This window comes from Strix uralensis, chromosome 3, assembly GCF_047716275.1.
Source record: "Strix uralensis isolate ZFMK-TIS-50842 chromosome 3, bStrUra1, whole genome shotgun sequence".
In the NCBI taxonomy this organism is placed as follows: Eukaryota; Metazoa; Chordata; class Aves; order Strigiformes; family Strigidae; genus Strix; species Strix uralensis.
This window is the reverse complement of record NC_133974.1, coordinates 102,166,876-102,238,964: the sequence shown is the minus strand read 5'-3', so window position 1 is coordinate 102,238,964 and position 72,089 is coordinate 102,166,876. Positions and strand designations below refer to the sequence as shown.

The following is a 72,089-nucleotide window of genomic DNA, read 5'->3' as shown; positions in this document are numbered from 1 at the left end:
GGAACAGACAAAAATTTTCTAGCGTTCACTACTAGACAACACCGTTTTTGTTGAGATTTCTACTGTTGTGAGATACCCAACTGCTTGAAGAATGGTGCCCTTTCACTGCAACATCCTACCTATACATTAGTGGTGGGTGACTGTGGTAGGACTCATTACTGTGTCTGAGACATCCTGCCTTCAGATGTGTTGGGCACCATCACTGAATAGTGGAGTTTTAAATCCTGTGTATGGGAATGGACCCTATTTCTCTTTCTCCAAAACACTGGACTATTCTGTATTGGCATGAAACAAACTTGTGAGGCTTACCATTCCTCTTCAACAGTTATTACAAGTTTTAACAAATTCTAACAGTGAGCACCTCAAATTGTGCTTATGTTTCTTATTGAGTTTTATGTCAAAATCTGTGGAAAACTTATTTCAGTTGACTTCAGAGGACACTGGGTCCAGCCCAGGCAGCTCCAGGCACGTTTTCCCCATTTCATCACTTTGTCAGCACAAAGGGCTAATACGCCGTGGTTAAAATATGTACAGGATATTATTCTGAGGCTGGATGTCTCAGTGCAGGCAATCTATGGGAAATATGATTACATTAACTGTGATGCGTGATCATAAGACCAGTAACTATGGTAGTATATCTTAAAGTTAGTTAAAATTGGTCTAAGAGTATTAATGCAGCCATCTCTCTACTCTCTGAATCACTCTCCTATCCTTTTCTTTCCTGTGTAAATTCCACTACTTATGCATCTGGGGTACTTTAAACCAAAACTAAATGTTACATTTATGACACGTTTCTAAGCAAACATTGGGATATCCATTGCACATGAGCATGTTTCCTGAGCTCTGCCGGCCTTGTTGGGCAGCTTATCTTCTGTTCTCCCAAGTCTGACCTTTCATGTTTAGTTACTTTAAAGACACTAGAAAACCAACTATCTACTCAATTTCCTTGTAGCTTGGGAGTAAGGTTAAAATATCATGTAGCCACTGTATGTTTGACATTATACAGCCACAACAGATAAGCAAATATTTTCTTTTTAAATACACAGTACATTTTGCAAGAGTGTATAACAAATATTCTTATTGCTATTCTTTGTCCCAGAGAAGGCCTAGTGCTGTTAAATATAAAAAGTTGCCACTGGTGTTTATCTTACTAAATCTGTTCACATCAATTGGTTCTGCCTACCCCATATTTCAAAGCAAAATGATGGGGAAAGGTCGTATAGATTGACCTTCTCTTCAGTTCTCAGCTTAAGGGTGTCCTGTTTGTAATTAAGGAACAATTTCTTTTGTGATGGTAGTCAAGAAATTTTTCTTTCTTTTCTCTCTTTTCTTCACATAATATTTGTAAAGGTATGTGGAAGCCAGAGAACAGTTAATGCAGTTGGAAAATTTGTTGCTACAGAGGTAATTTATTTTTTTGAGAAAATCTGAAACAGCTCCTGTATTATGTATTCAAATCCATACACTATCAGCAGCGAATTTGGAGGTAAGGGGCTAAATTCAAAGGTTTTGATTGCAAGGCCATCTGGCATTATTATGAAAAATGTTCTTGAATGCTTAGAAGAAACCTAAACCACATTGCTCAGTAGGTGCTGACTCCAATGAAATTCAACCATGTTGGTGCAGGTTTGTTGTCTGACTGTTGGAGAGACTGTGGGAAAATCAGCGATTTCTATACTGATGAAGTGGCTGTGGCTGAGAATCATGATTTTAAGGGAAAAAATGTGAAATGGAATGTCTGGCATGTTGAAGCAAAATACTTTAAAATTGTAACTTTTTTTTTTTAAAACTTGCAAGATTCATGCAAGTTGTACCTTTTTAGAAGACCAGAAAGAGATAATGAATATTTTGTTGCTCCAGCCTGGTTCTAGAGAGACACTGAAGAAAGAAAATCTATTTGCTGCCACAGAATGGTCTGAAAGAGTTTGGGCAAGAAATATGCTCCTAGAGAACATGGAGACTGGCATTAGTTGGGTTGATCTCCTGAAGTCTGAGTTTTTAGATTTCTGTGAAACTCTATTTGTTTGCCTGTTTTTCTTAAAGTCTGTGTGCTGTGTTTGCTTACAACTTTCACTGCTTGGATGGAACTGAAGGGATTAGCAATGGGATGTAAGGGCTTTTCTATCTAGGTCAGATTGGATTTAGCACTGACTGAAAATGACACTAGTTGTTCAGTATTCTGGATCAAATGTACAGTGGCCAGATTCATAGCAGTCTGGGTCATCTGAGGTCATAGTGCAGCTAAAGTTGAGAAAACAGAGCCAAAGCTGAAGCAGCATTTTCAGACTGCTAATCAGGGAAGAACAGCACTGACTATTCCCACAGAAGGTTTCATTCGTATGTATTTCCTCTTCCCTTTCTGAGGCCAAATGTTTTATTCCTAGATGCCACATGTAATGCATTTATGAGCTAGGAAAGCACTCATCAGGCCAGGCATAAATCTGATAAATTGTTTTTAGTTTGAATCCATAGAATCATGGAATGGTTTGAGTTGGAAGGGACCTTAAAGATCATCTAGTTGCAACCCCCCTGCCATGGGCAGGGACACCTTCCACTAGTCCAGGTTGCTCAAAGCCCCCTCCAACCTGGAGGCAACAACAACATCCCTGAGCAACCTGTTCCAGTGTCTCACCACCCTCACAGTGAAGAATTTCTTTGTTATTTCTAATCTAAATCTACCCTCTCTCAGTTTAAATCCGTTACCCCTCATCCTATCACTACACTCCCTAATAAAGAGTCCCTCGCCATCTTTCCTGTAGGCCCCCTTGGTACTGGAATTCTGGAGTCTGAATTGCTTTGTCACTACTTTGAATCAAGAGTCTGTTTCTGAGACTGTCAGCAGGTTCTAAAGGTCCTCTTTTAGGGTTTGAGGGGGGGAAGATCTTTACCTTTTCACTTTGTACAAGATTTATTTCAAACTAAAAAAAAAAAAAGAATTAAATGTCTAAATATCCCATTCAAAAAATGTGGATATAAAGGTAATTTGAAGTGATCAAATCTCTCATTTCACCTTTAACTCAGTGGACTCGTTTCCACAGACAATGCTAGTTTTGTGAAAGAGGTGGCAAGTAGGTTCCTTGGACTTCCCGTCATACGGTGCTGGAGCTCCTGATAGAGACACGGTCTCTGCTCCATCTGATGAGCTGTGATGGGAGCACACAGCCAGTCAGGAAAAGAAAGGGAAGATAGAGTCATTGATATGTTAATCTTCCTTGTGAGTGTTTCTACCTTTCCCCTTTCTTTGTTCAGCAGAGAAGGAAATTGGAAAGAAAAAGGAACTGGTTTCTTCTTTGGCACCAAGGACCTGCCTGCACAGCAGTTCAGTAGCTTGTGAAAGGCAAATGTTGTTTGCCCTGGTTTCCTTATCGCCAAGCGGGGTTACTGGCTGCACCTCGATGACTGTGTTCAGTTTTGGGCCCCTCACTACAAAAAGGACATTGAATTACTTGAGCGTGTCCAGAGAAGGGCAACGAAGCTGGTGAAGGGTCTGGAGCACATGTCGTACGAGGAGCGGCTGAGGGAACTGCGGTTGTTTAGTCTAGAGAAGAGGAGACTGAGGGGAGACCTCATCGCCCTCTACAGCTACCTGAAAGGAGGTTGCAGAGAGCTGGGGATGAGTCTCTTTAACCAAGTAATAAGTGATAGGACAAGAGGGAATGGCCTCAAGTTGCGCCAGGGAAGGTTTAGACTGGATATTAGGAAGTATTTCTTTACAGAACAGGTTGTTAGGCGTTGGAATGGGCTGCCCAGGGAGATGGTGGAGTTCCCATCCCTGGAGGTGTTTAAGAGTCTGTGGTGGTTTAGGCCCTGCCAGGACCCGAGACCATGCTGCCGCTGCCCCTCCCCCACCCTCTGACCGGAACGGGGCAGGGAGTGAAATACAAACCCCGGGGCTGAGATAAGGAGAGTTTTAATACAACAATGGAACAACAACAAGAACGATAACAATAGCAATAACTGTAATAACAATAAACAGAACAAGGGATATACCGATACAGCAGTGAGGAGAGCGATCGCACACCACGTGTTTACCAATCTTCCCGTGCTTGGGCGCCCGGACCTGACGTCAGCATGGTATTGAATAACCTGGCTAGAGCTCCCTCCCCACTGCCGGGGAAACTTAACTCTATCCTAGCTGAACCAGGACATAATCCACCCCTTTATTGTATACCATCTGCGTTGTGCCCAGCTGCCATTTAGCAATTAACAATAACAAAACCCCCCCCCCCAATTAACAAAAGCACAATATAATTCACGGTATGTTTTCACCCAAACTCAAGTCCCCTTGTGGTACGCGTCGGACCTCTCCATCCTTCTGCATCACTCACCAGGTGCACCCAGGTCCTTGAGCAAAAGCAATCCCGTGGATGGGTTTGCCTTTGCCCAGCGCAGGACTAACCCAGACCATTTTTCCCAGCACATCCCTCATGTGCACCACAGGGACTTTATCCCCATCTACAACGCGTGGAAGTTTTGACTGAGCTGGGCCAGCTCAACTGGCAGATCCTCTTGTGTTGACTAACCAAGTGGCCTCTACCAGATGTGTGTCCCAGTGTTTGAAGGTTCCACCTCCCATTGCTTTCAATGTAGTTTTTAACAGTCCATTGTAGCGCTTGATTTTCGCAGAGGCTGGTGCATGGTAGGGGATGTGGTAGACCCACTCGATGCCGTGTTCTTCTGCCCGGGCATCTATGAGGTTATTTCAGAAATGAGTCCCATTGTCTGACTCAATCCTCTCTAGGGTGCCGTGTCACCACAGGACTTGGTCTTCAAGGCCCAGGATGGTATTCCGGGCGGTGGCGTGGGACACTGGATAAGTTTCCAGCCATCCAGTGGTTGCTTCCACCATTGTGAGCACGTGGCGCTTGCCTCGGCGGGTCTGTGGCAGTGTGATGTAGTCGATCTGCCAGGCCTCTCCATATTTATATTTCAGCCATTGATCCTCATTCTGCTGGGGCTTCACCCGTTTGGCTTGTTTGATTGCAGCACACATCTCACATCCGTGGATGATTTCTATGATGGTGTCAATGGTGAGGTCCACTCCTCGATCTCGAGTCCACCTGTATGTTGCATCTCTGCCTTGGTGGCCCGAGGTCTCATGGGCCCACCGGGCTATGAACAGTTCACCTTTACCCTGCCAGTCCAAGTCCACCTGAGCCACTCCAATCTTAGCAGCTTGGTCCGCCTGCTGGTTGTGTTGATGTTCATCAGTGGCCTGACTCTTAAGTATATGGGTGTCCACATGGCGCACCTTCACAACGAGGTTCTCCACCCGGGCTGCAATATCCTGCCATACTTCAGCGGCCCAGACGGGTCTGCCCTTGCGTTGCCAGTTGCTCTGTTTCCATTGCTGCAACCACATCCACAGGGCACTTGCCACCACCCACAAGTCAGTGTAGAGATAGAGTCTCGGCCACTTTTCTCACTCAGCAATATCCAAAGCCAATTGGGTGGCTTTCACCTCTGCGAACTGGCTCGATTCACCTTGTCCCTCAACAGCTTCAGTGGTTTGTCATGTGAGATACCACACTGCAGCCTTCCATCGTCGATGTTTTCCCACAATGCTCAAGACCCATCAGCCAATAGAGCATATCGCTTCTCCTCATCTGGCAGCTTGTTATATGGTGGGGCCTCCTCAGCACGTTTCACCTCTTGTTCTGGTGACATCCCAGAATCTTTGCTCTCTGGCCAGTTTGTGATCACCTCCAATATTCCTTGGCGGTCGGGGTTCCCTATTCAAGCCCATTGTGTTATCAACGCAACCCATTTACTCCACGTGGCATCTGTTGCATGATGTGTGGAGGGAACCTTTCCTTTGAACATCCATCCCAGCACCGGCAGTCGGGGTGCCAGGAGGAGCTGTGTCTCAGTGCTGATCACTTCTGAGGCAGCTCGAACTCCTTCGTACGCTGCCAGTATCTCCTTCTCAGTCAGAGTATAGTTAGCTTCAGAGCCTTTGTATCCCTGGCTCCAAAAGCCTAGAGGTTGGCCTTGGGTTTCCCCAGGTGCTTTCTGCCAGAGGCTCCAGGTAGGGCCATTCTCCTCCGCTGCAGTGTAGACCACATTCTCAACCTCCTGCCCTGCCCAGACTGGCCCAAGGGCTACTGCCTGGGCAATCTCCCACTTGATTTGTTCAAAGGCTTGTTGTTGCTCAGGGCCCCATTCAAAATCATTCTTCTTACGGGTTACGTGGTAGAGAGGGCTCACAATCAGGCTGTAGCTTGGGATGTGCATCCTCCAGAACCCCACAGCACCCAGGAAAGACTGAGTCTCCTTTTTAGTGGTTGGTGGGGCCATGGCTGTTATCTTGTTTATCACCTCCATTGGGATGTGGCGATGCCCATCTTGCCATTTTATTCCTAGGAATTGAATCTCCCTTCCCGGCCCCTTAACTTTCTGTTGCTTGGTGGCAAAACCAGCCTTCAGGAGGATTTCAATTACCTTCTTTCCTTTCTCAAAGACTTCCTCAGCTGTGTCCCCCCATACAATGATATCGTCAATGAACTGCAGGTGTTCTGGAGGCCCACCTTTCTCCAGTGCAGTATGGACCAGTCTATGGCAAAGGGTGGAGCTGTGTTTCCACCCCTGGGGCAATCGATTCCAGGTGTACTGGATACCCCTCCAAGTGAACGCAAACTGTGGCCTGCACTCTGGTGCTATTGGAATGGCAAAGAACGCGTTAGCGATGTCAATCGTGGCGTACCACTTGGCTGCCTTCGACTCCAGCTCATACTGGAGTTCTAGCATGTCCGGCACTGCAGCACTCATCGCTGGCGTAACTTCATTCAGGCCACGGTAGTCCACGGTCAGTCTCCATTCACCATTAGGTTTTTTCACTGGCCATATAGGGCTGTTGAAGGGTGAATGAGTCTTGCTGATCACCTTCTGGCTTTCTAGTCGACGGATCAGCTGATGGATGGGGACCAGGGAATCTCGGTTAGTACGGTACTGCTGCCGGTGCACCGTCTTGGTAGCAATTGGCACTCGCTGCTCTTCAACCTTAAGCAACCCCACCACCGAGGGGTCCTCTGAGAGGCTGGGTAAGGTGGACAATTGCTCAACCTCCTCCAGGGCAGCTATACCAAAGGCCCACCGGTACCTTTTTGGGTCTTTAAAGTACCCTCTCCTAGGGTAATCTATACCTGGGATGCACGGGGCATCTGGGCCAGTCACAATGGGGTGCTTATGCCAGTCCTTCCCAGTTAAGCTTACTTCAGCCTCTAATAGGGTCAGCTGTTGGGACCTCCCTGTCACTCCGGAGATGCAGATGGGTTCAACCCCACTGTGGCTTGATGGCATCAGGGTGCACTGTACGCCAGTATCTACCAAGGCCTTATATTCTTGTGGGTCTGATGTGCCAGGCCATCGGATCCACACCGTCCAGTAAATCCGATTACCCCTTTCCTCCACCTGGCTGGAGGCAGGGCCCTTCTAATCCTGTTCACCATCACTCACTTGATCTAAGAGTGACTCCTGCAAGAATGACTCACTTGTCCCCTCAAGAGGGTCAAGCATACTGTTGGCCATTCTATTCTGTCTGTGGGATTTCCGACTGGACACTGGAGCTGCGTCTCTCTTGGAAGACTCCCCTTTCATGGTGGTCTTCCCTTTCAGCTGCTGTACTCGTGCAGCTAGGGTGGAAGTGGGCTGTCCATGCCACCTCCTCATGTTTTCCTCATGGTCGTGGAGGAAGAACCACAGGGTACCTTCCACTGCCTTTCTCTTGGGTGGGGAAGTGCCTGCTTCTAATGGCTGAGACATCGGCCTGTGCAGGTGGAATGTAGGACATGTCCTGTTCCACTTTCTGGAGCCTCTGAGACAGTTACCTTACAGCTGAAATGCAGGCATGTTGGGAGGAAGGGAGATTTCCCTCATATTGCCGGGGATGGCCAGCCACTTCATCCACTGTCTGAGTCTGGGTGTCTCGCCACCAGGACACTACTGCTAGTGCTTTGGAATGTGCTTCTGGTGCACTTAGCAGGAACTTCCACCACATCACCTGTGTGCAAGGGGCCTGATCTGGATCCATTGGTGACCGCTCATCATTCAGATCACCATAAACCATGTCAAACACAGCCAATTCCCTGAGGTTCTGAATGCTTTTCTCCATGTTGGTCCACTTGCCTAACCGACATTGAACATCATCCTTGTAGGGGTACCTCTCCCTTACGCTGAGCAGGAGTCACCTCCAAAGGCTGAGGGTTTGAGCCTATTTCCCTATTGCCTTGTCAATAACAGCCTGCTTGGCTAAAGATCCCAGTTGCTTGGCCTCTCTCCCCTCCAATTCCAAAACACCAGCTCCATTATCCTAGCATCGGAGCAGCCAGGTGAAAATTTTCTCACCCGGAAGGCGGCTGAAATCCTTCCGCATATCTCGCAACTCACTGAGGGATAGAGATCAGATGATTACCTCTGGCTCTTCCTCCCGCTCTCGTGATGGGCCTGGTTCATCATCACCCTGTACACTGCGAGGGGATTTTTTGGTATATTTGGTCTTCCGTATCGGGGCAACTGATATTGGTACTGCTTGTCCCTCTGGCTCAGCTGCTGTACCAGTAGGTTCACCTTCAGATCCTGCAGCCCTTTGTCCCCCTTGAGGGCAGTGAACAGTGTTAAAGATGATATGGTAAGCATGGGCAAGCCCCCAGCACATTGCAACGAGTTGTGTCTCCCGGGATTTGTCAGATTGGCAACACACCTTTTCCAAATACTCCACCAGTTTATCAGGACTCTGCACTTGTTTGGGAGTGAAATCCCAAAGCATTGGGGGTGACCACTGACTCAGGCACTTGCCCATCTTTTCCCAAACACCTTGCCATTTATAACTATCTGCCCTCAGGGCAGGTTTCTGGGTGGCGCTATTATTGGAGAAATACCGCATGGCCCAAAACAAGATCTGGCAGACATTTAGAAAGCACAGTGCCGCAAGCACACTGGCCTGGGTGCTCCAGGGATAGCTGAAACTCTGAAAAACCGAGAGGATCTCTTCCCCTGGCTCACCCACAGAGGGGGTGAGACCCCAAACAAAAGCCCAGGCAGCAAACAGGTACCGGTTCACCCCCACAAGCAGTGATGCAAGCATATTATAAGCAGTCAGTAGCCAGTATAGCACAACAAGACCCTTGGCACATTTTCTACCGACAACAAACACCAGCACTAGGAGCACACAGGGGATATAAGGATTAATCCAGCCCCACCACACAAGCAAGTTGGCCAGCATTGCAAATGTTCCTTATCAAACAAATACATATAAAAACAGAAACATTGCACCTAACAGATTGCTCTAACACACCTTCTCCTTTTGTCCTTATCTCAACCCTCTCGAGCCCCACGTTGGGCGCCAAAAAGGCTGTGGTGGTTTAGGCCCTGCCGGGGTCTGAGATCACGCTGCCGCTGCCCCTCCCCCACCCTCGGACCGGACGGGGCAGGGAGTGAAATACAAACCCCGGGGCTGAGATAAGGAGAGGTTTAATACAACAGTGTAACAGCAACAAAACGAACAACAACAATAACAATAACAGTAATAACAATGAACAGAGCAAGAAATGTAACAATACAGCAGTGAGAGAGGCGACCGCACACAAAAGGGTGACTATCAATCTTCCCGCGCTTGGGCGCCCAGACCTGACACCAGCATGGTATTGAATAACCCGGCTAGAGCTCCCTCCCCACTGCTGGGGAAACTTAACCCTATCCTAGCTGAACCAGGACAGAGTCACATTGACATATAGCGCTTAGGGATATGGTGTAGTTGGGAACTGTCAGGTTAATGGTTGGACTAGATGATCTTCAAGGTCTTTTCCAACCTAGATGATTCCGTGATTCTGTGATACTTGCATCATGTGTGTGGGAGAAGGTTCAAGCTGTAATGCACTGGGTGACAACAAACAGCCAAGAATCAAAAGAATGGAGATTTAAATTTCATCTGACTTCTACATACCAAGCCAGGTGTATCCAGCATGCTTGTTGCTGTAATATTTGAGAACTACGGTTCATTTCTTGTTTGAAATACCAGAGCCCCAGTTCAAGACCTTTATTGTGTATTGGTGAAGTAGTTCAGCCGTGCAAAAATTAGACTCCTAAGATTTATAAATTTGGCAAAGTATGGGACCTTCTCTGTAAGTGAGATTTTTTTCATGTCGTGGGACAACAAGCTACAGTGGCTTTGCAGTTGCAGACACGTTGAGCTGTGTTGGCAGAATACTTCCTGTTTCAGGCAGATGAGATGTCGTAAATCTTCATTCTCTCTGTGATAAATTGTGTGTTAATAAAGATAAAATTTGCTTTGATATGTAACCAGGTTAAAAGAAGAATTCTTCTGATGAGACAAACCCAGAGATAGTGAAAATGGCAAATTAGGGTACAGGGGAAATGATGGATCCTGAAGAGGAATTTTTGTGTGGACAATGACAAATTCCGCACAGCTGTACTTGAATATTTTTAACATTTGAGTTGAGAACTAAGGGGTGCATTTACAAGCCGCTGGTACAGATAATTACTGAAAAATTTAGCGCTGAATTTTGGACACAACATGGATTTCACTATAAGCACACCACCTCCGTCCCATAAAACAGCCTGTCTCCGTAGGTATAGTCCATCTTGTCTTATTCCACAAAAAGGGCCTGCAAATGAGTAACTGTAAGGTAGAAGGGATGATTCACCCAAAATGCTGTCTGCAGGGGTCACTTTGGTGCTCTCACCAGTGTCAAGTGCAGCGTGTCAAGAAATGAGCCCTCGTGTTAGTTCATTGGTATGTCCTCAGTTTGACTCACCGCTACGTTATTCCAGTTTTATACTGATGTAACACCATGGGAGTGACCTCCAGGTTTTTATCTCTGTGTCTCATTGAGGCATGTCTTAAGTATCCAGTCATCTTATTAACTGGGTGCCTTTCAGTACTGTGCATAAGGCTGGCAACTCTGACAAGGGTTGAGTGTGAGTTGCTATTGTATATCCACTACATCTTCAGGACCAAATCATTCAGAGCATGGTGGTATACAGAAAATCTCTTGATACTGCAGATTGGTCACATATGTCCCAGCATAAAGGACACTGAAATAACTAGGGACTTTACTAGAGACTGAAAGGTCACCTTCAACAACAATTGTTCCCTTTTTACAGCTCACCTTCAGTCACGATCAGGCTGCACATTTTTGTGTTGCTTTCATTTCTCCTACCAATATTGGATGTTTTAAGGAGGTAAACCCTGGCCTCATCTATCATTCTGTCAAATGCTGATCAGACCTGTACTTGAATTATCAGTTGCATGTGGATTATGTTACCTGTCTCTGTTCTGATCTGTTTCTGTTTTCCATATGATACAGCTGGTGTAGGGTTTTTTATCATATAAAAGCTATAACCTGGAAGAACCAACATTAATTTCCTCTGGAGTCTTATGAAAAGTATCAAGGGTGCGCCTGACTTGTGGTGACAGAGCTTTTCAGCATACTCTGAGAAAGAACTGCTTCTGGGCACACATGGCAGCCAGATATAACTTACACGCACAGCGGTGTACATATAGTACTAGTTCATTAACTTTCCCTTCATGAATCTGTTAACCAGATACTTTACTAGCACTTGTAATGTACCATCACATGTCCGGGGTCAAATACTAGTAATAGCCAGCTGCAGATAAGGCTGAGTTTCCATAAGACCTCCAACAATAGTGATTAGGTGAAAGCTTAATACCTTTAGAGTCTTATAAACCCTCTGTCTCATATATTACACCATGCATTCATGAAAGGGAAGACAGAATAAATTAGCCAATGTAAAATGTATCCGGAAGCCTAAAATAATCCTGTAATTCCCAGTATTATCCCTAATAATGTGACCCTAGAACCAGTGATGAAATGGAGCAACAAGGTCATTGCATGCCAGGGTTCAGATAAGATCGTCTGTGGATTCTTTCCTGCAAGATCTAACCAAAAAAAGTTAAAAGTAATTTGAAAAAACTCTTGAAAGTAGTCTTTAGTCTGAAGGGATTAGGAGCCCACAGATGAATATGATGATCCTCAATCTTCCCGAAAAAAAGCTTTGCAGAGACAGCCTCAAATCACTGCAAAGAAATCATTACAATTCAGGAACCTGGGGTCTGTTTTATCAGTTCCTAGACACAATGCAGCAGATACTGGGTATGATTCAGAAATGGTGCAAGGGGACTTGAAATGCACCCTGCATGGGCAGCTGATTGAAGTTGTTTCTGGAAAGGATGGCCATCTGGGTGAGGTTTGTGGGAAAAGCAGCTTTTTGGAGTTTAATTTCCTCCCAGAGCTGCAGTGAAAGCGATGAAGGTGTGAGGTAACTCTGGGAAGGAATCACAGCCATGCAGTGGTCCTTGGCCGGAGCACTTGCACCCTGGACTGGCCACCCTCTTGTGGCTCCTGTGTCCTCTGGCCTGTGTGGTGTCAGCTCTGCAGTGGAGGCCTCTTCGTCACTGGAGTGTATTTTCTTTTTGTGTGGGATAGGTACCATCAGCAGGAGCCGACAGATAAAAAGGGAATGGGGAATTGGTTGATGTGAAGGCTTAGCTGATGTTCCATCGGTCCCGTGCCCACAGCTGCATGTGGAGTAGATGGGTGTCTGTGGCCCTCTGCTTTTTGGGATCTTGGGGTGACTGTAACAGAGGGGCCAGCAGCTGGAACAACAGCAGTCTGATGGGCAGGCCACCAAAAGTACTGTGGTGCATCCCCTGAGTTGAGACGGAAGTCTGAATCCAAGAAAAACTTGGTTTTTGATTTTTCTTTGCAGACAAAAGGCAGATACCGGCAGAATGTAACTGATCCCAGGGTATCTGCTTATGAACTAGTGGTGCTGGTGATGTCTGGGGCTTAGTACCACATAGTCCTCCTTGAAACTAATCCCTATTCATTCTTCCCATAGGTTCCTAGGATAAGCAAGAATTTCTTGTTCCCAGTGGAGTAGACTGTGAACGCAGGAGGACTTTCTATGATTTTCTCTGGAAAGGAACTGTGGTTGGGACATATGGTCTTTTAATTTGGAAAAATCTTATATTTTCCAGGGTGCTTGCCATAAGTCACGGAGAGTTTGGGCTCACAGCAAAGATGGGAGGGTGGAAAAGTTTTGGGTTTTTCTGTTTGTATTTTTTTTTTTTTTATTTCTCCAGTTTGGGCTCTGACATACAATGTTTCACTCTGTTGTTTGAGATTTTGCCACTAAAACCTTGGGAAGAAAGGAACCGTCTTCCCCGTTGCAAGGCTGGTATTGTTTGGGATACCCTGCTGGGCTTCTGAAGAGAAGTGATGACAGACACCCTGCAACAGACATAAAAACCAGCTCTGGATTCTGAACAGCAAATCAAGCATGTGAGTAAAACCTACACTGATTTGTGTGTCTTCATCGTCGCCTGCCAGTTTCAAAGCAAGCTGGGTAAGTATAGCACTTTAAATACTTCTTGGGACAATTGGTTGTTTTGAATAACTAAAGAGAAATTTGAAAGACAACTTACAACTATGAAATGTATAATAGTGCAGTTTCTGGAGAAACAATACAATGTAGGGATATGGAGATATGAGCTGTAAAAGCCTCTAAGTCAGATAAACCACCAGGGATTCACTTTTACCATAGTGAGAAGACTCTCAATCCTCAGTACGGATGTGAGACGTCTACGCCCAATCAGAAAGAGCTGAGCCCCTTAGACAATTAGATCGTTAAAGTTAAATGCTTGGCTGTATCATTAACTTTATATTGTAATAATAAAAGGGTAGTAGGAACCTCCAGTAAAAGAGTCAGATGATGTGCTATTCCCAACCTGTGATTCCTATGGATTATGAGCATAGTGGCAGCCAACACACAGCACAGTTCCCATGTGAACAGATCTGTTTTCAAAATCACCGCTGTGAAATAAACACAAGGGTCCCTGGCAAGTGAGCTCTAGTCCAGTTTGGTTTGACAGCGGAGAGCAATTCCTGCACGTACACATTTCCAGTGCTGCGGGGCCAGAAGGGACATTGTGCTTTGACCTTGCCTCACCTGAGAGCAAAAGGATGAAGACGGACAAGTAGCTACGTTCATGGCAACAGAGGAGTGGGAGCAGAGAAACAGCATAGGCCTAATGTGGTTAACTCAGGCTTGGCTCATCAAGGACTGTCGGGGGTATAGAGAGACAGCCTTGAGACAGGGAGGGTGGCAGTAGCAGCTTTTGCTCCCCGTAGCAAAGGGAATTGTGTCTGCTAGATCTACCCATATTGAAGGAAGAGGAACTTTAGACTACTATACCTCATCAGATCAAACAGCAATATTGGTCACTTAGCACACCTGAAAATGCTTGCCAGAAGCTTGTTTTCCTGTTTCTAGCTTGATAACCAAATGCACTTGCATACTTACATGTTCTACAGGGGTTAATTCGTTGGGACTACCTTGGGGATAGAAATATTTGGAAGCACTGGAATTCCTGTTTCTCCAAGTGTGAGTGGATGTTATCTGTTCATGTCCGACTGTGTCTTTGATATCTTCAGATGGAAGGTGATGGTGATGCCCGAAGCCGTTTCATTCCAGCCATATATCACCGTTCTGGCACCAGTCCTCCTTTGACATCTGACCTGAGTACTATCAGTTGCAGCACATTCAATTGCCTACAAAAGCCAGCTTTCTGTGGTAGGGAATACCATTTCCTGTAGCTTCTGGCAGACCCAAAGGGCCAGAGTACTCACTGGGCAGGTCTGAAGTGCCTGTTTCCACTGTAGAAGAGGCCCCCTTTGCTCATATGTAGCTTGCACCTTTGAGGGCAGCTCAGCCTTGCACAGAGGACAGAATGGATAGCACTCACTCAATAACTCACAGTTCTTCAGTGTCTCACTTTATTATTCCATGGTTTTTGCCAGCTCTTCTGGGTCATATATATTTTCAAATTATCCTTTATATATAAAGCTCTCTCTTTATGCGGACTTTTCTATGGTGCTGATCATGAAGTTATCTGATACTTTCATATCAATGCATTAATTTTCACTCTGCCCCAGTGAGGTGAGGAAATGGCCCAAACCAGAGGGGTTTAAATGAGGATTAAGACTGCAACAGGGATGTTGAGAGTCTCCAATAATTTCAGCTGGCTTTGTGAGAGATTAGCACTCTAGACATATCATCCCAAGGTGAGACTCCCTGAATTGTTGACTATCTGTGGGGAACTAGGAGTATTGGAGCTGCCTAGAGCCACCTGAAAACATTGCCCATTGGCAAGAGTAAACTTGAATTGCTGAGAGCAGAATTCATATGCTGGAGCCATGAAAATGCCTGTCCCTGCATTCACTTTGCACCATCCAGTCTTCCCAGCAAAAAGGCAGAATGAGGAAGAAGCAACAGAGATGTAAAAACCTGTGAGAGGTAAACAGGCAGTTCACCTCTGTGGGTTTTTTAAAATTTCCCCCAGCAGCATCAATGTTCAACAGTGATTTTATTCTGACCCACTGATGATAATATAAGTTGTTTTTCCCCACTATCTTCAGCTGGAACTTTATCAAACCTACCGGCTAAATCCAGGTCATTTTGTGCACCCAAACACTCTTGAGTGCTCAAGTTGAGAGCCTTAATGCTCTGATTCTTTTTTTAATATATACTCTTTTTAGTGTGATTCCTGGAGAGCTTTGCACAAAACCCTTCTCCCTAAACATTCATGATACAGACTCCTATGCAATCAGTCAACAGGTCTGAACTGTTAGAGGCAAGCACAAACCTGACTCATGTGAGGCAATACGCTCTCAGACTAATGATGCCACAGTCTTTCTGCAAACTTGGGAGAGACTCTCTAAGAGCACCAGATTGTGAGAAAAATCATTACAGGAGATCCCATCCTTGCAACAAGAGTGGTAGCTGAAAAGTTCATTTTGCCAGTGGGCTTCTCAGTCAAATGCAAACAGAGGAGGGCTTGTGATTCCTGACTGAGGTTTAAATGGCATATGAGATTGGGGTATTTCTTTTAATATGATCCTGACAATAATATCTACTAAGCCCCATTTGGCAAGGCTTGCAAAATAACCTCTGCCAGTTGATACCACCTGGACCACTGGAATTTTTGCTCTAAATTTTAAAATTGTCTATTCACTGTATTTTTTTTGAACATTGCAAAATATTATTTTTTTGCTCATACTAAGGAATATAAAGACGTAAGGAAAAACTTTGCTTTTTCTCCAGACCCCATTATTTAATGCAAATAGTTATATCCATCCGAGAACAACACTTCCAACGGCCCAGTAACTGAGTTCTGACTTTGCTTTTAAGCCATATTTCCTCTAATGTTAGGAGTGTACTTCTTTGCTCCTCTCTAACTAGAGCTCATAAAGAAGAACAAGCTTCTCTTGCTGACAGAGTACTTTGGAAAGTTAGGTTTTGAGGTTTATATTTTTAATATTACCATCCCATGAAAGTAAATAGATAATTAGGACTTTTTTTTGCCGGGGAAGAAATGGCAAGGAGGGATGAGGGAGAGGTCCAGATCTCAGCCTGATAACAGCAGTCTCTTGAAAGCAGCACTGTGGTGGGCAGTTTCAGTATGGTGATTTGTTTGATCTATTACAAAATCCTCTATACCAGTGTGTAGCTACCACCCACTTATATTTATTATGCAGTTTTATTTTTGCTTGGTAATATTTTTCTTGTGTTTATTTTAAAAGGTCTACATTTTGTGGTGACAGTCTCCCATTTTCCAAATTAACTGCTAGCAGATGTTGCTGTGTGGTGTGGAGCACATACAGCAGCCTAAACCACCAAGGTCTGGATACTGGCTTAGAAAAAAAATCTTTGTGTTATTCAAGCAAGTTTCAGGAGTGTCTACAAAGTGCTTATGTAGAATCTTATTCAGAAAATAAATTACTGTTCTTTTTATAGCTTTTAGGTGGTTTTAGCGTTTGGAATTACTGCTGAAACCTAACAAGTCCATACCATGGTTTAAGAAATGAAATATCATTTGAGCAGTGTTATTTAGGAAAGGATTAGCTGCTGATACAGGCAAATGCAGGTAAATTGTATTTAGAGCTACAACTGCCTAGTATTGTCCCTTATAAAATCCCTGCTACTGCTGCACATGTCTGCTAAACCTTAGCTTTTGGAGGTAAAAGCTTCAGTGTGAGCAGAGCTCTTTGAGTAGTCTATTTTTGAAACTATTGCTGAAAATGAGATTGAGAAATGGGGGTTTGTGCTTTTCCTTTTGGAATGAGGTATTGCAATTTGTCTGGGGCATTGTTCTGTTGCCAGGGATGTGCTTTTTTTTGCTGCATATGTGAAATTTCACCCCATTTTGGAGAAACCATGCATTTGTGAGAAGCTGAGGTTGCATGTGTTGCAGAGTGACTTTGCTAGGCAGGTAGCTAACCTGTCCAGACCATTTATATATCATGCTACAATTGCTCATCCAGGTAACTAGGTAAGTTATAAGGACTCGCTGTTCTCCATGCTTGTTGTGAGTAGGACAAGAGGGGGAAAGAAGGTGTTAAAGTGCAGCAAGTAATTCACTGCCTAACTTGCTGCTAAAGTGCTCAGGAGGAAGCATGGCTGGTACAGCTGTGGCTTCATCACAGAAGGTTTTTAAGATCTGTTTGTGCAAGTGTTTGTTAGGAACGATGCAGGTATAGTTGGTTCTGCATTAGAGCAGGGTCATGGACTAGAAAACCTTTAAAGTTTCCTTTTAAATCTACTGCTCTCACTGAGCCTTGCTGTGTAGCCTCCCTCAAAGAAACTGGAAAGTTACCCCATTAGCTATCTTACTGCAGAAGAGCTGTCCACTAGATGTCACTGGTACTTCACTGAAATAAGATTTAAAAAGCCTTTTCTGATAGGTCGTTAAAGCGATGATGTACAGGTGAGCATCATCAGGGTGCTTGCACTCCTCTGAGGGCCGCTCCTCCGACATCTCATGATGGCCTGCGCTGGGCTTGTGTGGGGTGGCCAATACCTCGCCCAAGTTTAAGACCAGAAAATGAGACTATTCTATTTGTTAAGGTTTTGAAGAGCCTGTGGATGGGTACAGTAACGCTTTTGGAATTAGCACTGTGCAAGCACATTAAGGCAAATGCCTCTCTTGTGGAAGTATTTCAGTGGTGCTTTATTTATTGCTAAGGATTTTATTTTCTTATCTTCCAAATGCAACAGCTAATTCTGCATTTTATTCTAAGACAAAACTCCGTGCTGATAAGGAATATGCATAGTTTTGTATGCTTTTTCCCTTTTCAAGAAGCTGTAAAGAGGACCTGAATGCCCAATAATCTTGTTAAAGAAGGGTTATCACAAAGATGGCAGATAAACAGAAGCTGGTCTTCACCAGTGTTTTTAATGCATAAGTTGGACAAATTATATCTGGTTTATTTCACTTGACCTACTAGAGGTCCCTCCAGTTAAATCACCTGTAGTTGGCCTATAGTTGACCCTTTGTTGACTTATTTAATCATCTGCCTAGTTTTCTGAACAGGTTGTGAACATTTAGACTTAAATCAGTCCTTGAAAAGGTCCTGTCATTAGGCAGTAAGGCTCATACCTGATAATCTGCCCGTCACATAATATGAACACAGATGACAATCACTTACCTCTTTTATGTCATGATATAAGGCTGAAATTGCCTAAAATGAGGAAGAAAGCCATTATTTAATCAATGGAATTGCGTCAATTGAGTAAAATTTGTCTCTAGTGTAAACAAATGGAATGTCTTTGCACTCTGTGAAAACAAGACTAAATTACTTGCAGATCTTGCAGATAGAAAAACATAGGAAGTGGACTTGTAGGCTGACACACTCAGGGTTTCAGAGTAAGCATTTAAAATAATTATCCAGATTACACTGGATTACTTAATATATTTTTTTGCATCATGTGTATGCACTTTTATTTTTGAAACAATAAAAGCGTTATTAGGGTTTTTTTCAGTCATGTTTGATTATTTGAGAAATTCCTTAGAACAATGCAGGATTATTACCAATAAATATAGTTAAATAAGAAATGTCAAAAACCAGTTTTAACTTTTGAAGGTGAGTTGAAGAGCAGTGATCAGTGTGTCCCAGGACAGAGGAGTTTTTGGTACATGTACATATAAGAAGCTTGATGCGAGAGAATGATCTTTCATTAAAAAAATCGAACAAAACATAATCTAAATTTCCTCCTTGTAGCCCCATACATATACAAACAGCAGAACACAATAAAGAATATAGGAATTTCTAGATTTATGCATTTACCCAATTACCCAGTTTTTCGTACTATGAATGCTCAATATTTAGTGGCTATTTCCTGAAGAACAACCTGTATGTGGAAAAAACAGAAGCTGCATGGGCTATTGGGACATCAGCATGCAGATTTTTCACATATCCTTAAGTTTTCCACGGGTCCAATGGAAGAAAATGTGAGCGTGTTAAAGATGTATGTTTCTAATCTATAAACACCATAATTTCTTACTTGCTAAAGTAAATTTTGTTTGCATTTTTGTGACTGGCCTAAAGTGACCATCTGGAGTATGATCAATCATGTGCTTGACCTGATGCCTCTAGAATGGAAGATATGCCTATGTAAGTCTTCCTCACTGATTCAGCAATTGGGATTGCTCCACTGAGAAGTTTATAGGAAGAAGCTAGTCTGGGAACCAGGTTTTTTGTTGTGGTTTTTTTTTTTTTTTAAAGCTCCTATTGTGGCCTTTTGGAGATAATGTTGGATGATTGAAAGAAACACTGTGAAAATGGCAATAAATCGTGGGTTTAGTGTGTAGATCTTGATTCAAGAGACTTTCAGGACAGTCCCTTTACTCAATGAATGCCCAGAGAACCAAGTCAAAAGACATTTAATAATCTCAGCACTTTGTAGGACTGGTCCTTAGCTGTGACATGATAGCTGACAGGCAAAAGGTAGAAGGGTGGGCAAAAATTCAGCACCAAAGATCACAGAAGAGATATAGTAAATATGCAGTGCATTAGTCCTCCTCTTCTTCCTCTTTGAGTTGGCTAGAGCTGTGGCTGTGCAGGGATTTTGAAGGGGTAGGGTCCACAGCAGGGAAGAAGCTATCAATCAAAAGAGGCCACAGATCACTGCTATGCCATCCTCTTCTGTCACGGTCCATGCCAGGCTCTGACTTGAGGAAACTAACTCCCCTGATTTTATGGTAGCTGTGTGCAGAAGTTCCCGTCAGCGTGAGGGTGCAAGGCTGGACTGTGGTCCATGCAAAGCTAGGACTGCCTGCCCACTGTCTTCATCATTTGTCAAGTTACACCACATGGAAAAGAGTATTTGAAAGATGCTGGGCTGCATCTTTTCTCTAATTGTGGTTAGGGAACAGCAGTTGTGATGGTGTTTTCTTCTCAGATTTGTTTTCAGGAAGGTAAAAGGAGAAAGAAAAGGCATCTTGGTGGAGCTGGAGATTTGGAGTCAGAGCTCTTGGTTCTGCCCTAGACCCTTGCAATACTGGAGCTGCAAATTTACAAACCAAAGATACAGAAGAAACAGGGGTTGCTTGCTGCCTCAAAGTGTTGGGTGTGGATTTCTGACAATGCACGGGGAGTGAGCTTGTTACCATGTAATGCCTAGAGATCTCCTCTTCATGTACAATAGGAAGTCTCACGTTCTCTCTCTGTGCCATGGAGGTTAACCCTCCCCAGAGGGATATGAACTTGAAACCTCTTTGGTTTATTTGAACATATGACATCTACAGCTCTCTCCCACATCTATCTTCACTAGCAGCCCTAAAGTAGCAATCTGGCTAAACACAAGTCAGCAGGTTTGTTGCCGCTGGGGTTCCTGTATAACCATTTATCCACAGGAGCCAGAGTTTCTGTATTTCCATGGTGGCAACTTTAACTCGACCAGATCTCAGACACCACAGGTGGCCTCCTGCAATGGGGTGTGTTTCTCATTTTATGGTGGTGGTATAAACTAAGGGGTCCTTTCTGCAGGCAGATTTTATGCGGAGGAGAAATGCTTTGTCCAGCTGAAAACAGAGTTGAAGAGTGTGGGTGGGGAGGCTTTGGGTAGGAGGGTCTGTAAATCCTGGTGGACAGTTCATATTATTCTGGATTTTGAGAAATCAGCAGGAAGGCTACTGCCAGCTCTGGTTTCATTAGGGTGATGCTCTCTGAAACACCCTTGGCAGTTGGCTTCATTTACAGGTCACTGTAATGATAAAGTTCACTTCCTTTCATTGGAGGGGTTGCTTTCGATATCTGAATATGTTTATTCAGAAATGCCTGACATAGCTGATAAAGAGAACACTATGCTAGTTATTCAGGAAATAAATATATCTAATAGCAAATAATCAGAGTGACAACTCTGTATTTGTCTGAGAATATGATTTCTACCACTTCATGCTCTAGGGTCTTGTTTCTCTTCTTTTGTCATTTAAGATAATTTGTTACCTTTTAACCGAATTTTAAAAAATGCTCTTTATTGTTACACTCTGCATAGTAAAGCATACTTAAGCAGCAAGGTAGACAAATCTGCACCTTGAGAGAGTATCATGTTGTACTGAGACTTCTGAGAGATTAGCTTTTGAAGAACCTCTTTGTTTTTATTCTGAATATGATCCAGTCCTGGGGATTTAATTTTCTTCTCCAGATCATTATGTTTGCATGTTTTCTTATCTAAGGAGGAATAAGTTTAGGGCATGAGCCTGTAAATCTGTTCTCACATAATTTATTAAGAGTCACGTGGTCCTGGTGCCACTGAAGGGAAAGATCTTTTAATTTTACACTGACATCTAGTCCTTTCAACATGGTTTTCCTCTTTAGAGCTCAGTGCATTATTCTGGTTTCCCACACTATGATTGTCCAGTGATTGGCAGGTCTGTGAGTAAAACTCATGTGAATTTTGTTCTCTTTCTGCTTAGTCACTCTCCCTTCTGCATCTCCTTACAGTGCCCAACATCCAGCAAAGTCAAATTGCCTTTAGTAATGCAAGATTGGCTCTTTGCTGGATAGCCTTGGTTGGACAGGGGAGCACAGGTTTAGCAGGATCCTGGAAGTCATTTGGGTTTTCTCTCAAGTCAGCCAACTTTCTGTGTTCAGAGACCAGATTATCAGTTCATTCAAAAGACTGTTCTCATCCATTTTCCACAAAGAAATCTGAAGAGTTTATTGTTTCCGTGTTGTGATTCCCGAACAGTCACTGTGGCTTGTGAATGACTTTTTCTATCATTTATGAAAATGCAGTGTAATACTTTGTGGGATTTGCAGAAAAAGGTTTCTGGTTTCCTTCTCCTTCCTTCCATTAACACTCTGAATATCCCAGGGAGTGAGTGCAGCTGTGTTCAGAACCACAACCTGTAAGAAACGATAGCGTGCTGGTCTGTCATGGCAGCCAGGCACAGTGTGACCATGGGGAATCGCCCCCCGTGTGCCACGTATGAAGCAGACTGCTCATGGTTAGGGCCAATGCTGTCTTTGTGGGGATAGACAAACAGCCTGATTCTGCTTGCACAAGCTGAGGACATTTTTTGCTCTGAAGAGGGAAGGGACAGGACCAAGGTGAGTTTTGAAAGTGGATTTGAAAGCTGTGTCTAGTTGATTTAGATGCCTTTCTTATAAGGGATTCGAGCACTAAGGGATTAAAAGTGGAGTGATGCCTTAAGGTCTTCAGCTTCCACATCCAACTCCTGTTAATGGGGAATGGACTCACAAGACAAAACCAGTAAATGTGGCCTCCAAGGATGAGTATATTTGTGATTTCCCAAGCCTTTGGATCCTACCGGGAAACTTTCAGACAAAAAGGCAAAAAGCTTCCTATTACCAAAAGTTCAAATACTGTACTTAAAAGGGGCTTACTCCAGGTTTCTAAAGGCAGCTGATCAAAGTGTGGCTTTGTGCACAGAGCAGAATATGCTTCACATGCATCCAAATTAAGTTGCTCTCCTGTAGCAGCAGCAGCATGGCTGAGTGCTAGCCTGTGCTTCCCAGTGAGCCTGCTCGCCACATCGTTCCTCTTCTCCGAATGAGCAGCTCTCAGCAGGCAGCTGCTCTCTAGTCAGGATGGTTTTAGGTAAACTTAGTATAAAGAGTGGGATTGCATTATAACTATGGGGAAGAATCTGACAAGGTTTTCTGAGTACTTGTAACTCTAAGTTATAAACTTAGTTGTAGCAGGCTCCAAAGACTGAGAAACTGTGACCTGTCAGTCTGGGAGCTGGGACTCCTGTTTGACATTGTCTGCTCAGCTGTGACATAAGCATGCAAATATCTTTCTTGGAGCAGAGAAGCTGTGCTCCAAAGACAGCTTTTGGGCTGGGTCTGAACCCTAATTTTCATAGATCTGAAGGACTCACAGTTCCTGCTAGAGTCACCAGGAGACGCAGGTGCCAATATTGCTGAATAGCAAGACTTGATTCAAGTTGGATACTCTTGGTTTCAAGCTGACAGTTAGAAATGCTGCTTCTAGTGTCTATGCATGTCTCTTGAAAATGTGGGATGCTGTCGGGCTTGGCTGGTCTACTGATATTTGCCAGCATTTTTAAGACCCCTCAGAGGTTTAAACAACTGTACATTACTGTTGCTATTAACAATCAGAAGGTATTTATTTTATTATAACTTGGGCAGTATTTTATTCAGAGCAGCTCAACCCATCTTCTAATATCTGTGAGTTATGGTTTGGTACCTTGCCAGTCATTTCTCCAAAAACTTGGTGCTCTAGACTTTGCTTTGCTCACTGAGACAGCCGGAACTCTTCTGGTCTTGGGAGCAGTGAATGTAAACATGTGACACTACAGCCCACAAATGGCATCAAGTTTACAGTGCAAGGGACTGGATCACCTCTGTGTTTCTGTTCATGCCACCATAACCCCATTTATTTCGACACAGCTGATCTGGAATAATACAGGTGATAGTCAGAGAAGTTGACAAAAGTGCCCGTAGGCCACTACAAACAGTTAAAAATAATAAACCAACCTGACTCAGCTTCTCACATGGCAAGAATTCCTCTGCTGCACTAAAATTATGTGGCCAGTATACTGGGATCCATCTTCATTACTTGCATATTTTATTGTGTTTGATGATTAAGGGAGAGTCTGAAAGTAAGGTAGAAAATACAGAACACTTGAATTCATTAAGAGCCAGAGGAGATTGATTAAAATGTGCTTTGCAACCCCAGACCAGTTCCTTACCCATTCTGCAGACACACAAGCTGTGGCTTCTTTAAAATCCACTGTCAAGAGGACAAAATGTTGCTTTCTTTCACTTTTTTTTTTTTTTTTTTTTTTTTTACTTTCACTCTCTGATTAGTCCTGTTGTTTCTGTATGAATAAACCTGTTGCATGTCCATCCGCAAACACTTTTGTGATGTGCCTCGGCCGGCAAACAGATGCTGTTTAATTTCTTCTGATCTCTTTTCCTGATGAACCTCTTCATTATCTGTATTGTTACAGACATAATTCAAGATTCTTCAGCTTATTTCCTGTTGTTTTTTTTTTTTTCCCACAATAGAATAGGGATGACGATTTATTGTGTATATGATGTTAGGCCTAAAAGCCCTTTCCTGGGCTCTTACTCAGTTGTTCCAGGAGCTATATAAAACCAGAACAAAGACAATGTGTGTCCATATTGCATACTTTTTAACTAGTTATTCTAGAAAGGCGGGAATTCTCCTTAACTGTGAGACAAATTCTCTCCTCTTCAACTCCATTAGCTGTATACCAGGATTGAAAAATCTGACCATTGTCATTTAGCAGTAGATGCTCTTCATGCTGTCCTTGATAACTTCAGTGATGAGAATGAATTAAATGAGAGCTTGCCTGTTGCAAGAGGTTGCATTTCAGAGGGTAACTTGATAATTAATTTTTTACTGAAAAGGACGCTATGTCTTAGTTATTTCCCTTGTAGGAAATTCTGGTTCATCAAAGCCTGGTCTGCTGCTTAGGTAAGTTCAGGTTTCACGGGAGAATGAAGGACTGGACATCGGGATGTCACAAGATTTTTCAGAGGCTTATTGTAACGATAACCAGTTTTGCAAGTATGATTTGTATTTATATTTCACATCTGGCTTTCTAAGGTGTAATTAATTTTTAGTCTAACCTGTTTCTAGCAGTTCTTGCTTGTATAGAACCTTCCAGTTATTTGGAAGCTTTTTCTACTGATAATCTCTATGCTGATAAATAAAAACAAATACTAGAAGACAGCAGAGCTCCTAGTGAGCTATCTTGCTTATATAGCTGTTCCTTCCCTGGGTATCTGCCACCGCCTCCAGGGAGCAGGATGCAATGAAACTGTAGACGCTCCTTTGAGGGATTCTCACTGAGCTGTTGACAAGTTCTTCATGGACTGTGGACAATATACCACTATGCACTTGTGTCACACCACAGGGCCTCCCATTGACGCTTATCCTTTTCGTTTGGCCTCTGACCTCCACTGCTTGCCACTTAGTGAAGTGGCAGTTCAGAAAAGAAAGCAAAAGTCAGACCAAAGTAGCTTTCATCTACCTTGCATAGCCTAGTTTGTACTTATTGCTATTTTTCAAATTACTAATAATTAATAGAGATCCTATATATTTTCCCATTTTGAAATAAAACCCATTCTTGAGTATAAATGGACGAAGTAGCATTGTTCCCTGCTACCCAGATATGTGGATTTTCACCCTGACATCCTTATTTCCACCCCTCATTTCTTTTTTTTTTTTTAAGCAGAGGTAATCCAGAACTAACCCCAGAGAGTTAAAAAAATTAGAAATGCAAATTTACAGGTTTGGGCCCTCTGCAATTTCTGACTTTCACACATCTTAGTGATCTGTACTTGGAATTACTGAACTGAAAGCAAAATGTCGCGTTTAAGTACAGTTTAGACAATCCATGCAACAATGATTTTGTATGTGAGCATCTCTTCCATTTCGGTAATTAAAACACTCCATTACAATTGTTCGGTACATAAATGCCAATCTTTGAAGTCTAGAATGGAAATAATTGTATTACTCTGGATCTGTGACTGTAGAACTGTGGCACCCCAACTCTTCACACAGTGATGCCAAAGAATAACTTCAGTGGCCTCCAAGTCTGCTAATTGAATTACTGGATTACAGAAATGCTGAAAACCCTCTGTCTCTAACCAGGATTCTGTGGTGTCAAGGTGTGCAAAATCAGAATGAAAAATCACCTCTCATGACACGTGGGTTGGAAAATAATGCAAGAAGCCTCCTTCATTTCTCTGCTTGATCTCCAGTAGCGGTTGAATACTACCCCTCCTCCCACTGAGTTCGGAAGTGGTCATCAAATGAAAGGGTAGAGCTAGAGGGAAGGAAGATGGTGATTTAATTAGAGATCTAAGGGGTCATTTTTTTTTCCCCAGCATGTAGTATTGTTGTAAGTCAGCACTTATTGATGTGTGATGATTACAGGCAGCCAAGAAACTGGCCTGTACATCCACTCTTCTAGATTTATGATGGCAGAGACAGGACCTTTTGCTTTTAAGAACGAGCAGTTTGCCCACTTTGTTTACAGTTAAACTGATCTAGAGAAAAGATTCAGTGAAAATTAAATTAGATTAAATATGTAGGAAGAATAGCTGTAAAAGCAAAGCATATGTTAAAAATTGACAGTGGTCATTTACAAAACAGGTAAAGCTTTGAAAATATGCTCAAGAGATTTAGGAGCATAGATTTTATCGAAAGTCAGCAGGATTTGTATTTCTAAACCGCATATAGTGTTTTGAGTATTTTCTCTAGTATTTGTACTTAAGTTTAGTAAAAAGAAAATGTATTAAAATTGTTTAGTTTTGAGGTTTAAGATGCAGAACTTTGGGAAATTACTAATTTAGCTTTAAGGAGGTTTACTTACTAAATCTTCAGTTTTGATCAGAGGTTTCACAGTTTTACCTAGTGCTGCTGACATCAGAGTATTACTTGAGAAACTATGCTTTCTTTCATTCATTCAAGAAAAAAATTAAGATCCTGACTCTTAACTGGCTGGAAGAGCTCATGATTTAAAAAGCTGTCTTGTATATGAGGGTGGAGAGATGTCTGAGCCGTGATTTTATTTTTTTTTTTTTTTTTTAATACTTGCTTTTGGCAGGAGCATTACAAAAAATGACAATCAAAACAAAAGTTTCTTAGTGATGATTAAACATCAAGGCACTAGTGGTGAAAGGAAGCTGCTGGATATCCTAACAATTTAAGTTAATGCTGTAGTCAAGTTACCTTCGTTTGCTCCTTTATTTCATTAAGATAGAAACAGTGGACCATGTTGAGCATTTAATCCTTTTGCATGCCTCTCAATGAACTAAGAAGGTGGTCCTTGCTTAAAACAGATAGACAATCATCAGACCACTAAGGCGGCCAGTTGTGACTTCATTCACACTGGTGCTCAGTGGATGACAAGCTTTTGCAGGATCAGGGCCAATATTTATAACTCCAATCTATTGCATAGCTCTTTTTCAGTTCTTGATTCTTAACAGGTGCTCTCCCCCTGCCCAGTTCTCTGCAGACTGTGAAAGCAATTGAAGGTATTACGGTTAGACACTAAATACATCATGAAGATTAACTTGATAAATGATCAATTCTGGCCTCATGCTTGAAATTTAAGTCAATTGTCTGGATGAAATGTGTAAATCCCTGTATAACAGACATTTATCTCTTTCCAGACTTTTCAGTGCTCTGCACAAGATGAAAGCAAGTAAGTGGATAATCTTTTCTGGAGGTGATGCTGTATTTTTTCTTCCATGAAGTATAATTTCCTGGGATGTGGTGTCCAGCTGTACGCATGCAATGTATGTTGACAATAAGGAACACAGGTACTTTGACAAATGTTTCTGCCGGTGAAGCTCTGAATAACCTAGGATCTGATAGACATCCCAGGTAGAAAATGGGATCTTCCCTTCCAAGCATTCCCACTAATGTCCTGTGGGTCACATCCTTGTGCTTGGGGCTTGCCCCTGACAAGAGTGATGGTAGTATTTATTCTTCCCAATAGCCTGCAGGAATCGTGCTGCGTATGCTTTAGTGGGAATATTCTCTTTTTCTCTTACTTCTTTCCCTTCCCCCCCCCCTCTCCTGATCCTAGCTTCACCCCTTCTTTTACCTTTTCTGGATGGATTGTACATTTTCAAAGTTTAATGCTTGCTTATTTTCCCGTTGTTCCCTAAGTGGCACAGCTGAAGTATTACAGGCCGGCCATCAAAGTGCCTTTAAAAAGGAAATAGTCAGGAATTCACATGTGTATGAACTATATGTCTTTGCATAGCAATTTTTGTGGGTTATCAGAGCAAAATATGACTTGCTTTGACAGTGGTCCCATCATAAGCTCTTACCTTCAGGAATTCAACCTCCTACTTTTACAACCTATTCATAGTCCCTTTGGAAATTTTAAACACAGCATGTTAGGATGTTGGTTAACAGCAAATAAACCTGTGCGCTGACCTGCCCATGTGCTAATAATAAGTCATGAGTCTGCTTTTTAAGAAACTCTGTCACAAATGGTGGTTGAAAAAATAAATGAACGACTGAATTCCTACAGATAAGACCATCCAGATGGGACTGCTGGGGGGTAGGTTAATGAGTTGGCCCTGCGGCCTCGACAGTCTTCCTTCAAAAAAAGGGGCACGTGTTGTTCAGACGAGCCCATGGCCTCTTATTTTCCAAAGGTGAAATTTACCATGGAGTGAAGGGCCAGCGAGAGGTCTCTGCCTCAGGCTCGCATGGGGCTTGACTGATAGATAAGGCTTGTGCTAGCGAACCTCACTTTTAGGGAGTAAACTAGGGCTTTTGGTACGTTCCTAAAGAGCAATCGAGCCTAGGCGTGAACATTTTGTACAAGCTTTTGATACACACTCCTGATCCTTAAGGATTTGTAAAGAGGCGTGCATTTATGGGTTAGATGGGGGATGTATGATTATCTTGCTTTATACCTTTTAATGAGTGTGCATAAAGACTGCGTATGTGGGAAAAACGCCATCATTTTTTGCAAGAATTGGATGGCTTTAATTTCTAGATTTGTTTTTTTGTTGTATCACTATAGTAATTAGTTCCACTTTTCCATAATACTAATCAGTTCAGCATTTTCTGAAAGGACTTTTTGTACTGCAGAAATTACTTCCATTTGCATGGAATGTTGGATTTGCTTAAAATAAGAAATGACGTTTTTGGCCAGTAGATACACCAGATATTAGGTACCTTTTTTGGGGATGGGAGGTGGCTAAATAATAACACCAATATAAACAACAATGATATGCAGCTGTTATCTCTAATGCAATAGCATTTCAGTTCCTGGGGGTATGGGGTGACTGTTGCTTTATGCCTTGGACAGAAACATAGCATGGATAACAACAGCTAAACTCCCTGGTCTTGGGAGTTGCTTCCTCTTTTGGCTGATGGACAATTTGCAGAGTGAGTTCCATGATTTCTAGTGTCTCAGGAGTGCATTAGAGTTTCACAGCAGGAGATTTGTAAAAGGGAAAGGAATGGTGTACAGGGAATTAAAAGGTCTGTAAAACTAGAGGCTCGCTCTCCTGTGAGGAGTGATCTTGTCTGAATCAATAAACGTCCATGGTCTGTGTTTTTCAGCTGTGATTATTAGGACTGTGTGTTCTGTCAGGGCATTCTGAGCAGAGCCAATATTGTCTTAATAACACCAAAAAATGTATTTACAGCTATTTGTCCGAATGCTGAATAACTGTTCCTTTTGTTCTCTGTCCTTTGCTATTCCCAGACCATAATGCAAACAGGTTTGGGCTCTGAGTCCAGTGAAGTATTTCTAAGCATACTTAACTCCGGGCACATGACTACTCCGGTTAACATTTGTAAGACTTTCTACAGGCTTAAAGGTAAGCACACGCTTAAATGGTTTGCTAACTCTGAGTCTCATTTTTCCTGAGTATTTAGGAGAACATTAGCAACTGTGCCATGCACAATAAAAGTTGCTCTTGAATAAAGATCGTTATTATCTGTCATTCCCTTTCCATTATTCTGTATTCATCATTACCTATGCTCCTGCTGAACTGTTTATTTTGGATCAAAAACTGTAGTAAAGGGGCATTGATGAACAGTTGCGCTTTGATATAACAAGTAGTCAAAGGCAATGACTGAGCAAAAATCTTAAAAGTCCAAGATTTCTTTTACAGAAATGCTATGTAAACATGTGGAAAAAGGAAATATAGCTACAGAATAAGAAAGCAGGAAAGAAGTGGCTACATGTATGTTTTCACTGCAAAAGGGTATTTTTTTTACTGCCGCGTAACTGGTGCCTGCTAAGTCTTACCCTGCAAGGTCCTACAGGCATTACAGATTTCAACCACATGGTAGCTAAGTAGGCTTAACTCTCTTGCACTCAGCAGCGACTGACTTTGCCTATTCCGATCTCTTAGAAAAACTATAGTGCTTAGCTTCGGCTAAGTGGGATAGCTAACATTTAACACTGTAAAGTTATGCAACTACCACAGCAAAATCAGAGTAATATTGGCAGTGAAGGGAAAGCCCATTTTTATTTACAATAATTATTAAATCAGGGTAGCAGCTAGGGAAATTAAATTCATGTGTATTAGACAAAGACACAGTCACAGCTGAATTCTTAAAAGTAAGAACATGAAACAGAAAACCAACTAGCTGGTTATGAGTAGGACATGTTGTTTATGAGCTGTTTGGTTACATTTTCTGCTGATCCATCTGCCAGTGGAAATCCTTTGCCATTCCTTGAAGACTAAAATATCATTCTGAAGATAGAGGCAGGATTCAAGCAGTACCATTCTCCCCAGATATCTTCTGATGAGGTGTCAGCTTCCTTTTGGCAGAGCCTGGAGGATAGATAAGGGACTGTGGTTACAGGCACAAAGGGCTTTTATGACAAGGTGAGAAAGAGAAAGTTTCAGATTAGCAGGAATTTGTATCTTTATTGTGCTTTTAACTTCAGTTTCAAATCTTAAAACAGATTTTTGCTGGTACGTGAACTCGGTGAACTAATGTCCTATTGCATTTTAATTTCATCACTCTAATTCTCTGACTTCAAAGCCTGGTCCAAGTCTAGAGAAAAGTTCACAATCCGCTTGATTTGGCTACAGAAATGTGAGTTTGTTGTATGTGGTCACAAAACAGGGAGAGCTCTTGAAATAGATCAGCCAAGAATAGAAAAGGCTACTATATGTTTTGAAGGATCCATTGTATTTGTACCTGGGTAATGAATAATCTTAACTAGATCTTCACTGTTAAAGGACAGACTACTAATTTTTAAGGAAACAAATAGAAGAAGCCTCGGTGTTTAACTGAAAATAAAATGAAGCAAATCAGTAAAACAAATATAAAAAACTGCAGGATGTATTTCTTTCCTCTCCCTAACTCTTTCTCCCATAGTCATCTTATTCTCTTGTTTTGTTCACCTGAAAAAGTTTTTAGATTTGCAAATCTGTTCTACAAATTCAAGTTTTAGAGCTTTAAAATTGCGACCCATCAAAGTTCGCTCTAAGCCTGAGGGATATATCACATTCCCTAAAATTTTTAAGACTGTTCATCAGATCAGATGGAAATCTAAGAGGTGCAGTAGTATCTCACTACTTATGAATCACACTCAGCATTTTGTGTGGCCATCCTTTGAGATAAAACTCACTGGTGTGTGAAGTCAATTATTTCACATACAAAAACTTTACAAATCACTCCCTAGTTCCCATGTTTTAGATGTACCCATACCTGTTACGTTACTTTGGGGAGTGTTAGCTGTACTTTGACTTTGTGGGAAATGAGATAAAAAAGAAATAAGATTTGGTTCACTGGAAAAGGACAGTTAGCGAGAGTGGAGCTGGTGAAAATTCAGGAGGGTATATTTTAAATTCCCTTTCTTTAGGTTGTTGAAAGAATCCATGTAGACTGAAGAAATGGTATTATTACTACCACTGCACTGTAAAGAAACTGCAGAACAGAAATCAGAAACAAATATTAAGGAGAAGACCCCAGATTTTGTCCTGAACATTTCTCAGAAGTGGTAAGAAACTGGATGGGCCCAAATACAGAACCTGATTCAGGTAATAAGCCAGGTGCAAATATCGTTCTTGTGGTGGTCTGTCAGGTCTATCAGTCCATTCTCATTTACAGTGGATCTCTCTGTACAATAAGAGTAATTTGGTCTCTGGTGCTTTGGGACAACTTCTACAATGGGGCAAGTAGTGGCCAGTACTGAACATACCTGAACTCTGGTTCTGGATGTGCATATCAGTCCACAGACGCATCTCCATCAGAATCTGCAAAGGTAGATCAGTGCTCCAGTGCTGAAAAATGCCACTTCTCTTTGTGGTCCAGGGGAACTGCTGGGTACTCAAATGTTTACCAGAGCAGGACATTTAGAAGCATAAAAATAGATGCAGTGCCTAACTTTGTCTTGGTAGCCCTTATTTGGGCAAAACAAATATCAACTTCTTCGGATTTTTCATGATGTGAAGGCTGCTGAATTGACATGTGGCTATTTTTTCATTTACTCAAAAGCAATTTGTTTATTGCTGCTATATCTTAGTTTATAATATTATCGTTCAATGACATATGAATATATAAACAGTCCTCAGCTGGTGAAAAACAGCAGCATCCATCAAGAGTCTGGCCCTGTGCGCTCACTTGCATTATCTGAATTTCTCTAACTTTTCCGTGTACTGCATGAAGTCTCTGCTCCTCTCATATCTGTGCAAGGAGATTTATTTGGCAGTAAAAATGTCCACTTAAATTGAAAGTTCAGTTATTTACTTTATAGAAGTGAATAGCCTTCAATAAATCAGTCTTTCTTTCTCTTTTCTATTATTATTTATTGTTTACATTACTGTAACAGACATGTCTCCTGTAAAGCCTTTCAGCTTTAATCCACTAAAGGGGGGAAAACGTGATGTTGAATTACAATTGAAGCAAAGGAGCAGCTGGACCTCTGAATTTTATTCCCCACTGATGGACGAGGGGCCGCTCTCTGTGTTGTCATTCAGTATCAGAAAAAAGCAATTTTCACTTGCTTTTCGATGCAAGAATTATTGCCTCTTTAAAGGGGTGTTGAGGGCCTAGAAGAGAAGGACAAGTGTCTCCGAGAGGGATGTGTGCCTGCTGCCACAGAGGGAGTGGTGGAAAGTAGGCAGTGTGCTGCAGTAAAAATGCTGTATAGACCCCTTAGACAGTTAGGAGTATCTTGTGTAAAAATCTAGATGCTCATTTGTAACCCTAGACACCCGTGTGTTTTAAAAACATGACTCTAGAAGTGTCTTCTGGGAGGAGGATTTTAGGTCCTTGGTTGTGGTTGAATACCCTGTCCCTGAGAATGCTCTGGCATGGTGCAGGCATGGTGAATCCCATACACTCTGTAAGGAGTTGTTGCTCTCAGGTAGAATGTAAATTCCATTCATTTTGTATGCTTTCTGATTTGTACATTGGAGATGGTAACTCTGAGCCAATACAGACATTTATTATATGATTTAAGTGCATTCTTATTTAACCCAGTTGATGTCTTGGGTGACTTCATCCCCTCTGTAGATGTTTCACCTCTTTGTCTACACTTATTTACTGCTTGTACTACTGAAAATCATTCAAGCGCCCCAGTGATTGAAAGAGCCTGACTAAACATTTTCTAAAGGAAAGCAGGACAAGTCTGTAAAATTGGTTGCAAAATGTACTTATCAGCATGTGTTGTGGTATGGTATGCACTCCATGTCACATGGCAAGAATCCCCAGTCTGTCCCTGCAGCTATTCCTTATGTTGAAACTGCTTTCAACCCTGATGTTATTTCTGTCTTTATTTTTGGCAGCAGGGTTAGCAAGTTTAAATTTTAAAGGAGGGGAATAAGAGAGATACAGAACTGCTTGGTGAAGGGGTCAGAAAGGACAGGCTAGCTGAAAGCAGTCGGGACTGCTAATGCATTCCTCTTCCATCTCCTCGTGGGGCAGAGGAAGACAAAATCCTGCATGGAGCCCAGAGGTCCCTACCCCCACTTTCATCTCATCCACCCTATAAGCTTTTGTGTCAAAGCCAACCTCTTCCTGCTGGAGGACGACTGGATGTGATTCCTTTCAGAGGCTGTCAGCGCTTCTCCTGTAACTGCCCTGTGGAGATGCTGTTGAGTGACATGAAACACTTTTTCTCCTGACAGGATTAGCGAGCCATCTCTCCACACTGCCCAGCTTCCCCCTCTGCCTCCACCAGCTTGTTCGATGTGGCCAAAGAGGCATGCTAGGTCTTGGATAGCAAAATAGCATTGGGTCACTTCTCCCATGTTTGCTACTGACAGAGGATCTCTATTCTTAGAGGAAACTTTTACTCTTTACACAGCAAATTAGACCGTTTTTGGAGCAAGAATAGGAATTATTAGTCTGTGTCCATTTCATCTGTGCCTCTCCATTTATATCTTGTGGAAGCATAGGGATTGTCCGGCATTATGCCCAGTCTGTGGTCCTTCCAGATTAGTTCCTGCTCTGACCACAATCTCACCAGGTGTTCTGTAGGAGGGAGAAGATGACAATGGTAGTTAGCCTGTCCCTGCAGAAATGCCGTGACTGATCTCTGATGATGGAAAAATCTCCTCTTTCTGGGAAGAAAGATACAATAAAGTCTTGCCAGTGGGAATCCCAGAATCAGGATTTTCTGGCTGTTCATTTTGACTCCCTGAGTAACAACGTAAGATGGACAGAGAGATGTTTTTTAGGCACTCTAGGTGATCTGTCTAGCAATTTGCTGGAGGGAATCAAGAAATCGGTACTAACTTGCATCTCCCCTGCACCATAATTGTTGCTTTTTTATCCTGTCCCTCTTTCCATTGTCCCCTCAGCCAGTTTGCACTCTCCGTTAGTATTTGGCTGTATTGGGTTACTCAAGCAGGTCTTACCTTTCATTTGACTACTTTCCCTTCATCTCAAAGTTACTGTGCCTTTTTTGAATGAATGCCTTGACTGTGCTTCTGCTAACTTATGCTAACTGAAGCGTGCCTGCAAGGTCTTCAAAGACCAATTATCTTGCCTTGCATTTAAATGCATACTTTTCTCATTGCCAAAATATAGATGCAAATATGTATGAAAAATTACATTTATTACATGACTACATAAAATAACTAGAAAGAAGCAGCACACATTTTTTTTTCATTGCATATATAGTGGGGTTAGGATGTATTCAGCCAAGTATGTATTCAGATTATTCATTCAGCTTGCAGTAAGCATGTGTATTAAAATCAGTGTTGGGTCTGCTTATGGGTTGAATCTGGCTCTGCAAATTTCCAATATTATGTTACTACATTACAATATGCTGTCATGTTCAAACCTTTGAATTTATTAAGCAGGATGTAATATGCCAAATCTTTACAAATTACTCATTGTTTTGGTACTGGATGTTGGCAGTATTGTCATTATCATAGCAAGCCAAATGACCCTTGCACTAGATTTTCCATGTTATTTTCCACGTTATTTTCCAAGCAGATGTCAATGCAAGAAAGTAATCTCAGTTTATCTCAAATTATTGTACTTTCAGATGGTTATTCAATCCATGAAGTATGGGATGGTCCATATTCACATTATCCCAAGGGAAGCCCTTTGAAAGAACTGTGACCTCTTTGCTCTTGAAGGTTAGAGGAAAGTGTTTTCTTCCAACTCTTTACAACTCTGCTTTCCATATGCTGCCAACTCTACTAATCTTTTTGCCAAGGAAAAACAGCCCTTTCCTTTCTGTCCTATTCCTCCTTTAATTTGTCCTGTTCAGGTTTATTTCTGGAGAAGAGAACTTGTTTCTTCTCTAAAGCAATCTTTTCTTGCAACAACCACTCAAGCATTATGGTTTTACCATGGCTTGATCCTTTTGGAAACACTGAAATGTGAAAAAGGGCGCTTGGATCCCATGGTGATGAGCAGGCTTAAAAACACTTAGGTAGATTAAAAAGGCTGAGTTGCTGAGTTTTGTGGCTTCTGTTTGGATTTTTTGTTTCATTTAACCTGCCGTGTCAACAGAGCCAAAACTCTGAAAGGCATACCAGACAGGAAAAGCCAGTTGGGAAATGACCTGAAACTGTTGTTGGCACCGCACTTTAAAAGCGAGCCTTTTTATTGTCTGCAAAGCAGAGGTTGTGGAACACTATCCTTGTGTTATTATTAGCTAGTGCAATGCTGAGGATACCTCTGAATAGTGGCATTTCATGTACGAAAAGAGAATCCGAGAAAACTCTCATTTCAGACCTGAAGTTTTGATTTTCCTATGGCAGGAATTTTTCTTTGTTGGATTTTGAAGTGAAAGAAAAATTGTGTCACAGGGCCTGACTTTTCATCAGATGCTTGAAATCAATTATGAGGCATGCTGAAAGGACTTCAAGAGTGCTTCAGAGAATCCTGATTATTCTCCTGACACAAGCTTCCTATATTGTCTAACTAGCATCACTAAGAAAGACAAAATGTTGTCCGCTATGCAACAATTATGCCATAAAAAGAAAAAAAGGAATGAGAAAGGCAAAGGCGTTATAAATTTACAAAGGAAACCAAGTATAGAGTGACCTCTCTTGCTCTTTATTATCAAGGCACCAAGTATGTGTTTCTTAATGTACAATTCTAGCTAAATTTAATCTATACACTGTCTACCATATTCCCTCTAGGGAATGGAATGCCAAACGAGCACACAGTGTTCTCACATTAAAATCTTCCATCAGCATTGCTGTGGGCTGTGGGGGATATTAAGTCAGCCAGTCTCCTTGCTGCTCTAGCCTGAAGAAGGGGCCAAAGTTCAACAGTTTCATTAATTCATTCAGGAAGAGAGGAAAGTAAAAACAAACCAAGTATTTGTTTTCATTGATTGTCCAGGTTTCATTGATTGTCCAGACAGCCAACTCACTTCGTTGTCTTATTCCCCTTTCCCCCTTTTCCCCTTCTAGAAATCAAGGGGTTATGGAATTTTAATGTCAGCAATGAAGATACTGAAAATACTTAAACAAATCATTCCATCATAGTCAAGCCTTTGCTGAAAATTTTAGTTTTTACTTTAAACTCCTTCACTTCATTAGTTTAATTTTATCAGACTGATAGTAATTTTTAAGCATAAGCTTTTTATTTTGTTACGGTTCTTTATCCAATGAAACTTTACTAATTTTCTTTTCCTACTAGTCACTGAACAAAGACTGTGTTTCAAGAATGCTGACTGGTTTGCAGAGCTCTGGCTGTATGAGATAGCTCCTTCTCTTCTGAAAATGCAACCTCACGTAGCATAGAGCAATTAAACTGTTGGGAAATCTGAGAAACCCTCTGGTCACAGGAGATGCAATCCTACATTGACTGCAAAACTCCCTGCCAGATGAAATAAAAATAGCTATTAATTTCACCATGTTAGGAGCTAAGAGCGCTTACGGAAGCCAAGCTCAAAAGCCATCCCTTTGTTCAGGCTTTCCCCCAAACGTAAATGCAATCATACTGTCAAATAAAACCAGAGGCAACAATCTTAATACAAGACACTGCTGTTGCACTTGTATAATCTGAACAAATATTCAGTCTCAGACTGCTGTGTACCAGTTTCAGAACCCCACTGGAAACTCAGAGAACATATTCACTGCGCTAAAACATAGTTCACCCTTAAAAATGTATGAAAGTTACAGCAACGAGGCCAAAAAAATGAAAGAAGGGCTGGACCAGAAATATGGAGGATAGCAATAGATTACCTTGGTTAACTTGGTAGTTCAGGAGTTCATGAGAAGTTTCTGACTGCTGTTCTTTGTTTTGATTCTGCAGAGCAATTTCCCCTGTCCTCTTCCGCCTCTTTTATGTTATTTATTTTCTAGTAACACTGACCTTCTGCATTGAAAAATAAAAAGAGTTTCCTCTGCAAAGAATGACTCTTCCATGTGAAAAGATTTTTCTTGTATATGAGTTCACATTTTGTGAATATATTATCTTGCAGGTTTTTCTGGCTCCTTCATAAAACTGTACCATAGATTTTAGGTAAATGCTTCAAAAGTGCGTAACTTGGAAGCCACATTCCCTGGTTTTCATTAAGATCTGAATTAGTCTTTTAAGTCAGATTTGAAAATAAAGCTGAGGCTCATAAGTCACTTAGGTGCTCCTCAAATTTACTTTTAGGGTAAATCCTGAATGCGTTTTTTTTCCCTGTGTATTGTTTATAATGATAATCTAATGTTTAGCCAATGCTTGGCTGTGGAACAACAGAGAGTTGTGAGATGACCAAGCTCATTTCCTGAGTTGCATCTTTTTGTTTTCATAACAAGTCTTTACTTAACATTTCATTTAACAAGCCTTGTGGACTATCTCTTGATTAGATTCTGCATGTTTCCTGCCACTTGCATGAACTGAGAAATGTAACCTTAAAGCCAAAGCCAATATAAATATTTTTTCATAGAGTGATGTAACAACCAGCTTTTTGTTTCACAAAATTCAGACTTGCTAGAAACTCTGAAACTTTCCTCCATTTTCAGGCTGTCTTGAAAAATCATTTCAGATGGTCACTTATATAAATGAGGAAGCTGAGGATTTAGCATTGTCGGAACTTATTGCAGAATCACTATCAGAAAAAAATGGTTAAGCTTTCAGAAGGAAGATTGGGGTGTCAGTATTCTCAGAATTAAGTTAAATAGTCCTGGGGTAACCTGCGTGCATTGCACTTATGTGTGTGTGTAAAGTCGGAGTCCCCTTGTATTATTTGTTCACTGTATATTCATTGCTATGCGGACAAATTAAAAAAAAATCTTCATCTAATTTGCCTTGCAGTCACAATCAGCTAAAACTTTTTCTTCCCTGCATAATTCCTGGATTTGATTGCTAATTTGTGGGACTAACTTTGTAGGGCCTGTACTCTGCTCATAGATTTCACAGTGGAAACCTGGAGTGACTTCAGCTGAGTGAAGTTACTATGCAAATGTTCTTGTGTGGAGATCAGCAGCTAGTCCAGAAGAAGAGAGTCATTGTGGGTATTTCTGGAGAGTCTGAATGAGAAATTGTGGTTGATGGTAACATCAAGACCAAGAGAAAATTGAATTGAAGTTTAGGGGGGAAGTTTGCGCTATAAGCATAGTTTTGGGGAAGAGGCCAGCTGAGATAGTCAGGACTGAAGATTGTCACCATGGGATATGCCCCTGAGAGGTTCAGCCAAAGGACTTGAATGTTGGAAGTTTTTCAGTTTTGTTGTGTTTTTTTTTCCTCCACCAGTGTAAGATTAATTTATAGTATTTGGGCAGGGGGGAAGTTGGGGGATAGGGTCAAACTGATGGCAAGCTGCCAAAATCTGCTTAACTTCTTTATCAAAAGAAAAATAAACTTTCATCTGCTTTTCTGATGTCTTTGAGTGTGAAAATGGGTGTGTTGCAAACCAAATGCACAAGTTGCTCCGCAGCAATGAATTTCAAATTCTTAAAGTTTATGGGACATTATTAAACCTGTAGTTATGGTGGTATGTTAGCAATTGCTGAGTTTTACTAGCTTTACTTGAGTTCACTTTAAAAAAATGAAAAATCTCGGTGAATTGCTGCTGCTCTTAGTTTCCAATGGTCAATGTTCAATTGCTGCTTGGATTTCTCTGCTGATTGTTTTGATTTGCTGCTCAAAGGCCAACATGTAATTCACTCAGTCTGGTTCCTGAGTCTGATTACTATTTTTATAGTGCCATCTCCCAGTCTCAGTCTTTATAGGTTTTTTTGATTGGTGTAGGGCCATCGCAGTTTGGTTTTCTGTTGTGAACTTTCAGTGAGATGTGCCAGGTCTGCAAGATGGTTCTGTTTTTTTCCCCTTCTATCTGATTGTTGTGAAACTGCACTTCTTCAAGATCGCAAAAGCTCCCCAAATATTCTAATTTACTCTTTGGTATCCAAATTATGTATCATGGTCCTAATAAGTTCCCCAGTTATTGAATTTGCCTGACTCTTCTGTCCATTTTCATAAAACTATTCTTGTAAGACCCCCTTAGATAAGACCCTATTTTCAGTCACTTTAGCTTTGCCAGACTTTAACTATTTAGTTTAAATTTTGTCAGGTGTCTGCATCAAGCATAATGTATTTCCCTGGATAAAAAATACACCAACATCCTCTAGCATTTTTCAGAGTAATGCAAAGGAAAAAAAGACACTGTTTCATTTATATTTTAACTGTTTAGTATTAAAAAGATAAGAAATGTATTTGTAGCCGTGAGCTTTGAATCAGAGACCTGACAAAGCCAGAGGTTTGTGTATTTGGGCCAGAAATATATCTTTTGACATCTACTCTAAAAGAAATCTTACCTTATTTGATGAAATTATCACCTTTTGTTTTAGAAATCAGAATTCTAATATATTTTTCAGAAATGTTTTAGCTTATAAAGTCTGAATTATATGAAGCATTGACATTTCCTGGGTATCGAAAATTTAAATTTTGCTCAATTATTACCAAGGTAATTTATTCTTTGATACCATGTGTTAGAATACTTTTGAATATAATATTTTGAAGCTACTAGAAGTACCATTAAAAATGCCAAGAAGTCAAGTTGCAGTTCTGATTTCTGGAAGACTTTAAGTAAGCATGGTAGAAAAGAAAAAAAATGTTCATTGTCATATGAAGACACTTTCTTTTTGCTTATTGTTAAATTACTCATGGTGGATGTGGCAGGGTTTGGTGGTGAATATGGCCTATGGCTGTGTAGTTGAAGATCCTGTCAGGTGACGAATACACTGGAAAGTCTGAATGAAAACACTCAAAAGGGACAGATAAGGATTTTCATAAATGTTAAGTTTGTCATGGGCAAAATAGTCTTAACTTTGGGAATTTTACTTAATTTATTGCCAATGAAACTTTTAATTACCGATTCAAGTATTGAGAAAAAAAAGGCAATTAAATGAACACTGAGGGAAAGACCTTTCCTCCCCCTTCTCCAGGCTTGGCTTCAGTCTGACTCCTCTCCTCCTCCTTCCTGGTCTTGGCCTTCCCCATCACCACATGTGTTACCAGAGTGTCCTGGTCCCCTCAGTGAGGTGACAGGTGGCACAGCAGGTTGGGGTCACTGACCTAATGGCTTTCTGCTGCTCCTTACTTGTTTTCCTCTGCACCAGTGTGGGTCACCCATGGCTGCAGTCCCTCAGGGGTGTACTCGCTCTGGTGTGGGGCGACCTCTGTCCCATGGGGGTGTCTCTCCTCTGTCAGGGAGCACATTCTTCCCAGAGCGTGTCTCCAGCTGTGTCCCCAGTGATGTTGTTTTCTACGTGTTCCCTCCATTTTGATTCCTTTTCTTTCTCAAAACACATGTCTTCTGCCTCAGTGGATACTTTCTTTAACTACATCTAAGCTGAAGTGCCATGGGCTCCCCTGATGGGCTGCAGTTTTGAGGTGCTCACAGTGATATTGGAGTGAGCAGGACCTTGTGGTGACCAGTCCTGGATCTCCTCCACACAGGGCCCCTGCAGCCCCTGGCTACCCACACCCTGCCATTTAGGCCCAGTAGAAATTTAAGAACATTTCTTAACTTACCAGTTCTTGGCTTTACACCTTAAATATATATTTTTTGTAAATACAGGGCTTGTTGTAAATCTATTTTCAGAGCATCTGAATATGAAGTCATATAGATGGGTGTGTTATTTGCAATTGGATTCTGCTGAACAAAAATTCTTTCTCACAGTGGCACTTTCTATTGTAAAAACAGGCCAAGACACCTCATGACCAGGTGAGTGCTCATGAAGCTTGACATGATTAAATGTCCCTGAAAAATCTGAAGACAATTTGTCATAAAAGAAAATATGAAGACATTTTGTTACAGGAATTCAAGTTGCTATTTCCCAGTTGGATCTTTCTTGCTATCCATCTGTTGAATAACTTGAGCTGAGAGCAGTGTAGGTGAGCATTCCCTGAAATGTGAGTCTTGGAGAAGACATTCAGATTTGGTACATTTGGTAGAGCTGACTCTTTGATACCTCTTGTGTTTTGCTACTGCATGGAATTTTGCTTTACCAGATTTTTTGAAGCTTTTCTGCAAAAGTTACAGTTAAATTTTGAGGAGAAAAAGAGACATCAGATATCTTTTCCAATATTTTCTGGTTCTAGGACTGAAAAGCTGCTACAGCTAATTTATCCCTCTAAACATTAGGCACTGCTATTTGAAAAAATGAGGAGATAAGTAGGATGGCAGTGTCCAATAAAAGCATAGGTTTAGTGGAAGATGTGAGAATACAGGACTGGCAGAAGCAGGGGTGAATATTAAAATGTTTTCATCCTGCAACTTTGCTATGTTGATTTTTAAATACAGTTCCAATAAAAATAGTATCCCTGCTTATAGCTGAACTGCAGTCAGCTCCCTTTGTGCAAAACACCAATTGATATGAATGAGTTATGCCAGCAAGAAATAAAGACAGAATATGTTATTTGAAAGCCATGCTTGTCAGATAAAAGGGGGAATAAATTATTACGTACCTTTGGAAAAAAATACATTAAAAATAAAAACAGTGAAGAGAAAAGCATTGGGTGAAGAAATACAGTTAAAAGAGCACATCTGTTTCAAATTCTTATTTGGGGAAAAAATCTCCACATATGTTTTTATTTTAAATTTGCATGTGTGTTGTTATCCTTGTGTTAACTATTAGGTAAATAAAAGTATTGAGAATCCATTTTTCAGTGAAGTTTGGTTAGTAATATTTGTACACATTGTGAGAGATAATTTGAAAGCTAATTGAAGCTTTGTGAGGAACCAGTTCCCTGCAGGTCCCTTAATTTAAAATACCTGCCTTTTGTCTATTAGTGTTGACCAAAGGCACTTATTTATTTTGGAAATGAAACAATTTTACCCTTCAGTTTGCATTTTTGATATGACTTGCTAAAGTACAGCGTAACACAGAACCATGTCACAGCTACAGCTATAGCAAGAATTGAATTGTAGAGGAACACACATTTGGTTTTGGTTAATGAGGTACATGCATTCAGCTGTGATTGGTTTAGATAGCGATTTTAGATACACTCTTGTGAAGTTAATAAGTTTTCTACTGAATAGATAGGGGGATCTCACACTAACATAGCCATTTGAGCGTAAGTAGGAGTGAAATTCCAATGCCATTGAAATCTGTGGTAAAAACTCTATCAGTTTCCTTCAATGGAACCTGTATTTTACCTCACAGCCTTTGTATGGGTCTCCCAACCTCAGTCTCCATTTTTATAAAGATTGTGGTGAAAAAGTATTCTCTTTATTTTATGTTGCAAGGTCCCTGACATTAAAAAAACTACTGGCATGAGAGTCTAAAACCATACTGTTCTGCTTTTGTCATCAAATTAAAGTGCCTAAATTAGGAACCTTGACCATTTTCAAGGTCAGCCAAGAGAGATGGGGCAATTTATCCCACCTGGGATCTGATTCATCCCACCTGTGCCTTGTACTATGCACAGGTGGGAGGAGCCAGACCGTGGAGCTGCCCATTGCTTCTGCACTTCCCTGGAGAGCATGAGATCTTCAGATGCTCAAGAGGGCATTGATCTGCTCTATCGCAGGCACTCTGAGGAGCACTCACTGCAGTATCAAAAAACAGAAGTCAAGGTGGGACTTCTGAAATTACCCCCTAAGTAGCTGGGCAGTGTGAACTCAGTTCCTGATGTTAATTAGGAGAACACAGAGGTGAGAATGAATTTTTACTCTATGTTTTGCAGGAGCTAGAAACGTGCTGGGCTTTGAATGAAAATAACTTTATGGACTCATTATGCTCTCTTCTTTGCTGCAGAAAAGTTAGTGATTCAATATCGTTGCTTCTGCCACTTTATTAGCCCAAGAAACAGTCATAAAAAGTAGCGCTAGAGTCATTAGAGAACTCTATTAAAACCATCACTGTGCCTCTAACTGTTGGAGGAAAAGAAAAAGACTTCTGGACCAAAGTTTTCTATCCAAGATTTTTGCCCTCTGTAGAGACGAAGGAGGCTAAAAAAGAAATCCCTGTCTGTAGTTCTTGCCAAATAGGCATGGCTTCAGTGTTTGGAGAGTCTCCCTCGGGAGATCAGGAATGGTTTGATGTAGAAAGATTTATGGGCACTTAAAACTTACAATGAAACTGTTATCTTTGCTCTCTCTCCTCTTTCTAAATCATATGAAGTCAGGTGGTATGTACTCACAGCAGTATTAGTAACTGTCAAGTCAGATGTAAAGCAAAAAAGATTCCTGACTTGGGTAAAAATTAGACCTGAGGACGAAAACTGTCAGTGAAGAAGTGATTTTTTGTGTTGTCTCCAATAGTAAGTAAGGTGCTGCTCTTGCAAATCATTCTCTATAAGAAGATCTTGTGCCAAGTCTCGTTAACTTCAGCAGGAGCTTCGTGAGAGCCTGGGGATCCTGCCTTTCAGAGCAATTTATGTGACTGAGGCTGAGATGGAGAAAGAGCATTGTGTGGTGGAGGGCAAGGTGGGGAGCTGCTGGCAGAGGGAACTAGGCAGGAAAGGAGTGAAGGGGGAAATAGAAAGGTAGTAATGTCATTACAATCAGAAAGGTTTTCTTGGGTTAAAATCCATCTGAAATACATTCTCTGTTCTTTTTTTAAAAATATAGCCTTAATGATCCTGCATTGCCAGGGATCAATCCTGCCTACACTGAGGGCAGTGAAGTCTGTTAGTTGGTTTTACAAGCCTGGGTTTCAGCCTCTGTCAGATCATTCACATACATGTATTTCTGACTTGCACAAGGTTGCCGTAGCATTGCAGAGTTGGTTTGTACCCTCCTTTATTTTCATGCTGAGATGGAAACATTTTGAAACCCAGCTCAGAAAAAGAGAAATCCTGAAAGAAAACACAGAAGTTCCTGTTAAATTCTCTCAAGATTGTGTAGGATTGTAAAAATTCTCCAAAGCTGGCTTGATAAATGTGGGAGATTGATGATACATCACACTATCTGTTTTTAGACATTCCCCACCTTTAGCCATCAAAAAATTACTGCTGTGGTAATCATTGCAACTGATGCTCTTAGGAGTGGAAACTCAGTTTTTCAGACTGAGGTATCCAGAGAGAGAAGGTGAGAATACACATTGAAACCCACAGTTTCAGCTTTCTCCATGTATTTTCTTGTCAAAGAAAAAATTTTCTTGTTTTATTTATTTTCTCCTATCCTCTTTAAGATCCTCAATTAAAAAGATGGTTTGCTTACTGTTGGGATGAGCTTGCTAACCTCATCTCCAGCCCAGTCCTACATTCTGTTTGACAGAGGCCAGCACCATCCGTGCCAGAGAAGGTTTCATGAGACGCTGAGATAGGTGTTGCTGAAAAACCTGGGTTTAGGGTAAGTTTCTTCTTTCCTCTCACCCACTTTAATAAGAGTTTTGCTGATGTCGTGAAGTCTGAGTGCTTGTCATTAATAATAATTAAAGAATAGTGTCTACAAGTTTGAAAAGGCTGATTGAAAACAGGAGTATACGTGATTTTTTTTGCATTTGGAGTTAATATGTAATCTATTTGTGCTGTACTATGGTATAATATAAATTTATTTAAAATAAGATTTTGTTACTTTCAGAGACTTGCTGTTTAAACTATTTTTTTTTATGCAGTGGCTAAACACTTTTAACCTCCCTTTCCTAACTCTTATTCTGTGCTCCATATGTATGAGATCTCATTTTGAACACTTATTGTTAATTTTTATGATTGGTGTAAGAGAGAAGCATGGAATCTGGGTCACTTGGATTGAATCCATGGGAAAATGCCCCTAAAAATTAATTTATGATGGATGAGATTGATGCTGAAAAGGCTGACAATTTGTTTCATTATGTTTGGAGAATGAAGCTGAAGGCTTGACAACACCAAACTGAGGCGGGCACAGCAAAGCCCAGTTCTTGGCAATCTTCACTCACAGCTTTGTCCTTGCATCTCTTTAATCATAGGTAATATGCTGCTCTTTGGCAGCTCCTGAGCAAAATCCTGAATTAATTTGCACCCAGGGGAGAGTACAAATCATCAGTGTGATGCTGTTGATGGTGTTTATTTTTCAGAAACTTCAGTAGTGAAAAGAAATATTTCTGAAACATAGGTTGGTGAAGGGAGGAACAGGAGAAATGGGGTAGCCAGAGTAGGAAACAAGAGTATTTCTTAACACTGTGTCCAGGAAGGAATAGATACTGAGGGCTGATGACTGGGTACTGCTTAACCTGTGGAAAGCATGTGTCCTTAGCAGGGATTTGTCCTTCCACATACACCATAACTGCTCAGTGTTTAGTGTGCAATGGTCTGCTGGTAACAAAAATATGTCAGCAAATTAATTTCTTTTTGGGATCTGTATCATCTTTAAGCTTCTAAAATGGCATAATTTCTCTTTTTATGCCTTCATTGAATCAGACAAAGTACAATTTTTTTTTTAAACTTTAATGTCAGGATAGCTCTCAAATATGTTACTGCAAGAACTTTCATGAGCAGAAGCATTAAGTGCTTCCCCCCTCTCATTTGACTAATGAAGGGAGTGACTAATGGTGTGAGAGTTCACACATTTCATTCTATTTGCTGAGCTACAAAAGTGATAAGAATTTCCATTTGTGGAATAAAGAGGAAGATGACTGTTAGAACAGAGATCCTACTTCAAACTTGCTGCACTGATTTTCTTTAGCATTGCTTCTTTTGTTGTGGGAAAATGTAGAGCTGAAAATACTTTTCCATTTTAAACAAAGAGTTGTGTTTCTGGGTTAGCAAACGCTGTGATCTTGATGCTCTGGATCTATCACAAGAAAAACTGAGAGCTTGGAGTCTAATAATGACGGGAATCGACCTCATTTGTCATCAAAACTCAGTTTTGGGAAAAAGAAATTTTCTTTAAAAATAACGTGTTTAGGCCTATTTATAGATTCTGTGAAATTTCAGAAATAAAGGCATGCATAGCTGCTAGCACCTTGTGGTGTATCAGACAGCAATGCTGTAAACTATTAGCCATGCAAATGGTGTTTCCATATGCAAACATGGAGAAGACTATGGCCGCTTAGGCGTTTACAAGCACACAACGTGTGCATGTTTATGACTGTGCAACGGTACATGGACTTTGGCCGCGGAAATGTTGTCGATAAAGTGTAAAACCATAGATGTATACATAAGCACATTCCCTGCTTATTAGCAACCTGCTATAAACCCCTGTTGACATAGCTATTGGTTGTGCGTAATCATCGTGCGCATTTTTAACTATCACATTAAGATTCTCAGTTTCTTGTAAAATCAGTCACTACAGTATTTTCTTTTTTTATTAATACCTGTGTGTATGAGGTGTCTGACAGAGTTATTATCCACTTTGGTGATGAAAAACTCCTGCTGAGGTCCGGGAGAACAGAATTGCAAAGACCAGCACGATGTCTGTCTTATAAAGCGCTCATTCTTCTGACTGACCATCTGTGTGTGAAAAAGGACTGCTATTACGCAGCAGTAGTTTTGTTGAGTTTGGCCTTGATTTCTTTTTTCCAGATTCTGCCTAGCAAAGAGGGAGGGAGAGAAGGGAAAAAACGAATTTCATTGGGGAATGGAGGAGGTGGGGGTGGAGGGAAGTGGACTGAAAGCTTAAAAAATGAGTGACTGGTAGAAGAGTAAAGTCAAGTCAGTGAATAATTTCCCTGTCCAGGTCTAGCAGCTTGGGAATGTGCCATGTAAAACAATAATATCTTCCAAGTGAGAAAGGCAGAGAGGGAGGGGAAATTTAGGGCGAAGTGTGGGGAGGGGACTGGAGGCAAGAGGAGGGATTGGATCCCTGAGTACAGTCATTGCCAGTCCTTGGATCAGCTACTTTTTATTTTTCTTATTTTTTTCCATTAAATAGTTGACACTGAGTCAATGCCCAGGATATAAAAATCTGTACTGGTCTGTTACCGTTGCTTGACAAATAACGTTACAGGTAGGCTGCTGGCTTCAGATTTTACCCACGTAAATTAAATCATTATTGCTTCTTTGGAGCCTTATGGACCTCACTTCTCTAAAATCATTGTATGGCACTGAAGGAGATCTAGAGGCAGGGCTCCAGGAAAGATGTAGAGCTGCCATGCAACTTGGCCTGTGTCTTTTCTCATTTTTTTTCTGTCCACCTACTGAAAATGTTATCCAGGAGTTTTTGAAGGCTTCATAGATTTATCCATGTTTTTCAAATGTCTAGTAGGCTTATCAATTAAGACAACTCCAGCGAGTTTGCTCTTAGCCGGGACTACAATGCACCCTTGGGATTTTGGCACAGAGGGCATCTTGGTGAGAGTGTTGAGCTGCTGGGAAAAATTAAGGTAACTATGCATCCACTGCACAATTACTGGGTGCCTTGGCAAGAAGTATGCTGCTTTGGGAAGCTTTGGGTAAACCTGACAGAGCATTTCCTGCTCTGTTCCAGGCTGTTTTCTATGCCCAGTTAGCAACAACGACATGCTGCAGGAGTGTTGGTTTCAAGTGTGCCATGCAGGATAGAGGAGGTTTTCAGGGCATGGTGGCTCAGAACAAAGGGGCTGTCTGTTCGCTGCTGGAGAAGACTTCTTGTCCTGACGGAGATGGTATACGGGGCTTGGGCAGTGGCCACCCGCAGCCTGGGTTTGGGCTCACATGGATACAATTTTTGTGGTATCTTGCAGACATCTGGTTTGGAAGAAACTGATGCTGTGACTGAATGTGGCCCTTAGTTCTTAGTTAATTAAAAGTTAAACTCCAACAGGTCTGATGCACCATCTGGTGAGAAGATGTACTGTGTGTGCCTGGCTATACATGCATGGTGTGCCCCTCCTCTTCCCCCAGCACCAACACACTGGGGACAGTGACACTGAGCTGCTGCTGGAGCTGCAGCGGATTTCATGCTTAAGTCTGCCTGTCATCAGTGAATGACCCCATGAGACACCTTTCTCTGGAAAGGTGCAGCAAACATGAGTTTCAGCTGCCAGATCGAATGTTTCCTCTGGAGGGTGTGAAGTTGTAGCAGACTCTGGGTTTTCTGTGCAGGAGGAAGGACAGGACTAAAAACCTGAGAACATTGCTGCGATACTGGATAATTTCAGATATTTGAGCCAATGGTGATAGGAAGCAAGCCCTGGATCAACACTGAACTGGTCAGAAAAAAACAAAACGCCAAAACACAAACCAAAACCCTCTAGGAAGCTGAGCTTTTCTTAAAGAGCTAACATGTATCATAGCATTGATGGAGACCCAGCAAAGAGGTAAGAAAGAGAAACATGTTGCTTTACTCATAACCCATGTCAGTTAAGAGGTATTTCATGCTTTTATGAGGATGGAGGTGGCAAGCCTCCAAGAAATGGGCAGAAATCACATAGAAAACACTTCCCCAATTAGCTAGAATGTCACAATGATGTAATAGAAGGAATAGCAATCACAAGAGGGGGAAGTTACTGACAAAAATATGTTCTATGTTATTCAAATTATTCCTGATCTAAAAATGGGGATAAGCAGTAAAAGGACAAGATTTGCTAATGACACAAAACTATTCAGGAAAATCTAAACTCAAATCAACCCTGGGGAATTGCAGATGCTATTAGGATGCTGAATGGCTGAATCTCTTTTCTCAGGTCATTTTCTAATCTTAATAAATGGAGAGTGACAAGAGTAGCCTAAATTATATATGTGCCATAGCTAGCAGGAAATACCTATTCTCATCTGAGGGGAAGCACCTCAGGTGTTATTATGGCTAGCTCTGACAGGGTCATCTAAAAATGATGGCAGAGTCAGCTAGAATGCTAGGGAATAGAAATCCAAGTATAGAGCATCATGCGACAGACCATTTACACCTGATCTTCTGTATGAAGCTCTGGAAATATTGTAATTTTAAAATCTTAAGGATTTTAAGAAAAATTAGAGATGATCATAAGAAATATGAAATGAGAGATGGATCGTAAGGATGCTATGGAATTACTTCTATGTGACAAAGAGTTTGGTGGACTTCCTAGGCTGGAAAAGAATGACTGTGGGGGAAAGATGATAATTATCCTTAAAAGCAGTGAGGGTGAATGAAGAAGGATGGAGAAGGTGAATAAGGAGCTATTTCTCTATTTGTTGTTTCTCACTAAAGAAGAACTATGAACACTCATTTAAATTCTCAGATAGCTGATTATAAACAAACAAAAGGAAGTGTGATGAAGTCGTGGACCTCATTGCCACAGGATGTTGTTCTGCACAAAAAGCATAAGCAGGTTCAGAAAAGGATTAGGCAAATCAAAGGAGGATGGGTTTATCAGTACCCATTTAAACATGGTGGTGCAGGTGCAGACTCTCAATTCAGGAAGTCTCTAAGCTGGTACCTTGCTGGTAGCTGGTTGGGTACTGTAGGGGAAGAATTACTCTGTATATACCCTTTTTCTCATAGCTGTTATTAGACTACATTAAACCTTTGATTGGCTCAGTATGGCAGTAGCAGATTATGAAATATATTTTTTCCCCACTTGGTAGCATAAAAAGCAACTTCTTGTCAGGCTGGTACAAATGGCACAACACATCACCAAGTGAATGGGGAGGGTGTTTCGTGATGAGGTGGTATCTGCACAGCATGCCAGGAGAACCACGCTCATGGCAAGGGTGCCCACAGTCATCTCTGGCTTTACAAGTGAAGGGGATGATGGAAAGTACTACAAGGCAACATGCTCTTCATTTAATACAGATCATCTGTCTTAGTCCCAAAGGTGATTGAAAACACATTTTTACAACGGAGAAAATGAATGGCCACAGTTAATTTGGTAGATGGGAATATGCCCTTGGAAAGTGAACAAAGGCTGGTCAGAGGGTCACGTTCTTGCTGATAGTGTGGCTGCTGATGTTTTTTTCCATATCGGTGTCAAAGAGGGAAACCAGCAGCTCCTATGCCAATGAGAAGGCTATCTGTTATGAATGTCAGCACTTTGTAAACTACTTCACTATACTCCCTGTCTCTTCTCTTTACCTCTTAGCCTCTGTTTTAATAAATATTTTAGATGAGGAGATATTATCTTCAAGACCTAAATGTGCTGTGTAGATCTACCATGAATGTGTAGAAGAACAGAGTCTCCTTTTACCACCTGCTCTGGGTTCTACTCACAAAAAGCTAATGGTAAAAATGAGTAGGATAGACTTAGATAAATCAGGTGAAAAAGTAAATATGCTCTGATTCAGACATAAAAGCTGATATTACAAAAAAAAAATCACCAAAACACTGGATAAGAAATCTATGTGAGTAGACTGACTTTTAGGGTGTAACTTTAATGAGTTGTGCTGAGGTTCTGCAATATTTAATTCATGTTAAGTGTTTTTTTCCTTTTTTTTTTCTTTTTTCTTTTCACTTCTGACTTTTGTCCAAAAGTGGAAGTGCAGGAAATCCCTCAAGAAAAGCAGTTCTGGAGGTTTCCAGCTCATTTTTGGGCTCTAGAGATTCAGATAGTTTGGGTAAACCTGTGAACTTTTGGATGTTTATCTGAACTGAACCTGAACTCTAAGTCTTCTAGGGTTCGCCCAGCTAAGTCAAAGGGAGGAAGGCCTATAATGATAATTTTAATGTTCTTTTCTCATTCAGCCATGGATATGACCCTCCCCAGCCTCCTGAGAATTTCTATGTGCTGCATTAAACAAAGAGAAAGCTAAATAGTGTGTACCACATATGCACAATTAAACATTGTACGCACCATTACAGTTTCAGCTGCTATACGTCCCAGTTGTTAGTTGCTGTCTTTGTAGGAGAATTTAGGTAGAAAACAGATGACTGTTTCCAACCAGACATTGTCTCTAATGGCATCTTTCATGTCAGATGAAGATAATTTACAAAAAACCACTAGAAACTAAATTATTGAGCTATAGTAAGCAAAGCAACACAAGAAAGCTCATTAAATAAACACATACATGAATATGTAGTGTTCATTCCATCAAGTTTTTAGAATTGACTATAGAAACATTTTGCTTGTCTGACCTTATAATCACAGCATATGAGTTCTTGATGTTTATCTGTGGAGACCTCTGGGAAACAGGGGAGCAGTTTATAATCTCTATTCTATAGAAAAGAATTTTATATAGTACCAAAGACAACATCAGAGCCTTCCTGATGTCAAAGGCAAGTCACTAGCTGATTTTTCTTGCTGCAAGATTTTACTAAAATTAATGTGAGAAATCCACAGCAGAGCGAAGAATGGAGTCAAGATTTCCATCCATTTTCTCAAACTATCCACACATACTCCATCATCCACCATGGTTATCACTGGGTCAAATTTGTACTCTTGTATTACATGTAAGGAAGCCATGGTATGTTCCCTGAGGGTTCTCCAGCTTGAAAACACCCAGAAGTCATACCCTGGCCTAGCTCTCATTTATTCTGTCCTTTTGAGACTGTATCAGGTATGACAGTGCTCTTACACACATTAACAAACAGGTGTGGTGAAAACGTAGGGCCTGTATTCCATTGTCCTTCCAGATGCAAGAAAATTAATTGACAGAAAAAATGCATAACTAAATTTCCTTTGGTGAACCTGCAGAATAGCAGTTCTGTAGCAAGTCTGAAGAGGCAGTGCACTTTGCTGCTGAGGTTTGAAAACATGGTGTCCTCTATTCCTGTCACCTGTCTTTGGGCACCTACTTGAGTGCCACCGTTAGGAGCCTTCAGTGCTTCCTCCAGTCTGTGGAGAGAGGGCTAGTGACCACGCTGTAAGAGCTGGCTCACTTTCTGGTGTTACAAGGGATAAATCTAAAGCTTACTTCCCAAGTCGTACTTCTAATGTTTATGAAATTGCTGTCACTGTGTTACCACAGCAGCAATCATTTATGCCTTTGGAGCTGCCTACAACTGCAGGGGAAATTCGGAAGAGCTTGTTTTATTTTCAGAGGAATTTGGAAACCATCAGCGCTCAGTTTGAGCTCCTGGGTTTTCTGCAGAGCTCCGCATTCAGTAGGGTTATGCTGCTTTCATCAGCTTCTCTCCATGGGAACAGCTGCATGTTGAGACCTCTTCAAAACTTTAAGATCTGCTGTTAGGTCTTCTGTCCCATGAAATATCTGTTGCAAAGTTCAGACTGGGCTTGTTCACAGATTTTTGATGGGACTCTCAAACAAATTGCAGTTAACTTATACTTTTGAACAGGAGCTATATGGGATTTCCAGATTTTTGAAATTTGGCTAGCTTTCTGTGTTCTTCTGTATGTGAATCCGTGCAGGTGTGAAGTTCATAGATATGAAGCTATGAAAGCTGTAGCTTGAGGAATGATTTTCATCAGTCCTTGTGATATGCCAGTCTTCCAGTCTGGCATAGTTATATTGCACACCTTAATTCACATTGTTCTCAGTCTTTCTAAAATACCACCTCCTGGAGAGTATGCTTGAACACTCTAAACTCATTCAGCTTCTAGAAACATCGTACTAAAAAAGTTGTGGGTTTTTTTTTTTCTTCTCCTAATGAAACCAATGTAGTGGAGCACTGAGAGGGAGAAAGATATTAATGAACAAATTCTCTAGAGGTAATGACTTAGGAGAAATGTCCATGCCAGCAGGATGCAGGAATACCTCCTAGATATACTTAACCTGATATGCGCAACTGTGTTTGCATAGCAAATCAAAGAAGATTAGCTTCTAATCACAAGGCCCAAGGAGATCTGAACCAAGAGAATTATACTTACTTGAAAGATACAGCACAGTGAACTTTTTATCATCTAAGATTGCTTTGAGGCATTTCCCACAGATCAGCTTCAGCTTGAGATATAGGTATAAAATTGATTTAAATGTTCACTGTCTGAAACATTTTTGATTTATCTAAATATGCATCGTTCCTCTGTTTTTGTCCTAATATTGATAATATTTATTTTTCTATCCAAAGACAGATTATGACTTTCATTTGAAGCCAGAGTATTTGGTACAAGTTTACAAAATTGCATACTTGCAAAAAATGCTTCGATGTGAGTCTTGCAATATCTTTTATTCTGAAAATGTTTTACAGAGAAGTCCCACTGAAAGCAGGTCACCATCAGCAGTAAGATTCTAGTGCTGATGTAGTTTTATCTCAGAGAGAGAGAAAAGCCAGGCAATAAAATGGGATTATCAGTGGAAATGAAAACATTCAAAGGAGTGAAGCATAAGAATAAACAATCTCTCTCACACGCCCTCAAAAGAGGATCTTTCAACTGGCGCTTCAGATAAGGAAACATTTCCACTAGAGGTGCAATTAGGAGAAATAATTGGGTCAGTTGAACTCTGGGTCAGTTGACCCTGAACTTCACTGTGCTTAGGTCTGATTCTGCCCTGAGCAGGAACAGACCAGGGAATATGACTATACATGATCTTTGCGGAGCCCAGATTCATCTATTCCTGAGTCCGAATGCTGCAGGTTGAAGGACTTACTCTTAGTATTGCCAAATAGTAGGGGAGCTAAGATCCAGATCCGGATAGGGATCTATGCAGCATGGTTTGGATCCCCTTTATCTTTAGGGCACTGTAACATGCTATCACACTTTTGCTTTCCCTTGTTGCACTTATTTATTTGTGAGTCATGCAATTCTGCCAGCTCACAGCCCAGTTTCTTCTCTCCTGATGAAGTCTGAGAATGGTGATTAATGTCTTATGTTTTGTTGTGCCATGAGTTGCCATAGGAATGAGCTTGAGATTGCAAATCTAATGAAGTATCCTATCTTGTGGAACAAAGAAGAGCAGGAAGTGGTGACACTGTGGGCAAGAAACCTTATGTGAAAGTCTGTTTTCTGAGATCAGTTTAGGTCAGCCTGGCTGTCCTGGTACTTCCTATCTTGTCTTTCTGCACATCAGGAAATCTTATTAGAACTTGCTCTGATTAGGAATTATTCATTTCTTGTTGTTTACTGACAGAGTTTTTACTTGCAGGAAAAGGAAGGAAATATACCTACATGCAAAAATATGTGGGACAAAAATTCAAGACTTACTGAGAAAAATGCCAACACCCTCCTTTCTAGCCCAGGATGCGGTGCTCTGTAGTGGATGTACTGAGAGGAGTGTAAAACCGGAGCAATAGTAGAGTGATGCTTTAACAGCTGGAAATCTGTAGTGTAGGGACTTCCCGGTGCAGGGGTTGTATCTTGACCTTTGTGTTTTATAGCCAGTGGTCCTCACTTCCTTCATCTCTAATATGCTTCAAAATTATACAGGATTTTGCACACTGGAAGAAACATCTCACTCTGCACAAAGTTATTAGAAAGGGTGGTGCAATCTCTGAACAGCAAGTATTATTGTTTCCTAGTAAGTGATACTGCCAAGTGTGTAGGAAGCTGAATTTTTCCTGTACAAGTATTTCCCATAATTTGTACCATAATTTCCACTATGCTAAGTAAAATCACTTCCTGTCCTGGGGTGGGCTGCTTTTTTTTTTTTTTTTTTCCTCCTCTCTGGGCATGTGAAAAGGCTGGAAAACTGGATGGATAACGCAGTTGCTCAGTGTTGTCCTTTTCCAGATCTCTGGTTCACGTGGCATGCAGGATTGTGCTGGGAATTTCCCCTCTCGTGTTTGAGCCCTGCCTACGATTTATAGGAGAAGTATGGAAGTCCTGACATTTGGAACACAGCAATGCTTATTGCTTATTTCCCAGTAGGACTTTCGACTTAAAAGATTTAGATGCTTTTCTTTATTAAATGGAGTGAATACTTCAGTGTTTTCAACTCAAAGCCCATCAACATATCTCCATATTTTGTCAAGAGGCCCAGCTGCCAATTCTCAGTGGAAGTGCTGTTAGCAGTGGTGGTAATCCAGCATGGTGGTCTAAGAAAAGGATAGGAGCCAGACATTTGTGTTCAGGCTCCATTTTTCTCTCTTGTATTTGGCTACAGTCACCGAAACCAAAACTTAAAAAAAAAAAAAAAAAGTCTCTGATTTGTGATAAACAAGATGGTCACCCCAGAATTAGGACATCGCCCTGCCCCTTTGAAAGTGCTGTCTCTTACCTTTGTACCTCTGTTGATTTGTCAACTCTCAATGATGCTATACTTCTTAAAACAGACTTGGCTGTTTGGTAAAAGTTTTCAGTGCAACAGTTAAATCTAAGAAAGTAAATGTGCAGATGGTAGACTAGGTTGTTAATTTTGGCCTGTAATTGCAAACTGAGAATAGAGTAGGAAAAGTCACATAGAACTGGATTATATATTTGAGACTTTAATCTCTGCCACTAAAACTCCTTCCCTCTCTGTCTCTTTCTCTCCCTCTCTTGTGCACTCACCCATCTCCAGGCCTCATACTCTCTGCTCTGGCTCCCAGCTCATCCCCACTGTCACCACAGTGGCATTTGGCAGTCCATGAGGTGAGAGAGGGAGCTGAAAGTGTGCTGTATGGTGTCCTGCAGCTCTGCCCCAATACAAAACACGTTTTCCACCTCCAGGACAGTTTTTCATGTCTCTCCTTTCTGAGCGTTCCCTCTTCCTCTACCCCCACAGGACAGCACTCCCTTTCCTTTAAGAAAAGTTTTATATTCAGATTACTAATTTTAACCTGATTATTGTTTGTGAAACCAATAATTGGAAGACGTCAGTTATTGGTTAACAGTTTTAGTGGTAAATCAGTTCCAGCAGCTTGCTGTGCTGCTGCTAGCATGAATCCACGTGCTTCTCAGCTAGAAGCTCTCGTCTCTCTCTCTCTCTTTCTGAGATCCTTTGCTGGATCCATATGGTGTTGGGGATGTAAGCACTTCAGAGGAGTGTTTCAATATACAGTTATGATTCTAATTTTTGGCGTCAGCTTTTTATTACAAGTTGTTGTCTGGCTGGAGGCGTGAGAGAGTGGGAGCAGGGAGGGTTCTCGACCATGTGTGAAGCAAGGAGGCAGCAGTAGCAGAAATAATACAATAACTTTTCTCTCGAGCATGAAAATGGGGTCTGGAGCAATCCCCTTGGCCCCTAATCTCTTGCTAATCAATATCTGTTGCTAGTTCTGGGGTTTATAGCATGGACCATGACAGTTTTGCTGGAAGGAAGGGTCAGGATTTCAACCACAATAAAAGTTGGAGCTCAAGTTAGTAGCATATGAAGTGTTTTGGTCTGGCATACAAAAGGCCACATAAAGTATGAAATCCATCCTCTGTTTTAAAATTAGACCTATTCTAGGTGCTGGTGCTCATTTTCTATATTGTCATGAGTTTGATTTTCATGTAGGTCTGAAAATGTAAAGAAAATGTAAGCAGATTTTTTTTCTGTTATAATACAGAATAAGCTCCTGATACACAGCAATTTGGTTTGTATTTTATGTTAGGCAGAAGTCAATACTTACAAATAAGATCAGTAAATGTAACCAGATTTCCAGACAAAACCAGTAATAATTGTAAGAGATTGTGTGAAATTATTTGTAAATGGCAAAGACACAGAGTAATATCCTCTGATTAGCAATTACAAAACCTGGAGGTACAAAGTTAAAACTAAATGCAAAAAGGAATGAAAAGATGTCAGGGACAGATATGCTCAAGTTTAGGCTCTGTCCTGAAGTGATCTTGTGTAGGACCCTCATAATATCACACATTATTACCATGTGCACAATACCACACACAGCTCTCCCCTAACAAAGCACTGATGTACCATGGTTAACAGGAAAACCAGAATAACAGAGATTCCCTAGGGCACAAAGGGAGTGAAAGCATCAGATGGACTTAACATGGAGCCAGGTCTGATCCAGCTGAAATTATTAACTCTAGTCCAACATCATCCCTGCTGAGCATAACCTGGTCACTTTGTGATTATGTGGGTCCCTGTGTACCATGTTCCCTTGTGCTCTGGGTCGTGCTGGGTTTATAAAGTAAATAATAAGAACCAGAGCAGCCTTGTTGTGCCCCTGAGAGAAAGATCACACGTATGTCCTGAGGAGGTGACTGAGGGCTGGATTAGCTGGGCTGTAGCACGCTGAAGCAGCTGGATGGAGACTCCTGAGGGGCAATACTGGAGATCAGAGGTTTCCAGTGATGTGCAGGTGCAAGATGTGTGTGGGTTTTGTGTCTTACTCTCAGGTGCTTTTACCTCCTTACAAACTATGCAGGGAGCTGAAGTGCCTTAAATAAGGGTTAGAGATCCCACTTATGAGTCAAGAGTGAGGTGGACTGCATGATGTCGTGTATTGCGCCTGTAAGAGAAAGCTTTGTGGTCTGTTAAATTTCAAATGAGTTTTGGGCCTTCCTGAAAGTAGTTAGGGAACAAATGAGTGTACAGAGTCCTTCTGAAGGAGAAAAAGAAAGCATTCCATGGAGACATATTAAAGTCAATCTAGAGTGAACTGATGACTTTACAACCCTCAAGCAAAGCACCCCAGATCATTTGTTTTGTGCAACAGAATCATGTATGAAATATGAAAATGTGTACATGACCTTCTTTTAAACTGCTGTGATTTATTGATGCCAGAACCATAAGGGAATCAAGATGAGCTTATGAAGAAATCAACGTTATGTGGAATTGCAAAATGATGCTAGGTCTGATGAATCTTTCCTGAAACCCTTTAACCACAAGAAATCTGCTGCTTTATTTGGATGTTGCAGAGTGGATATCTCAACCACTCTGATTCCAAAAAAGCCTTAGGTCTCTAAATTATTTCCAGGAAGGTAATGTTTGCCTTTTTTTAGTATTAGTGTCCGTGTTCTATGCAATCTTCTGCATGTACTTAGGTTTTGTTGTCATGATGTCTTCTAATTGCTGAGAAACTTGAATGATGCTGGTTTTATTTCCTCTGACAGCATAAAACAACCCAATTTACCCTTCCAGATTATTCAGCAACCTTTATTTGCCTTGCTCTGCTAAACATGCTTTATTTTAAAAGCTACTGTGTTCTTTCATATTTATAATTTGATGCTTGCTTCTCCCGTTTTCCCCATCCTTCTCAATACCTTCTTTCTGCAGCTGCTGTCTTCAGGTGATAGTTCTGAATCAGGTAGAGGAATAGTGGGGAGAACCAAAAATTTTTAATTGTTTTCTTCAGAAGACACTGTTAATCTGCTGAAGCAAAAAAATTATTTGAGCTGAAAAATGGGACAGAACAGCCTTCAGATCATAATACAATCACTTGCATTTGGGAAGATACCATAGCATGACTTCTGATTTTCATTGCCTATTGGTGTTTCCTATGGTATAGGAGTAAATCTATCTGATATTTACAACTATTTGTTTTTTCTTCTTTTCTCTGTGTGCTTTTGTGAACAACCAGTGCATCAAGTAGCCTGACTGAAACCTTGAGATACCTCAAGCAGGCATTTTTTTCCAAAAATACTGAGGTCTCAATCTCAAGTCTGCTGGGTGATTCAAAGCAGGGGCCCAAAATCACAGATTAGTTTCAGAAATCTTTAATGGTTTTTGATCTAAGTGGAGTTTTGACCTATCCAAGAACTAGCTTATAAAGATATTGTGGTACACAAGCTGTCAAATGTCTCTGGCTTCTTGGTAAAGCAATAAATGGTCTGCTTTGCACTGTGCAGAGCTAACATTTGTGGAGGTTACCTGTACAACAGCTTTGGGAATGCTAGTGGGTAGTTGGTCCTCATTAGATAGGTGTGATGGAAAGTCCCCATCAGACAGATGTAACACACGTAGTGCGTGTCTCGTAAAGCGCAGCGACATGGCACGTGCGCAGCCAGGGGAATGTGCTGCAGCCTCAGCACAGTGATGTGCTGCTGTAAGTCTGCCTGATCAGACCTCCTTCCCACTTGCCGAGCCACAGTCATGCTCCACTGCCGTGCCTCATCCATCCTCAAAACCTTCTGGCATTTGGGATCATTTGGTGGGAGTAATCTACATGACTCTGTGCCAGACTCGACTCTTGCTGTCTCTTTGCTGAGGCCATCAAAACACGATGAGGCTTTATTAGATTTGACCTAGGAGTTTCAGTTGCTAGTTCTCAGCTCTCCTGCATCTGTCATGGCAGACTTCCCCATTGCTACAGAGTCCTCCGCTACAGGGCTGTGAAAGCAGGAGAGTGCTCCCCCACAGCCCAGATGATATCTGCTTATGGTAATATTCCTACCAGAGATGCTGGCTGAAAGCCTTTGCCAATGAAACTGTCTTCGGTAGCATGTTTCCCTTCTTACCAGAAGGGGAGGAGGATGACATTTCTTTCCCTGAAGCTTCTGGCCATAGGGCTTAGAATAGGCAGAATTTCCTTTGCTTCTGGTAAAAATTAGTCAAGATTATGTATGACAAGGCTGTGTCCTGTATGGATCATGTTAACCGTATATGCATCTCAGCTTGAGGTAAGTCTGGCCTGACTCACCATTAGTTTGTGGTTTTTTATGACAGATAGAGACTTCTTCTCCAAAAATTTATTTTTTTTAATTAGAAAAACTTTGTGCTCAGACAAGGTTAATCATTTTAGTCAAAGTTTCCAATGTTTTGATGAAAAATCAGATCCTGTAATGTTTATTTTATTATTATTGCCATGTGTTATTGTTATTGCCATTGTTTTCAGTCAAACCCGTGAGTTTGTTTTGTGTTTATTTTCAGATGAAACCTTTTGCCTTGGGAATTTGAAAGTGATTTTTCTTCTTTGGGTCTGGTTTGGTAATGTACTGTCCTTCAATAGGTATGAAATCAGCTCCTGAGGCATATGGTTCAAGTGTCAGGATTTCAGGACTTGCCTTAGAATAGAGGAGTTACTTGACAGGGCATACTTTGTTTCCTCTCCCTCTGCTCCCACGTTCTGCTTGTGTGAACAGAGCAATCAGTGCTGAGGAGCTGATATCCATATGAAGCATATTTTAGGTGCTCTACCTTGAACTATTTCTAATCTGGCCCTGTAGGCTGCATACCTGTAACTTGTTGGAGTGCAGTAGGTGAGCTGCTGGAGTGGATCTTCCAATATATTTTCATAATCCACTTTGTGAGCCCTAAGGCTGTTTGAACTGCAAATCAAAGCATGGTGAGTGGGATGATGAGGACATTTTCTTCAAAAGCTTGCTCCTGATTTAAAACAAAACTAGTGTGATCACACTTCCTTGATTTCTTGTGCTCAGTGATTCCTGGCACATTACCCTTTATGTGAATATCCCTTGCATGGTTAAATCTTCAGAAATGCAGCTGTGATCTCATGCAAACTTAAGCATTATGGACCTTTACAGAGTAAAAAAGAAAATCATTGAGTATTGTAAAAAGCCCTGTGCAATGTGCATTGAAACTGTGTGAATGGTTGTCCTCCCTGTGCTTCAGATCATTTATAAGTCATCTGGAGCAAGTATCTTGTGTGCAATTTTTATCAGTTCAAAATATGGACTAATTTTCCCATATTCAGTGGCCTTCAGCAGTGAGTTTTTCAAAGCCCCGTGCTATCTATAGTGTCAGCTACTCTTTTCACCTGTTTTGGATTCTCTTCAACTTACGTTACACCCTCACTTCTACACAAACTCTACTTCTGCCCTTTTTTGGCTTATCACCTGTAAAACAGTCGCCTACCTTCTGAGATAAAAGCACAGTATGATGTGTCTATCCACCCCAGTCCAACTTAAATTTGGGAGCGAAAGGTGTCCTGTTAAATTCAGGATTATCTTAATCTGTCAACCACGAGTGTAAATAAAGCTACAAATTCAAAGAATGTAGTGCTATATTAGCCATATTTTTCTACATCTGTATGTTTATAAGAAAACTATGGTCTAGTGTGGATGTTTCGGTTGGATGTTTCTAGTATGTTCAACAAATAGCCATTACCAAGTTTTAAAACTGTGATGCTTATTCAGTCCACTCAGTGCTCTTGAATGTGAGCCAACATTAATTCAAGCCCAGTTGATCCTAATAAGTAACTAAGACCCTATTTCATAAACATGCAATTCTAGCTTGTTATTTCTGGCACTGCCATTAAGCAAAAATCTCTACCCTCAGAATGACAGAATTAAGGGATTAGGGATAAACTGAAAATTGCGAATAATTCACAATTTCTTTCCTCCTCTTCTCCCTACCAAAGGCAGCTCTAGAGAGGCTCAATAACTGTTCTCAGTTATATACCTTTTCTTTGAGTTGCGCACAGGAGTGAGGCCTGCCAGTGCGATGGGTTTTGCTCATATGAGTGAAGTCTGTAGGACTGGATGCAATATCTGATACGTTCTATTATCATCATAGGTTCACTATGACAAAGCACCAATGCCTGCACTAAAAGCTACTACTTACACTTAGCCATTCTGAATGCGGATCTTTAGTGCCTCCCTAATGTATGTTGTCCCAATATATATTTCTTTTCATAAGAGATGTATGACATTTTGAAAGAATCGATTACATTTTTTACTAAAATGCAGTGTCAGTTCTTACCCTGGCCTTTCAGATAATCTGGAACACGTGTTATAATCGTTCCTTAAATAGATTTTCTCTTCCACTTCTCTGATTTTGCAGAAAGATATTTTATGAATATCTTGTGGAAAAGGAGAAATTTTGCAGCAAATTATCAGGAGATGCATTTTATTACATAAAATCCAGTTCAAATTAAAGCAACATAATCTGAAAACCAATGTATTTCTCAATACAGACATTTCTTACTCAATCTTTATCTCTACCATGCCACTGGATTTCTTGTGCAGCTGTTGAAGTCTTAGAGCTGTAGAATACAGGTTTAGGACTGTCCTTTTATGTGTTTGTACAGTGCCCAGTCACTGGTGTCTTTGGCTCTCTGAGCTTCTAGGCATTATGGTGACATGGAAGAGAGTAAGAGGTAAGGATATGCCTTGCCTCTCTCCTGCAGTGAGAATTGCTTGTTTGTGTTCATAAAGTCTGTGTTGCTAGCATACTCTTTTGCTCAAACTTCAAGCTTTCTTGCTGATGCTGCAATGTTCATATAATGCTGTTGTATTGTTGCAGCATTGTGCCAAAGTTAAAGAAAGAAGTCTAGTTAAATTAAAAATTGGGGTACTAATGGCCTTATAGACTTGCTGTCTTGTTTATTCAGTGTCAGTGAATGGCTGTGCTATTCAGCAGCACTCATTAATTTTTCTCAAGTGGTTGCTGATGTCGTTATTGTTCTGGGCTTTCTTTTTTCTTCATGTGCAATTGTTATTTTTATCGAAGCATGTGTGGAGAATGCTGTGCTGCACACAGCTGTGTGAGGAACGAATTCAGAAAAGGCCAAGTCAGTTTGTAAGAGAAATCAGGTGTATTGCCATCAAGTTTTGGGTCAGCAGCAGGGCACCAAGTGACTTGGCTTTCTTAAAAAACAGACTAAGGCTTTTAATTTCTGAACAGAACAGGGGAATGTGTGCAACCCACAGAGACTGGAGTCTCTCCAGGCCTATCTAACATAATGAGAGAATTCTTTGTGAAATGCATAAAATGATGACATTTTAGTGGTGAGTGAAATATTTGATTACTTTTTCCATAACCTAAAATAATTGGAATGTTCTTTTGCAATCCCATTCACGGTGAGGACTGGGAATGTGTAACCTTGCCATATATCTACCTCAGACACATCTCCAGGGCAGTGTGTGGTGATATGGAAAAATGGGTTGAAAAGTCTTTTTTAAGCCCCAAGGAAAATTTACATGTTCATCTGGGAAAACATCCAGAAGATGAATTCAGAGTCATGACCACAAGTCTGAGGAGAGGAAAGATGGTCTGGGTGAGGTTTGGTGAGCACTGCGGTGACCAGCAAGATAAGGGTGAGCACCTGGCTTAGTCTGGTGTGTCCATGTGACTGTTTGCAGAAAGCGAGAAGGAACACGCTGCCAGCTGCACCCTGGGACAGGGCAGCACAACCCTGGTCCAGGGGAGCAAGGTCTGGTCCCGGTCTGGCTGGACTGACTGGCCTCTCTGTCCCCTTTCTGCACACCCTGGCTGACTTGCCCCTGTGGCCTTACAGGGTTGATGTTAAAAGTATGGTGCACTTCCAAAGAGTTTTACAGTGAAGGATGGACAAAAGGAAAAAAAGGAGTAAAGTTGTATTCTCTCCTGGCTGAGGGCTGAAATGGCTTACAAGACGTGGAGGTCTGCCTTAGTTCTGTCAATCATTCGTATTTATCGGTGTGTGAGGAGTAAGTGAATAATACAGAAGGGATTTTGGCACTTTGCAACACAGAGGAGATTGTTAACATCATGTAACATCTCTGGCTAGCATAGGTGGTGGTTTAACGTGGTCTTTCACAGCGAAGCTTATGCGGTACATTGAGAGGCATGATTTAGCATTTCGGCAGCGGTTAAGAGCAATTAAAATCCATTAAGTTGGTCCTTGGCATTTAGGACATGTACGCATGTGCAGCGATAGGAGTACTCTTAGGTACTATGTTAGGGTTTTGTACCTGATGTGTGGACACTGAGCAGCTCTGTCACAGTTTAGCATTACCCTGACACAAGCCATAGCCAACTACAGAAGAAAAGGATACTCTCTGCCCTGTGGAAATGACAACTGAACATTTAGGAGGAATCTCATGGGTTGAGATTCCCAGTACATCGAGAGCTGCGTTGGTATATGAAACTGGAATAGACAGGTGTGGGGTGATAATCTATTTGAACAGTTTGGGATTGCTTTAAAGGTAGACCCAGTCTTTCTACTCTTTGTAACATCGTATCCCTGCTAGCAGAGGACTGTGTATTTAGTCACTGAGGACAGAGTATATATTGCTCAGTATGTCTGTTTTATCAGACTGTTAATGGTTAGTTCTTTCATATTTTATATTGTGTCAACACAGAAAGTTTATCAAAGAGTAATTTGCAACTGGACTGTGTTGACACAGCATTTCGTGAGGACACAGAATACCCTGAATTGCTGGTTGAGGACACAGAATACCCTGAATCGCTGGTTCTAATGTAAAAACATTAAACCGTTTAAAACTGGATCAGTTTCATTGATGAGTTAGACCACGAATAATCTGGTGCAAAGGAGCTAATATCTATAAGAGGTTGAAAGACTGGAAAGGGATGATAGGAGTTACATATTGACAGAAGATGAGCCAGGCTACATCATGCCTGTTTGTCAAATTAATTATTTGTTTCAATATTTATAAAAGTGAATAGGAAACAGATGGTAGAAATGGAGATGTCTGTTAGGTTTCTGTAATGGAGAAAGGAGAAAAAGGGAGAGGAAATCAGAATTCCACCATAAGAGAGGAACAGGAAATTAAAATGTCAGACAACTGACAAAACTGCAGGACCACACACAAATATAAAGAGGTTTCTCATAGGATCTCTAAAGCATTTTAAATTTAAGTCTTCTCTCTTTTGCCACCCAGAAATCAGAATAAAGATTTTATTTTTTTTTTTAAATGAGGAAAGTCAAAACACGTACCCTCAACCCAGTTTTTAGAATACATTTAGTATATTGAAAATTTTGTGGGAAACATGTCTGAGTAGTTTGGAAAAGTCCTACTGTAATATCTATACAAAGAAGACACAGGGGAGAGGAGATGGGGAGCTCCTGACTCATGTATCGAGTTTGGTGGTATCCACATCCTTGTCCTCGGCAGCAAGAATTCACAGCCTTTACTCTGCAAAGACTGGTGATACGGCAGTCAGAGGTCTTGCAGACTAGGGTTAACTGGGAACTCTGGGTTACATTTGTCCTCTGCAGCCGTTCTGAGCACCTGTTGCTTGTGGTTTGCTTTGCTTTTGGCTGTGTTTATGCTAATTTCACCTGAGGTACAAGATGTGGGAGATGGGGGCAAGGGAGTACTGCTGGGTGTAGGGGTAGCCTTAGAGTATATGTTACCCCTAGAATGTCAGAGGGGGGAAGGAGGAAAATAAGGGAGTAAAAGGATAGGAAGTTTCCATGTTGAACAGAATTGGTGGAAATGTGTCAGGTGTGTTAACTGAGGGGCAGGGATGCTGAATCCTTATGGGATTCTGATACTACCCCTGCAGCCAGCATGCAGCAATGTATTCTCCATGCCTGTCAGCAGAAGACAGATCTGGAAAAGTCAAGTTGCTCTTGGCAGAAATCTGTTTGTGCTGCATCATTATCTCAATGAACTGAATTTGTAGAGATTGTGAATCCAGACAAGGTTACTGGTCTCTTGCCCTCTCAGAATTACTTCTGGTTTTTAGTATCCATGGGAGCACAGGGAGATATGTGCTTTGTCCAGTACCCTTCACAGCTGTGGGAGGTTTGCTGCCACTCTAATAATGTCTGCCTCTTTAGCTGCCCCTTGCTTATGTCTCTTCGTATTCAGCAGTCATCACTGAATAAGGTCTGTCTGCTGACCTTGTCTTCAACAGTAAATTCTAAGCCAACTGTGCTGCTCTGCTGAGATACGGATATTTTTCTTTCTGTCTGTCTGTCTTGTGGTATGGTTTTGTATGTCTCACTTTGCCTTTGGCCAAGTGCCTCACAAGCTATGGACTCTGAATGTCTGCCTTATTTGGAGAAAAACATAGGCTTTTCAGTTGGCTTGACCTTCCGGTAAGTTTCTTAGTCTTCTTTGACCTGTTTATGCCTTGCCACTCTGTATTAAGCTTTTTTCCCCTCTTTCACATGTTCACTGATCCCTCTTCCTTCCTCAGTAAAAAGACAAGAGAATTTTAATAGCTACTGCTAATTGTGCCCCAGTCCTTCTGCTGACATTTGATGTTTATCCCATTAATAAGATATCTGCAAGTTCGCATTCACACCAGGTCAGCAGATGCTGCTGCTGAGGATTGTATTGAAACTTGTAAAACAGCCTACTTCAATCATGAGTATGGACAGGTCTGCCTCAAAGAACTATTGCTCCATTTTAGCATAGACTGGGAAATTCAATCCTTTGCAAGCAGGATGTATGGACAGTCCTTGAGAAATAGTCTATTTTATCTTCATGTTCCAAGAGTAGGATTTTGAGGTTGGTATCGGTTAATATAACTATAATTTTGGAGGCAAATGCTGCTCCTTCAGTTGTATCGATGAGATCAAGATTAAGCCCTTTAGATCAAATGCAGATCGCAGACCACAGTCCACCAGAAAAATGACTTTGTCTGCAGTCAGCTCTTCCTCCAGTTAACAACTGGTAAACAAGACCAAAGAGGAGCAAAACTTCACGTGGTGGAGTCCTTGGTCAATGACAATAAGGGGCTTGTGAGGGTGTTGGATTTTGTGATTTCCTCTGTATTGGCTTTCAAAAGGAGAAGTGTTGGAAGGAGAGGAGAAATAAGAATGCAAATCAATGGTGCAGCAGTTCAGGGACAAGCGGACTGTCGGATGGATCTGTTCTTTATTTGTCTGAAGGTCTAAAATGGGAGCTTTCCATAAATGCATGTGGCATTTGTTGTAAGTAGGTAGTGGGAACTGCTTACATTTGTTGTTGGAAGCAGCAGATAGATTAGGTGTTAGCTGGATGCCAAAAGGAGGAGGAGTTAGCACTTTTTCCTGTTGCTTTTCTCCCTTCTTTGAAACACCAGGAGATTTAGCAGGTGGCTCCTTTGGCAGAGGAGGACATCTCGGGGATCTGGTGTTTCCAAAAGATGTGAACTGAACTTGTCTGAAGTTGTCAACTTGTTTGAAGTTACTGTTTACTGACCATGTGAAGAAATAAGGGGCATTCAGGTGTGGGACACTGGGAGTCAGTGTCTTTGCTGATCACTGAGATGAGACTCACCTGTGAAGCAGGGTATGAAGGAGTATTTTTGTACAATTTTCATCTACTCTTCATCTGACACTGCTTCCGATAAAGCTAGATTTAAATTAATCCCAGGGGCTACTCCAAAGATGAGTTGTATTTGGCCCATTGAATTTATAGCTTAAAGGCTAAAAACAAGACATACATGTTACAGAGATGTTGCCTGTGATTGACTGGAGAGGAAAAAGAGTCCAAGTCCCTTGTCCCAGCATATTCACCTCTGTGGAGTTTTTCCGTTATAATTAATTTTTTCAAGGATCAACCTGAAGGTAATGGCCAGCCTGGACTAAATCTTCAAGATATTTTCTTACTTTCGTCTCCATTTAACTGAAGCCTGAAATGTGTTGTTCTGCCATTCGTCCTGCCTGTCCCCTCATCATTGCACTCTCACAGGGCTGCTGTTACTCACAGAGAGTTGTCACTGCAATGGATAGGAGTGGCCTGAGTAAAGGCTCAGTCCTGTGGAAGAGAAATGCACTGGTAGACAGGGAAGGAGAAGGATCAGCATCAGCACAATATCCGAGGAACTGATGTCTTTTTCAGAGTTACGCTTACCGGTACTGTTAAAGCGTGCCTTTCATAACACTTCCTTCACCTGCAAGCCTTGCAAACCCCAGCCTCTGGTGGGCTGCTTCCCTTTGCGTCGGTCCTCATCTTACCACACAGCCGCTGCTGTCTGTGTGGTCTTTGAAATTCACACGGCTTGGTGGCAACCAGTAGGGAGGGAAAATAACGTGTTTTATTTATTTAGAGTCAAGCACAGTTTAAACTCCATTCTAAATAAATAAAAACTCTTAGCCAGATTTATATAAATAAAAAAGCAGATTTTTCCCTTCGCTTTTGGCTGCTGTTGAACAGCATCAGTTTCAAGACCACACAAAGAGCTGTGTCGACAGCTCTGAAATGTGTGGTGGAGGCAAAGGTAGGAGGCCTAGGAAGGACCTTGATAACTTGCTTTGGGCTTCTAATGCCTGGAAGTTCCCTATGTACATAAGGGAGTAGCCCTGACACTGTGGTGGGTTAAAATGTTAGAAGAAACCTGGGACCATCGTATGTCTTTAACAGAGGAATATTTCTACAAAAGATGAGTTTTTCTTCAGATTGTTCATACACTCTACCAAGTCATCTGTGTGAATGGCAGGATTAGTTGACACAGCTGAGCACTACGATCTCAATCTTTCAGGATAGCCTAGAGGTGATAAAGCACCCATAAAAAGCAGTGATTTGAGGAAGAAATGTTTTATTCTTAGGAGGCTGATCACATTTGGCCTTTGGGGATTGAGTCTGCATTACACAAAAGTTCCCAGTTTCCATCACATGGGGCTCCCACACAGGTGCTGACAGTGCCATGTCTCCTGTTACAACCATCACTTAAGGAAACTCCAAGCATGGTTTCATTTTCTTGGGAATGAAATGTATTATGTCTGCACAAGGTTTCAGATCTCTCTTCACTTTCAGACCTGCCAAGCTATCAGGAAGGGTGACAAGCAGCTGCTATATGGAGCACCTGGGTTTTGTTACTCCAGATGAGAGATTATAACAGGTCTTAAATAGATATCTGGTTTAAGTGAGTTTTCCTCGTGGCAGCATTTACTCCGCTGCTTGTGGATGAGGATGAGCTGGAGGACATGGTTCTGCTGGTTGCAAGATTAGACTGAGAACAAATAGAGCCCAGTTAATGATTGTTATTTTGTGACTGGTCAGAGGCCACTACAATTCTGACAAAAAAATCAAAGAAACACTCTTGCAAAGCAAAGCCTTGCTCACAGTTCATTACCTCTTTCATATTCTGAACCTCCTTGGGCTGGCGGACAAAATGACCAACAGATGTTAGTCACATTGAGGAAAAATTTCAAAGAATAATTTTTTAAACATGTCCTTTTATAGCTTACTTTACCCACTTTTTATATTAATTTAAAGTTATGTATGGTTATATATCCCACAATACCTTTAGGTTGTCTTGTTCCGTTAGTGAAACATCAATTCACTTTTCCCACTTAATGATGCAGCTAGAGTCACAGCTTGTCATAGGCAATAATATCAGAACAGCACAAACTCCTAAACATCTTCACAAAACCCTTGTCTTTAAGGTAGTAGTGCATCTCAAGGCTGTATTGTTCTATGGTCCAATTAGCAGTAAAATGCCATTTTTCTTTGCACAGATGACATCATTATCCTACTCCTACTTCTGCTATGCCAACCTGCAGATGGTTGCTTCAGCTGCCAAAAACCTTTGACATAGCAAATGGTCTCTGTCCCAGACTGCTCAACCCAGAGACATGAGGAATTTCCCTCCTGGCTCCAGCTTGTGATGGCTCAGTGAGTCTTTTTCCTTGAGAACACTGCTTGCCTTACTAGAAAGAGTATACATTTTGAAAATGCTACTTGATGCATGAACATAGAGAGCGTGGCATGGGCTCACACTGCCTGCCTGCCTGAATTTCAAGGCCCCCAGATTGTTCCATGCATAGGGAAGTGGATTCAATTTTTATGTGCTCATATCATGATTTCAGAAAGAGATGCTGCATTTTGAAAACCTGAATGTAGGAGAGCCAGGAAAGATGAGGCAAAATACTCTCAAACCTGAATTATATTGATTTTTTTTCATTTTTCTTCTTAAAAAAAATTTTTAATGCTTTCTCCTCTGAAAATATAGCATCAATGGCAATGGACTGTATGTGCAATAAACAACTTTTCATGGTTATCAAACCACCACCCCAGCCTTGCCTCACAATTTAACCAGTCATAAAGTAATTTATTGCATTGTATGCTGAGTTGCCATGAAGGATATTACTTATTGCATCATTCTAAGTAACTACACCAAAGAGACACTTCATTTTCATAAACGAGAACAAAAATGATTGATCTGATTTTAATTCTCAATAGTAATGTAAGATGTTGAAGGCCTTGAAGATAATTTAATGTGTGAGTTTTAATTCTTTTCCAAAAATGATAGTTGGGCTATTAGAATTGAACCAGAAAACAGGTGGTTCTACACATCTTGCAGTGGTGAATATGAAATATCATACTATATGGCAAAAATGGACTCCTGGAGAAATTTTCTGCAAATTTACAGAAAACAATGAAAAAAAAGTCTTGGGATTCTGAGTGAGATGGAGCTGCTATTCCATTTTAATTATTTTAGTGGAATTCAGTGTAAATGTTAACCCCGAAACATTAAAGAATTTCCAAGGAATAAAAAATAAAAGCCTATGGGAGGCTATGGTTAAAGAAAATAAACAGAATAATCTGTGTAACTGTAGCAGGCTAATCTGACCCTCATTCTGAACAAAAATCATTAAAATCTTTTTAGGACATACAATTAGCTGAAGATTGTAAAGTAGTTGTTGCCAGTGAAGATAGTTTTATTTAAATCTGCTCTTGCCAAATAACTAGATTAAATTTCTAATATTGTCAGTAAAGTTAAATGTGATGACAAGCTGCTCACTTAACAGATCAAATTAAGATAATTAGTAGGAGATAAAACCACTCCATATTGCAAGGATTAAAAATATTTTGTAAAAAGTATCTATAAAAAGGTTGCTTTGTCACAAGGGTAGAAAAGGGTTTTTTATTCAGGAAGTCAGACTGATTGCTAGCCCAATGCTATTCAGTTGTCTCTTTTCCAGTTATTTGGAAATAAGTATGAAGTTGTTAGAAAAAATCCTGATGTAATCACACTTTGTTCTGGTAGGACCTTTTTGCTAGGGGGGACTGTTTGATAGCTTATGTTTGAAAGAACAGGCATTATCACAGACCAAAGTGAGCACAAAACTCTGTATTTAAGAGGAAGAAGGCCTTGCATGTAAGATTTCTGCATGGTAGAAATCAGTGGTCCTGAAAGTTTTAAAGTTCATGGTAGTCACCTAAGTTAACATGAGCTTTCAGGCCGCTTTTAGGAGCGTGACTACAGTATTGTATGAGCAGGTGGGAGAATATTGTGGAGGACTGTAGAGGTGATTATTCTCGTAGGTAGGACTGATGAGCTGTTTACTAGAAAAGCAGGTTAATTTCTGGTGCCTGTTGGCAAAGGGGATCATAAATCAAGGAAATATGGGAAAAAATTTCCAGGGATGCTCTGAGTGTCTGTCGATACTATAGATCTTTAAGACTCTCAAATACACAGTGTATAACTTATATGTGTAACACATAATATATACTAGTATTTCTGGTGTTATAATTCTATCTGTAAATATATATGTATTTGCATAAAGAAGTATGTATGTACGTGTGCATGTATGCTTGGGAGGTTTGTGGTAACACCTTCTCAATTGCAATAGTGTCTGTGTAAAAATCTTAGCCATGTAAAAGAGCAAATTAATTATTAAACTGTTGTAATTCATCTTGCTTTACCTTATATTTTTATGCTTAAAATGCAGCAGTATCTGGTGTGACTAGTGTTGTGCATACAACTAAAGCTCCAGACTAGCTTCACTGGTCTCAGTAGCATAACGAACAGTAGAATTTGGCCCTCTAAAATATAATATGTCAGTGCTAAAATAATTTTAAAAGGTATTTATATATCTACTCCTCCTCCACACTGCTTGTAACCTGAGAGCATCCATGTGGCTAAGAATACAGACTTGTCTTTTCTAAATTGAAGACGTTCTGCTCATACCACTGGAGAAACAAACTAAAAAATAAGGCAACCAGATGTTTAAAAATGTTGAAAGTTCCTTTTTTTGGAAAGGTAGCTACATTAAATAAACATTAAAATGCTATTTTTTCTATATAACTATTCATTTTAATGGCACCTCAAGAGTTCATCCAAGGGTCTCTGGGTCACTTGGGAGAAAGTACAGTATGTTTTGGCTCCACAGTATTTGACTTGCTACAAAGAGCTAATTCTTCCAATTAATGAAATAAATGTTGCTGATGTAGATGGATTGACAAATTATTTTAAAG

General features: G+C 41.1%; 1 long non-coding RNA gene across 2 annotated transcripts; it reads left to right on the top strand.

Moving 5' to 3' along the window:
* Positions 1 to 12,868: 12,868 nt before the first annotated feature.
* Positions 12,869 to 41,420, top strand: LOC141941866 (uncharacterized). 2 transcript variants are annotated; one of them, XR_012628456.1, is made up of 4 exons: positions 12,869 to 13,322; positions 27,522 to 27,647; positions 29,585 to 29,699; positions 41,357 to 41,420. It is a non-coding gene; the product is annotated as an uncharacterized LOC141941866 (long non-coding RNA). The 2 variants fall into 2 exon arrangements; XR_012628455.1 differs by lacking the exon at positions 41,357 to 41,420 and adding an exon at positions 31,706 to 31,823.
* The last annotated feature ends 30,669 nt before the right edge of the window (positions 41,421 to 72,089 follow it).